Below are 72089 nucleotides of genomic sequence, written 5' to 3'. Positions count from 1 at the left end.
AATGAGGCCTTGAGTTAATGGCGTCAGCTGGACAGCAACAACAACGGCGAGCAGAGACAGGGTGAGGCAAAGACTGCGAGGCTATGAAATGCAACTTCATGTCAGTAAAGCCCTGACCAACAAGTTAAAGACATCACAATACATAATATCGTACATAACATCAATGTTAACGCTATTCACCGTAAACTATATTCCGCTTATATAACCATGCAGACACCAAGGAATACGAATTCCTAGGATCAAGAAACTTACCCCTTAACCTAAGATATCGGAAATAAATTAATAATAATAAGCCTATGCATGAAAAGACAAAAGTAAAACTTATGAAAAGCCAGGATAATGGGATGAATCACCACCAGGTCGAATATAAAATACATAATAAAAGAGCGATGTTAAACCCAGGGTCGGAGAGAAAGGGAGATCCCGGCCGTCTTTGTATCCCCGCAGCGCGGGATAAGAGTGTGTATACGCTCGGGGAGGCACCTCCACTTGGGTCAAGCACCACGATGGGAAACGGCAGACCTTAGGTTACATACAGAATCATAACTGTGAAATGGTAAGGGACAAATGTTAAAACTTTTTAACCATTTCTTTGTGCATCGGTGAGGGTCGGAGGGAGTGTTGCCCTCCCTCCAGGTCGTGCAACACGGACAGAGACGCCTGTGAGACGATTTGTAACGTCTGTGTTTTGGTTCATGAAGAAGGCCAGACAAGAGATAATATTGCACCCAGACAGAGAGACGACTTCGAGGCAATTTGTAACATCTGATTGTTTGCTCGTGGATTTTATGGAGGGAGTATGACAACGGAATATACCGTAGGTGATGCACACAAGGACAAGGACATACGGACACACACATGGACACACCTACCTACGGACAGATCCTGACACAGCAAAAATCGAAAGAAACCCCGCCTTGTGGGCAGGACCCAAAAGGGATTTTTCGGCATAAAAGAAAGGACCCTGAGCATTGGAAACCAGCTCGACCGGGAGGGTCGACTCAGGAGCGAGCTGCGACCAGCGGGTCGGCTCGACTCATCTTCAGCTCGACCGGGAGGGTCGACTCAGGAGCGAGCTGCGACCAGCGGGTCGGCTCGACTCATCTTCAGCTCGACCGGGAGGGTCGACTCAGGAGCGAGCTGCGACCAGCGGGTCGGCTCGACTCATCTTCAGCTCGACCGGGAGGGTCGACTCAGGAGCGAGCTGCGACCAGCGGGTCGGCTCGACTCTTCAGCTCGTCTGGGACTCAGCCGAGTTCGATCGGCTCACCGGAGCCGGCTCTCGGGGCTCGACTCAAGCGGCTCCCCATCTCCTCTGCAGGCGGGCAAGACCCGCTTGACAGCTCAACTCGGCCTGCGTGGGTCAACCTCTGCCGAGTCGGAGGTCTCTGCTGCCGCCGGAGGTCGCGGTTTGGCGACGAGGCTCTGTGCTTCCCCTGGTTGACGACCCAACACTGCACGCTGCGAGCGAGCTGTGGGCGCCACCTACCGACCGGGAATCCAAACCAATTCACCACGGTGACAGGGGAGCGACTGATACGTATGACGCGCACCGCCCCCTCACCACACGACCACCAGGCGTCTGTTTGACATAAAGAACCGACTCCGAACACTGACTATTCAAGACAACTCTTACCACTCAAAAACACTCGAGACCGAGTGATGGCCATCCGTCGTTTATAAGAGTATTCGTAATTTTTATCTTTAATATTTAGTGGGCTGTACTCTTAATCGCATAAATTCCCAACAGATCCATCAATACGAATTGATTCTTGGCACCTCCTTTCGCCGAGCCACGCTCACGTGGGGAGTGGTGGCCCACCAGATCCTTATCAGGTGATCTGGTCCCCAATTAGTAAACTTGGTATAAGATAACGATCTTCGGAAAAGGAGCACCGTCGCAGGCCCTTACTCCGAGCCATTCTGTTGTCAGATAACCTGCCGATGTATCTGTTGAGATTGGTGCCTTTAAGAATAATAACTGTTTTTGATTGTGTTTTTCATCACCGTATAATCTTCCAAGTATCTTTCAGTCATAATCGCCGCACGTACTCGCATCCTCTACAGAATATTCAACTGTCCCGTGACCCAAGGTGCTAACAACGTGATAAGGGTTGCATATGATCAATAAGGAGTGCGGTACTGCGTGAACAATATTGAGTAATCATTCATTAACGTTAAGGTTTTTCTTAGCATAGTATTTGCATGTTTTAACGACTCTCTCTCACTAACAACCATCGCGTTATGCAGGATACATGTGCCGTTGTCAAAGTGAAATCAGACAATCATTGATGATACTGTATTGATGCCGTGTTGACGTTCCGGGATTGAGAGTTCGCATACTATATCATAGTTGAGGTTGAATTAGTAATAAATTGATTAATACAGAAGTGGTTGTGCGATTCTTTCCTGAAATCTATGCATAAGATCTGCTTCTGCGTTGAGATCTGAACTTGGTGACCTTAATAAACACACTAATACATACTCAGTAAATGTTAAAGCGATAACGGGGTGAACCGGGGACCTAAAATATAAGCGAGAATGAGACGAACCTAGACAACGATGCCGAGTTAATCTAAGTTAATCTTGCATACTTACACCACACCTGCATAACTGCATACGATTAATTGCCTTATTCCCATCGATAACCCACCCTCGTCACCGAGGCGGGGTCTGGTTATCATAACGACTTGCATTATCATAATTACACCCACTCGCATAATTACTATGATTACCTCTCGAATTGGCATAATTAAATGTGCATAATTACATAAATTAACATATTTCCGGATAATTACACATTTGGCCAAATTTAATTTGATTATTATTATTTTCACTGAATATTCATAACCCACATATACAACATAATAATTTCACCCACGCACGCATACAACATAACAAATTTTGATAACCAACATATACAACAGAATGGGGGCGTCGCCCGGGATTTCTCGCAGACAGTTTGTGCATGAATTCAGGAACGAATCACTGTTGTGTTAATCAAAGTGTTGTGAACTAACGTTGCCTTGTGATTATAAACGGGGGTATACACGCGCTCTGAAGGGAAATACCAGAGTAGCAGAGTATAACAAAGACAGCTGGGCTGAGATTATTTGCTCGAGTTGAACTGACGCATCCTGTGATACAATTGTTTATATGTGCTCTGAAGGGGAATTCTAGAGTAACTCCTGCCACTTGAGATGATAGGATTAAGAATAATTTTTGAATGGGTGACGGGGTACGGGGAACTCGTATTAAAACGTACCGACCAATCTGTTACAAAGCAGTACAGTCAGAGAGACATATGGGAAGAGAGCTGTATCGATAACACGAACACACCTCGGGGGAAACTAATTGACTGGATAAAATGTAACAAAGGCGAACACGATGCAAAAACTACAGGAAAGGCAGGACAGGACTCATTCCTTTTCACACAGGCATACAGACAGGGATTGTGGAATGAAGGAAAATTCGGAAAGGAAACAGGAGAGAAATCGTCTCTAATAAACGAGGAAAAATGTCCTCACACCATCGTAAGGGAGGAGAAATCAGGGCTCGCAACACCAGCGAAACTCACAGACGTGGATCCACAGAATAAATATGGAAGTAACATTAAATCACACTCGTGGGTACGTGGACAGAGTCCAGGGACTAATCGAAAAAAAATTATAGATATCGAACAAAAAATCCTTGACAAACAGAAACCCTCACAATTCGAGAGAAGGGATGGAGAGATACATATGCAAACAAAAACATGTGAGATTGACAACTTCACAGATAGAGGGAAGCAAAATGTTAAAGTAAAGTCGACAGGACGTGCTCCACTAAGGGCAGAGGCAAAAACTGAAGGGAAATGGCAACACGAGCGACACGGCATTGGGCGCGCACACAGAAAATGCACACCGATTAATCACGCCCGACACAGAACAGATAAAAGTGACAGATTGCCTGATGATAACTTGTTTGATGATGACGCTGACGGCGATCAACTTTCGGAATACTTATTCAACAGTAAAACCCTTAAATTGATGGACAAGGCTCTAGTCAGAATTCCCGATTTTGACCCCCACAATAAGTCCATGGATATACATACACATATCGCGACAGTGGAAGAGGAGGCAATGATTAGAGGGCTGAGGAGACGGGATGAAAAAGCGAGTTTGTTGAAACGAAGCTTACATAAAGATTCTATTCCATGGGTAAAGTCACTACCACCCAAGGTTTGAAATGATTTTAAACAACTGAGCCTGGCAGTGATTCGGAAGTTTGGAGAATATTCGACACTCACTGAGGGGTTTTATGCTGTAAAATCGATGACCCAGGGCATGGACCAAGATCCACGTGACTACCTCGTACAATTTAAAAGAGCGTATTACGCAGGCGATGTGAATCAATACCACGAAGGAGATAAAATGTTCAAAATTATGTTTTTTGAATCCTTGAGCCCAGAGATTACAGAAAGGGTGAGAATGGTTTTGAATCCAGAAACCGCATCCTTACGCCGCATAGAGAGCAAGGCGTACATGGCATGGTTATACAGAGCTAAGAATCATAATTCGGATCCAGAACACAGGGAGAGGGATAAAGAACCCAGCCTCTCAGAGAGGAATAAAAATCACCGAGCAGTCCCACAATGCAGGACGGAGCAAACACGCACGCACACATGGCAAAATAACCCAGAGAGAGGTTGGCACGAGAATGAGAGCGGCACAAAGCCGAACATTCAGAGGAATCGCAGGAGGGGGAGGTTCAGAACAGAACCATACCAACACCCCATGCCACGACACACACGAGGCCAAAGTTGCACACTAAGATGGCGAGATAACCATCCAGCGGGAAGGTACACAGACTGCGGAGGTATGGATGCGAACATGCAGGAGAATCGTAGGAGGGAGAGGTTCAGAGCAGAACCATATCAACACCCCATCCCACGACACACGCAAGGTTCAAATTACGCACAGAGATGGCAAGATAACCACCTAGCGGGAAGGTGTTACACAGACCGCGGAGGTATGGATGCGAACATTCAGAGGAATCGCAGGATGGGAGGTCAAACACAATCGATCCAATTCCGACCAATTCCTCCACCGGCTATACCAGGAGGGAATAGAGGAATAACACAGAATGCGGTCCAAAGACATGATAAACAACCCACAGTGAGCGCGAGCGAGCGGCCAACACGCGCCCCACCCGCCGAGGTATTAAACCCGAAGCTCAATGAGAAATACAGGCAGGCTGCAAGTGACAGGGCGGGCAAAACGTGGACAGTACTCCCGTAAATGACGCGCGGATCGAATACAAGGACAGGGTTGCATTGAAGCGTGATCAGACAGTACAAAAACCGACAGCAGGGACACGCCCTGAGGAGCGCAGGCATGAGCCTTTGAATGAAAAATATCCAAGGGAAACCAAAATTTATGTGGATCGGAGTGCTAAAATGGAGACGAATGTCCATGACGTATCGGGAATGGTGTTGGAATCCAACACACTCGTAAAAACAAAGAGGGCAACATTACGAGGGACAGAATTAAATCGACACACTGACTCGGCAAATGTGCATGTAATCGCAGAGAGAGCGAATGCCAGTGATGACGGAGTACAGAAGTTGGTTGTGTGCGCGAATTCTGATTATGTGCAGCACAATTTTACACCACACACTCCCACGACGCGAGAGAGTGAGAGGGGAAATTACAAAAACGAACCGGAAAACCGTGATCGAATGATGAAAGTGATAAGTGGTAAACCAGACACTCGGAACTTGGTAAAAAGATTGCAAGGATGTAACAGGAGGAAATTAACGCAAAAATGCGTTCGAAACCGCTACCTAGCGTTTCCCAGGATTTAACAAAAACAAAAAAAAATGTAATATCCGTCGGAGTTATGAGGGATGAGAACCATGTAACTGGTGATATCGATGTTAAAGTTTTGTTGAATTTTCCTTGCTTATTTCAAATGTAACCTTGTTAAGATTGTGATACATATGCGCGCGCTTTGGAAGGAATGCGTTATGGATTAGTACCGATGTTTAACGTTGTGTTTTATTTCTTTTGCTTATTTCAAATGTAACCATGTTACGATTGTGATACATATGCGCGCGTCGTAAGAAATAACCGCCGAGAGTGAGGGCGGCTTATAGATTCATAACACAAAAAAGGGCATTTACTTGGTTTGGAAATTCGCCAGTGGCCAAATCGACCCCTGGTAATTATTCAAACGGGCGGATTGTTGTGTCTATCCTTTTTTAATTAAGAACAATTCAAAAAAATATAATAATTTTTTTTAATCTATATATACCTTTTTTTTATTAATTAATGAAAACAACTCACTTCTCCTCACAAGAACACCAGGAATCCATGAAACATGGAGGGCGGTTAAAATGTTGAGAGTTCGGTCACAAAGAGGTCATGGACATCCAAATGGACAAAAGATGTATGGACTAGCCTCCCAAGACATCTGGAGATATACAGATAAGGGCAGAATAAATAACGGTTTCCTACCTACACGACCAAAAAAATAATAAATAAAAACTAAAGAGTACGAATTCCAGAAAGCTTAAGTGGAAACATAATAACGCTTAACCTTAGGACATAAAAAATTAACTCAGAATAAACACCAATCTCTGGGGAACTAAACTAATGGGCATATCACACTACAATAATGTGTAACATGTTTTCCAGGGAATGGCAGCCCTCCTGCTCACGCTCCTGCTAACGTACCTTGCCAAGCTAGAAGGGAGCCAAGAGCTGATCAAGCCAGGACCAGAATCCGGGGTGATGCTGAGAGACTCCTCCAGCTTCCTAGTAACCGAAACGAAAATAGTAACCCAACAAGTCTATGTCTCCTTGGAACCTGCCTTGGTGGTAAAGAAGCACTTCGGGAAGTTACCACCCCAAGCTACCCAAGCAACCCGAATATGGTATTATGACTTCCTAAGATACAGTGAACAGAATGTCGGAACGATCCTGAAGCAATTACAAAGAACCATGATACTTCCCCCCACCACTGTCAACCTAACACGTTCCAAGAGGTCTATCGGCCTGGGAGGGGTCTTTGGAATACTATCCGGTTTTAGCTCCTTAATCACACTAGGAGTATCCATATCCAACGCCGTAAAGATTGGACACCTCACGCAAGGTATCGAGAATTTACAGCTCGATATGCATCAGATCCATCAGCAAATACAACACCAACAAAAGAATCTGGTCGAAATGGGATCCACCCTCCGAGACACCGTGGTTCTCGTAAACCTACATTCTATCATGATTAACTTAACATTCCAAGAATTGAGTTCTGCAATCCGAGATCTATACGAAGAAGAGAGTATTCGAGAGCCAATTCAGTGGGTGATCCAAGACTTGTTGCGTAGCACCAGCGGCAGCATCAGTGATCTTATACAAGGACAAATTCCGTCATATCTGGTAACTCCAACACTGATAAAAGATGTGCTACAAGCAGCATCCCCGGAAACAATCAGTCCAACTCAAGTACAAATTGCCTTCAACATGGGTACAGCCACACCCATACATGTGGACCCCCAAACTAGACAGCTGGCATTTTTGCTAAATTTACCCCTGGTCAAACCCGGAAATGTATTTCGATTGCGGACAGTATTGAACGTGGGTACATGGAATAACGACATTTACTCCAAGATGGAAACTCCCTTAGTGGTGGCCTACCAGGAAGAAGGCCCCCTTAAGTACCTGGTGCCTGACCTAAACCTGTGTCAAATAATGAAAGAGGTTCATTGGCTCTGCCCAGGGGAACCATTTCTGACCAATACAGCAGAAATAATGTGTGGTCTGTCAAACCTAAGCTCTAAGGAAACTTGCAAGTTGAAGCTAAGTAAACCCAAAGAAAGAACCGGAACAGTGGCCATGATAGCTAATGCCCAGTGGTTGATTAGCACCCCTCTAGATACGGCAATTGTTTCCACCGATCAACACTCCATAACCATGGAAGTTCCGATTCCAAGCCACGTCGCACTGGTCACAATACCAAGAGGAACATTCGTACGCATAGGGGACAAGGTATTATATAACCTAGACAAAAGCCTACACCAAGCGGAGGTAGAAATAGTAGACACATTCCGAGGCCACAAGTTTGAGATAAGCAGCACTCTGTCCAACTTGTTGAACAGTAAAGAATTCCATATGGTGAAATTATCCCTCAGCGAATCAGAGATTAACATAACAGATCTTACTTGGGCGACCAAAGAGGCTGGATATCAGCGAAATCAACAGATGGGGATGGGAATCACAGGGGCAACAGGGATGATCATACTAGTCCTGGCTATTCTAACCTTAACATACCATGTGGCCAAAATGAATACCGAACTTAAAAGACTAATCGCAGGCACAAGCCACCTACCATTCAAGCTCAGGAACACGAGATTGAGCAATAACAGGCCTGATGATGCCACCCAAGAATAACCGTAGAAACTATCTTTTTAACGATATCTCCTATAAACGTAGTCAATAGAATAATTTCTCCCTCCCTTATCGTGTTACCTTCCTTTAGAATATATTTTTTTCCTCTCTCTTGTCACATATAACCATGTTAAGTTGTGACACGTACGCGCGCGTTGTAAGGAAATAGCAGCAAAACTTGAGGACAATCGATGGTTCATGATGGAAGAAGGGTATACATTTTTTTAAAAAATAACCCGTGGCCATTTGACCACTGGTCATTTTTAAAAGGGCGGAATGTTGTATCCTAGCCTTCTTCCATCATTGAGATATAATGAATGAAAACACACCAAAAAGCAGCAAACTGCAAAACACCAGGTGTTGTTAAGTAATGAACTGGAGGAGGGCTAGGATGGCAGAATTGCAACCTTGCTTCAAGGAAAGATAAGGCCTGATAAACGGGCACATGTCACCCGTGCAGGCGGCAGAGACAGTGGGAGAGTCAGCCAGACATAGTTAAGGCAAAAAGCCCAACCATCTATGACCTCAGCACATGGGCGAATAATGGGGCAGTGTCAACTCGAAGGCAATGAAAGGAAGCAGAGGCGCCTTTGTCTAAATCACAACCACAGAAAGCCAGGAATCATCACTGATTGTGTGTTTAGGGATTCCGAGCTAATTGGAACACGTGCACACAGGGAGGAGAAATACGCCTTGTTCTCCTGCAGCTGAGGGAGCAAACCCAAAAAGGCCAAGGAATGAAATTATTAAATAAGTGGGTCAGCTCAAGGCTGTGTACACAGGGGGGGGAGCTGATTTAAACAACCCTGCACGTCTGAACGTGAGGGGGCCTTTGACCTGAAATTAAGAATAACACTCCCAGAGCAGAAGGTTGGATGGCCACAGTGAGACGAATAAGAGCGTTGTATATCTCAAGGATGCAGACTCAGCTGAATAACAAGGCTGCGGGGGTCACCAGAAGTTCGCGTTCGCCTAGTTAAGACGAAAAGCTCAATTATTCTGTATTGCTATTAAAGTAACGTTAAAGTCGGAATTTAACAACAGGATAGGCTAAAGTTATTGATATTCACACCCACTCCAATTAAACCAGGCCACAAGTTACGCCTACTGAACCATCACCATCATTAAGTCAATATGAAATGTTATTTCCGTCTATACAACTCAACCCGAAGCATATGACAATCAGAACCTTCCTAAGTCAAAATTGAATCGCACCCAGACAGGAGCGAATAGTCGATATAAGGTTGAAGAGGGAAGGAAATTAAGAGCACGGCGAACTGCAAACGTAAGCAAAAAAGCCGGGAACGACACCAACCCAGCGACCCACCAGCCCAACAACAGCGAGTCGGGCTTCGACAGGCCATAAAAGTAGAAATAATAACTCCCGGGGTCAGGGGACATCAGGAGAAGCAGGCAGACAAAAACCAGAACTGACTCCAAGGTTCAACCGCCCTCACCTACAAGGAGTGACGGAAATTAATGAGGCCTTGAGTTAACGGCGTCAGCTGGACAGCAACAACAACGGCGAGCAGAGACAGGGTGAGGCAAAGACTGCGAGGCTATGAAATGCAACTTCATGTCAGTAAAGCCCTGACCAACAAGTTAAGTTAAAGACATCACAATACATAATATCGTACATAACATCAATGTTAACGCTATTCACCGTAAACTATATTCCGCTTATATAACCATGCAGACACCAAGGAATGCGAATTCCTAGGATCAAGAAACTTACCCCTTAACCTAAGATATCGGAAATAAATTAATAATAATAAGCCTATGCATGAAAAGACAAAAGTAAAACTTATGAAAAGCCAGGATAATGGGATGAATCACCACCAGGTCGAATATAAAATACATAATAAAAGAGCGATGTTAAACCCAGGGTCGGAGAGAAAGGGAGATCCCGGCCGTCTTTGTATCCCCGCAGCGCGGGATAAGAGTGTGTATACGCTCGGGGAGGCACCTCCACTTGGGTCAAGCACCACGATGGGAAACGGCAGACCTTAGGTTACATACAGAATCATAACTGTGAAATGGTAAGGGACAAATGTTAAAACTTTTTAACCATTTCTTTGTGCATCGGTGAGGGTCGGAGGGAGTGTTGCCCTCCCTCCAGGTCGTGCAACATGGACAGAGACGCCTGTGAGACGATTTGTAACGTCTGTGTTTTGGTTCATGAAGAAGGCCAGACAAGAGATAATATTGCACCCAGACAGAGAGACGACTTCGAGGCAATTTGTAACATCTGATTGTTTGCTCGTGGATTTTATGGAGGGAGTATGACAACGGAATATACCGTAGGTGATGCACGCAAGGACAAGGACATACGGACACACACATGGACACACCTACCTACGGACAGATCCTGACACAGCAAAAATCGAAAGAAACCCCGCCTTGTGGGCAGGACCCAAAAGGGATTTTTCGGCATAAAAGAAAGGACCCTGAGCATTGGAAACCAGCTCGACCGGGAGGGTCGACTCAGGAGCGAGCTGCGACCAGCGGGTCGGCTCGACTCATCTCAGCTCGACCGGGAGGGTCGACTCAGGAGCGAGCTGCGACCAGCGGGTCGGCTCGACTCATCTTCAGCTCGACCGGGAGGGTCGACTCAGGAGCGAGCTGCGACCAGCGGGTCGGCTCGACTCATCTTCAGCTCGACCGGGAGGGTCGACTCAGGAGCGAGCTGCGACCAGCGGGTCGGCTCGACTCATCTTCAGCTCGACCGGGAGGGTCGACTCAGGAGCGAGCTGCGACCAGCGGGTCGGCTCGACTCTTCAGCTCGTCTGGGACTCAGCCGAGTTCGATCGGCTCACCGGAGCCGGCTCTCGGGGCTCGACTCAAGCGGCTCCCCATCTCCTCTGCAGGCGGGCAAGACCCGCTTGACAGCTCAACTCGGCCTGCGTGGGTCAACCTCTGCCGAGTCGGAGGTCTCTGCTGCCGCCGGAGGTCGCGGTTTGGCGACGAGGCTCTGCGCTTCCCCTGGTTGACGACCCAACACTGCACGCTGCGAGCGAGCTGTGGGCGCCACCTACCGACCGGGAATCCAAACCAATTCACCACGGTGACAGGGGAGCGACTGATACGTATGACGCGCACCGCCCCCTCACCACACGACCACCAGGCGTCTGTTTGACATAAAGAACCGACTCCGAACACTGACTATTCAAGACAACTCTTACCACTCAAAAACACTCGAGACCGAGTGATGGCCATCCGTCGTTTATAAGAGTATTCGTAATTTTTATCTTTAATATTTAGTGGGCTGTACTCTTAATCGCATAAATTCCCAACAGATCCATCAATACGAATTGATTCTTGGCACCTCCTTTCGCCGAGCCACGCTCACGTGGGGAGTGGTGGCCCACCAGATCCTTATCAGGTGATCTGGTCCCCAATTAGTAAACTTGGTATAAGATAACGATCTTCGGAAAAGGAGCACCGTCGCAGGCCCTTACTCCGAGCCATTCTGTTGTCAGATAACCTGCCGATGTATCTGTTGAGATTGGTGCCTTTAAGAATAATAACTGTTTTTGATTGTGTTTTTCATCACCGTATAATCTTCCAAGTATCTTTCAGTCATAATCGCCGCACGTACTCGCATCCTCTACAGAATATTCAACTGTCCCGTGACCCAAGGTGCTAACAACGTGATAAGGGTTGCATATGATCAATAAGGAGTGCGGTACTGCGTGAACAATATTGAGTAATCATTCATTAACGTTAAGGTTTTTCTTAGCATAGTATTTACATGTTTTAACGACTCTCTCTCACTAACAACCATCGCGTTATGCGGGATACATGTGCCGTTGTCAAAGTGAAATCAGACAATCATTGATGATACTGTATTGATGCCGTGTTGACGTTCCGGGATTGAGAGTTCGCATACTATATCATAGTTGAGGTTGAATTAGTAATAAATTGATTAATACAGAAGTGGTTGTGTGATTCTTTCCTGAAATCTATGCATAAGATCTGCTTCTGCGTTGAGATCTGAACTTGGTGACCTTAATAAACACACTAATACATACTCAGTAAATGTTAAAGCGATAACGGGGTGAACCGGGGACCTAAAATATAAGCGAGAATGAGACGAACCTAGACAACGATGCCGAGTTAATCTAAGTTAATCTTGCATACTTACACCACACCTGCATAACTGCATACGATTAATTGCCTTATTCCGATCGATAACCCACCCTCGTCACCGAGGCGGGGTCTGGTTATCATAACGACTTGCATTATCATAATTACACCCATTCGCATAATTACTATGATTACCTCTCGAATTGGCATAATTAAATGTGCATAATTACATAAATTAACATATTTCCGGATAATTACACATTTGGCCAAATTTCATTTGATTATTATTATTTTCACTGAATATTCATAACCCACATATACAACATAATAATTTCACCCACGCACGCATACAACATAACAAATTTTGATAACCAACATATACAACAATATTCATACAGATATTTTTAGCGCTAGCCGTGGTGGGCAACATGCGCCTGCACTGGCGCGCGCGTGCACGCAGCCACCTCCGCGTTAGTGGTGTTGTACGTGGGAGTGTGTGGGATAACTCCCGGGTGGTGGTGAGTCGGCCAGCGAGCCATGTCCCTCAGAGAGGGCGCTGGTGCGGGGGGACCGATCACCCGATCGGCGGGGGCCCGGCGAGAAGTGGCCGAGGACGAGAGGGGAGTGGAGGGGGTGGATGTCGCGTCCCGCCCGCTCACGGGGAGCGGGGAAGTGGGCGTCAGCCCCCACAACTCTCCTCTACGTTTGGAGAACTCCATCCTCTCAGTCGGCACTGATGTCGCGGTTTGCTTGCCTCCAGGCCAACTGATACATAGCGGCCTTTGGGCACCAGTGTCACGTTTATACATTCATATGCGTGGCATGGTATCTTCCCTTTGACCATAAACAAAAAAAAACATTTGTTTTGCCGTTAAAATTTCGTACCTGACATACTTACAGTGATGACATCACCTTTACTTCCCTATATTGCAGGCATAAACAGGAAGACGTCTTCACAATTCTGGCTGTCACCTGATGAAGCTGGTTGTTGTTGTGAGAAGTTAGCGTAAGGATCTACCTAGGGTTTTTTTTGCTCCGGGCCACGCAGGGCTTCTCTTCAGGTACCCCATTAATATACTTTAGCAGAGCAACGACGCCGCGTGGTTTCTGTGTGTATGGAGAGAGCGTCAGCGTGGTGTGGGTCCGTGCATACGTGTGAAGCGCGCGGGTAATCAGTCCTAAAACGATCGTTGACGTTCACGTGCGTGTGATCGCGGGCGTATTTACCTAGTGCATGATTGAACAGCGGATTAACGCGCGTATATGACCATCGACGGCGTTTGCACCGGGGATTAACGCGCGAATATTGTCATCAATAGTTCGCCGTGGTGCTCGTGCGCGTGGTTACACGGCGCGCTTCACACGGTGTGTCCGCATAGCGATGATAACGCTCCACGGTGCGACGCGCGAATATTACCTAGTATTTTGAGCGTGGGGGTGCTTGAGGTTGCGCGCCGGAGTAGTCCATTGCCTACGTCCGCGTTCGGGGCAGCAGCCGCGCTATTTTTAGCGCGAGCCGTGGTAAGCGACGTGGACCGGCACGGGCACGCACGTGACACCGCCATCTCCGCATTGGTGGCGGGTTACGTGGGGAGTGTGGGTTAACCCGTGGTGGTGAGGAGCCAGCCACGAGCCATGTCCCACAGGGAGGATGCTGGTGCGAAGAGACCGATCACTCGATCGGCGGCAAAGGAGAGGAGGTCCAAGGGGGAGAGGAGGAGGGGGGGCATCAGCCCCCAGACTTGCTAAAAAAGGTCAACATTGACCTATGATTGGGTTTCGTTGAATCGAGGAACCGTCCGACCAAGTCTAGGGCGCGACAAGTCGAATCTGCCTTTAGGGCATGGAGCAGCTCATCGTCATCAGGCAGGTTGCTGCAACACGGCAACAGATTGTGAAGCTTCGTGTTCAGCCACTCGTTATAACATTCTGTCTTCCGACTGCTTCTTCTTCGTCTTGTCTCCTGTCTCACCTACACGATCTTTTCCCAATATTTTGCGCAGGTCACTGCTCCTGATGTTGGATTTGGCCAAATTTTTGAGGAGTAGCATCGTGGTTGCTGCAGGGCACCTCAGATGATGGTCCATGGTTTGCTTCTCCCGACTACTTCGACATCACGAGAACCGATGTTGACGCAACACCTCTTTAGCAAAAGAGCTTCTAGCAGCTTAATGGGCTTGACTCGGGAAATACGATTATTGTGACTGAAGGCGCGAATATTGCTGCATTTCCCTCTGTAGCCCCGCAGCCCGATGACCATCTGTTGGTGCATGGTGGCTGCCCCGGGCACGACCGTATGATCCAATAGGCCACAGTAGGCACTGTGCCTAGGGCCGACTCACCGAGCCACCCACCCACTCATTACCCACTCGCCCACCCACCAGAGCCATATTATCCAATAGGCCAGCGGTCCCCAACCTTTTTGGCACCAGGGACCGGTTTCGTGGAAGGCAATTTTTTCACGGACCGGGGGGGGGTCATCATTGGGTCTTTCCCCCTTTTCAAAGAAGCTCTCCAGCGACGTTTGTTTTTTACTGAAACACGGCAGAACTGATTCTTCTGCCGTTGCCGATCATTGCTACAACTCGGTGGGCTCTCATGAAATTGTCTTTTCCGAGACCAAGGTTCTCTGCAAACCTCCCGGCTACCATCAAAGGTTTGTACACGAAGCCATACAAATATACAAACACAGACATAATTTCAACCGTGATGATGGGTACAAACTTAGTAATCATTGGAAAGATGTTATCAACCACGCAAAAAAGACTTGATTACACTTTTTTGGACCATCTCATCTGACAGGCACTATTTTACTTTACTTTACCGAGTGTTAACATCCCCAGTTATTTTTTGGCAGTGCTCTCTTCATTATTCAGCCAGCATTGGTATAAACATGGGCATTTTCGTTCTTTTGTCTATCATGTGTATCAGACCTCCCCTCCCCCCTCTCTGTCCATTGTGTTGGCGTGTACAGCAGCAACCTCGTCCAAGCCGTAGTCCATTGTTTTTCATTGGCTACCACATTCTGATGAGCTCCCCCCCCCCCTTCTCCTCCCCCCTTCAACTTGCTTATAAGGGATTACTTCTGGAATCATTGCCTCACTTGATGCAGCTAATTCGGCTGTGACGGTCCCACCTGATGACGGAGACTTGTGTTGCCTCCGAAACGTCGTGATTTTTGTTTTATTTTATTTTCATTAATTTTGATGTTTTACCTACGTGACTTTACCGAAAAAACCTAAGAATAGGGGTTAGATCTAGATTTGAAGCTTTCGTGACTGCAATGATTCATATTCGTGACTTTACCGAAAAAACCTAAGAATATGAAATAGGGGTTAGAGCTTGTGGGCTTACTAAAACTGTGACTGAGACAAGTGCGCAGTGCGGGAAAGAGGCGAGGATGGAAGTGGTGAATACAATTGAAGTACCGGTAAATACGCTGGACACCCAGGTTGAGGCACACGTATCTTTATTACAGGTTGTCGGTACAGGACAGCACTAGAGGGGGTAGCGGCCCCCTCACCCGGATAACTGGGGATACACTCTAGCTAATCCTGACCTACCCCCAAGTCCTCCACTAACGGGCTAGGGGAGGCTAACTGGCCCGACACTGGTGAGTCGGGCTACGGTCTCCGGAGTCCCAGGGTACTGACCCTGGTTCACGGAACCACGCCTCTGGCTCGATCCTCCGCAGCCCTTACAAGGGCGGCGTCGAGGGGAGTCCAGGGCTTCTAACTAGAAGATCTTCCTTCTTCCTCCTTCGTTCCCAGACTGAGCCACGAGCTCTCTCTATCCTCCCCCTTTATACCCCCCGTCAGGATCACAACCCCCCAGGCTGCCTGATGCGGACGTCGCTGCGGGCACCCCCCCCCCGTGTACTCCCGGAGCTCCGCCCACTGTGTTTATTCCCCGTTGGATCCTATGCACCTACAGCCCTCCCGTAACAACCCTACATCACTCCCCCCATTACAGCTCGCAGCCGTCCCGGCTGCAACAATTCCAATAAAGGAACATTTACCCCTCGACCCCGTGTGTGCCTCATTTTTTTCAACAAAATGCAAATTGAACAACAACAACAAGAACAACAAGAAGAACAACCACACCCCCGAAGGGAATGTCCGACGCACCCCCCCCCCCCCCCGTATAAATACGAAATCCGTAAAAGCGCGTATATACAACTAGCCAGGAATTCCCCCAGCACACACAGCACACCCACGACACACAACGCACCCACAACACACACACCCCGCCCACACACACAACACAACACACACAATGTGCCAGGAGCGCACCACCGACGCAGCATACAGTAACCATGACACGTGAAATAAAAAAATAAAAAAATTTCTTCCTTTCGTATATTATAAGAGTCTGCGCATTTTAGCGCGCGTCCTCGCCGCAGGCCCGTCCCACGGGGCAACCCCGGACGGTGGACCATCCGGTGGCGGCTGTCCCTTTCGAGATGAGGTCGCGATTGAAGTGGCGCGACCGTCGGCATCACCCGTGTGGGTTGTAGGGCATGAGCCCGTCATTCCCGGTGCACCTGTGGGTGGGACAGCCGGCAACACATCAGGCGAGAGCAGCGACGGACCCTCCGAGTCGGTCCACCCCCCACATGCTTGGCCCCGGGCGTGTGGAGTGGGCCCTCGCACAGCAACAAACGGTTTTAGCCTAGAGGGGTGTACAAACCACCGGCGCCTCCCCCATTTGATTCGAACGCACTGAGGCCTCAAAACGTCGACAACCTCGACGGGGCCCCGCCACGGGCGTACGAGTTTAGAGGAGGTCGCGAGTGGTACCTGGGGACAGTGCAGCCATGCCCTGTCCCCCGGCTTCCACTGCAGCACGTGCGCGCGAGCCAGCCTGAGGCGCTCGTTCGCCTTTTGACGCCTGTCAGAATTTAGCCTCGCAGCATCCCGCGCCTCAGTCAGTTTGTCAAGGTTAAATTTAACGTGTTCGTCCAATTTAGTTTTACCCAGCGGCGCGGGGATCTGCAGCTGTGCCGGAACAGGTGGGTCGGGTTCGCGGCCATACATAAGAAAGAAGGGTGAAAATCCCGTCGCAGCATGGGGAGCCAATCTGTATGCCGCTAGAACCCCTTGAATTTGTAAGTCCCAATCAGTCTGTGAGTCCGAAACTTGCTGCGACAACATAGACGAGATGGTGCGATGCAGACGCTCGACCATCCCGTCCGTTTGCGGGTGATAAGGAGAGGTTCGAATTTTTTTCGTTCCTAGGAGATCACAGACTTGTTTTAGGAGTTTCCCGGAAAAATTTCTACTCTGGTCGGTCAGCAACCGCTCCGGAGCAACTTTGTCCATGACATAACCCTGGACAAAGGCGTCAACGATGGCTGCTGCCGACTGATTTGGCAGGGGCCAGGCCATAGGCCAGCGCGTAAAATATTCGACCCCCGTAAGCAAATATCTATTTCCCCTGGGGGTGGCGGGGAATGGCCCCAGAATGTCCAGTGCGACCAGTTCATTTACTCTGGAGACCTGGATGGACTGCAAGGGCGGGTTCGACTCCCGTGCCGGTGGTTTGCGCTGCGCACACCGAGGGCATGCTGCCAACAGATCAGCGACATCCCTTGTCATGCCCGGCCAAAAAAAATTCAGCTGGAGCAAGGCGAGAGTTTTCTGGGTACCCAGGTGGAGGAGGCGCTCATGAGCAGCCCACACCACCTTACCCCGTAATCCCGAAGGGACCACCAGCCGGTGACGGTGGGATTTGCTGTCCCAATGCATGAGCAACCCTGCGTGCATCCCCCAAGCGTCGGCCTCACCCGTCCCCCGCCCCCTCTCCCCGGCGCGACGACGCAGCGCGAGGAGGGAGGTATCCTCCATTTGGAGGCGCCCCCATTCATTAACGGGCAACCCAAGCAGGGAATCTTTCCCCTGTTCCGCGATATCATTGGTGACCAATGTTTCGTCATTGGCAGCGGCCGCCAGGACCGGAACCATCATGTCCCCTGCTGGCTTGCAACGCCCAGACCCCAGGAGGCATGCGCATTCGGAGGCGGTTGGCATCCGTGACAGAGCGTCAGCGTTGGTGTGGCGAACGCCCTTACGGTAGGTGGTTTCGAAATCGAAATCCTGGAGGACCTCCAACCATCGGGACAATTGTCCCGATGGCTGTTGAACCTTCAGGGCGTACTGCAGTGCCGCATGATCTGTGCGGACGGTGAAATGCCGACCGTACAGATATGGGCGATACTGTTGGATGAAATAGACAATTGCCAACAGTTCCCTACGGGTGACACAATATCTTTGCTCCGCTGGAGACAACACCCGACTGCCGTACGCAACCACCCGTTCCACGCCGTCAACCACCTGGGAAAGCACGCCTCCAATCCCCGTGTTGCTCGCGTCGGTGTCGAGCAAAAACGGCCTCGAAAAATCTGGGTAAATCAGGGGAGGAGCCTTTACCAGGGCGTCCCGAAGGGAGCAGAAAGCAGCTTCCTCATCCTGACCCCAGTGGAACCGAACCCCTTTAGATGTTAACGCGTGTAGGGGTTTGGCAATCGTTGCAAAATTTGCGACGAAGCGTCGGTAATATGATGCGAAGCCAATAAAACTCCTGACCTCTCCCACCGAGGTGGGAGTCGGCCAGGAGCTGACACACTGCGTTTTGGCGGGATCGGTAGCAATACCCGAGCGCCCTACGATGTGCCCCAAATAACGCACCGACTCGCGCAACAAATGGCATTTCTGGGGCTTAAATTTCAAATTAGCAGCCCGCATCTTTAGGAAAACCGCCCGCAACCTCTGGAGATGTTCATCAAAAGTTTTACCAAAGACAATAACGTCATCCAAATAAATCAGGCACGACTCCCATTGCAATCCAGCCGAAACCAATTCCATCAATCGCTGGAAAGTTGCCGGCGCTGAGTGTAAGCCCATCGGCAACCGGTTGAATTGGAACAGGCCGTGCGGTGTACGGAAAGCAGTTTTAGGCTTAGAATCATCGTCCAGAGGAAGCTGCCAGAATCCCGAAAGTAAATCTAGTGTGGAGAAGAATCGCGCTCCCGCCAAGGCGTCCAGCAATTCGTCCAACCGTGGGAGCGGGTATGCGTCAGCAACCGAAATTTTATTAAGGCGCCGAAAATCCACGCAAAACCGCAACGAGCCGTCCTGCTTTTTAACCAGGACGATCGGCGCTCCCCAAGGGCTGGTGGAGGGAGAAATGATGTCGGCGGCTAACATGTCATCAACAGCCGATTTGACATGGTCCTTTTCGGCGGGACTTAACCGAAACGGATTTTGGCGAATTGGCGCGCTGTCACCCGTGTCAATATGGTGACGCAGCAGGTGAGTGCAACCCAAATCATATTTATTCCGACTGAAAACGTCGGAAAATTCCCTCAGTAGCGTTCTAAGCTGTTGGCGCTCTGAATTTGTCAAGTCCGTCGATCCCGCACAAAGCGCGTCGAGCCACCCTTCATCGCTGTCCGAATGTGGGAGCATCCGGGAAGCAGTGCCAACATGGTTCGCGACAGGTTCCTCGCAGGGCACCGGCGTCGCGTGAGCGAGCACCGTCCCTTGAGGAACCACCACTGTCTGCGACCCCACATTGAGGACCGCGATGAAAGGGTTCCCGTCCCCTCTTACGACGGTCTGGGCCGGAATCAAATGAGGTGCATTAACCCCGGCCCTAGACGGTCCCAGCAAAACACCCTGATCCCCTACGCCCTTAGCGAAGGGCTTACGAAGTTTCAGAGGCACTAGCATTTGAGCTCCCGGCGGCACACTAACTGTTCTGACGACGAACGCCGGTACCGTCGCGAACGCCGTCCGAGCCGCCGCAGGGGAAGGCAGGAACGCCATGCGTCGCCCCGACGGAAGCTCAATGCATCCTTGGTCGATCAAAATACGAATTGGCATTTTGCCTAAGAAATCCGTCCCCAGCAGGCACGGAACCGCCAGCGAGGAGGAAACGAAAATCGGCCCCGACAATTTGATGTCCCCAATACAAATTTGCGCTCGAATCTGTCCCATGATGCCCAGAGAGCCCCCGTTAGCGGCATAGAATGGGACGTTAACCGGCAGTAAAGGCCGGCTTTGTACAGGCAGAATATTGTAAATTAACTCCGAAATGATTGTCGCCGATGCCCCCGTATCGACCAGGATGCGTACCTCTACCCCGTCAATGTGTCCGACCACGGCCGACGACCCTGACGACGCGGCTACCACGCGATGGGCCAACACGGACCACTGTTTGGGCTCGATTTGAGTCCCCGCAGTGATCCGCGTTGGCCCGTCGCAACGCAACATCGGCCCCCCGTTCGTTGTGGTGCGAGAGTGTGCAACGGGTGGGTGCTTTGGCCAAACATGTGTGGTGCCGCGACTCGCCGGATCATGTTGCTGGAGCTTGGGAGGAGGAGGCCCGGCGTCCCGTCGAGGCGTCGTCCCGCGCTGTCGAGGCGAGCGGCACCCCGAGGCGACGTGGCCCCGAACGCCGCAGTTGAAACACCGCGGGAGCCCCGGTGGAGACGATGGACGGTCGAAACGGCTTGAGCCGTCCCGGCCCGACCGTGCTCCTTGCGCCTGTTGCCGTCGATGGTCGACGGCGTAGAGCTCCTCCGTCGGAAGGGTGGCTGCAGCCACCGCACGCCCGGCCGATGCCCTGCTGGCTTTCCGCCGCAGGGACAGAAGGTTGGCGTGAAGGAGGCGCGCCGCCTGAAGAGAGGTCATCTCGGCGTCCTCCTGTGCGACGACAGCGATGTCCAGGTCGTCTGCCAGGAGGAGGATTTTCTCCGTGACCATCGCGTCCACGCCGTCGTCGTCCATACGGGAAAAAGCCGTCTTGGCCAGCGCCAGGAGGCTCGTCCTGTATGCCAGGGGCGACTCTTTTTCACCCCGCTTGCGGTCGTAGAACTGCTGTCTGCATTCTGCAGATGCTCCATAGACCCCAGCCAGCAGTTGTAGCGCCCTCGGCAGAGTAGAACGCTTCTCTCTTGGCGCCGATGTGAGGGCGGCGAGCGCGTCGGCGTCGAGGAGCGCCGGCAGCGCGCAGAGGGCTTCGTCGTCCGACCACCTTGCCATTTCTTGGTGGGCGATGAAGCGTCGTTGGAAGCCGCCCCAGTCGCCCTCCGCGCCAACAAATTCCTTCAGCAGAGGCAGCCGTTGTTGCAGCGCAGCGTTCGCCTTGGAAGTCTGCAGGCCGCTATCCCCAGGACTCGGCTGTGCGTCGGCGCGAATGGCAGATGGAATCGCCTGTCGCAGCCGTGATGACGCTCCCGCCGCTGGCGATGATGCGGCTGTCCCAGCGAGAGCGGTGTCGGACCCAAGGTTGAGCCCGGCCACGCCCTCTGCAGCTGCCGTGGCGATGGCGGGAAATTCAAAGTTGGAGTCTTCCGAAATGGCGGGAAGGCGCTCCGGTCGTCGACTCCCCTCGCCCCGTGGTGGACCACCAGCCCCCAGCCGCGTGATGTTTTTTCCAGCGTGGCGGCAGCGGCATACAGCAGCTCCGCCAGCCTCTCATGAGCCAGCCGTAGCGCGTCTGGCTGCGGCCCCTCTTCATGCCATTGCCCCGGCAGGAACGCGTCAGGCCCCGGCTGCACCATGTCTTGGTGAGCCGTCTCGGGCTCAACGATTTCAGCAGTGTCCTCGTCCGGTACTCTGGCTCGAGCTGTCTGACGTGTTTCCATGTCCGTAATTCTTCTGACACCAGATGAAGTACCGGTAAATACGCTGGACACCCAGGTTGAGGCACACGTATCTTTATTACAGGTTGTCGGTACAGGACAGCACTAGAGGGGGTAGCGGCCCCCTCACCCGGATAACTGGGGATACACTCTAGCTAATCCTGACCTACCCCCAAGTCCTCCACTAACGGGCTAGGGGAGGCTAACTGGCCCGACACTGGTGAGTCGGGCTACGGTCTCCGGAGTCCCAGGGTACTGACCCTGGTTCACGGAACCACGCCTCTGGCTCGATCCTCCGCAGCCCTTACAAGTGCGGCGTCGAGGGGAGTCCAGGGCTTCTAACTAGAAGATCTTCCTTCTTCCTCCTTCGTTCCCAGACTGAGCCACGAGCTCTCTCTGTCCTCCCCCTTTATACCCCCCGTCAGGATCACAACCCCCCAGGCTGCCTGATGCGGACGTCGCTGCGGGCACCCCCCCCCCGTGTACTCCCGGAGCTCCGCCCACTGTGTTTATTCCCCGTTGGATCCTATGCACCTACAGCCCTCCCGTAACAACCCTACACAATCATGGGCAGGCCACGCGCGGACTCACCGCTCACCTCCTGCTGTGCGACCCGGTTCCGAACAGGCCACGGACCAGCACCGGTCCGCGGCCCGGGGGTTGGGGACCCCTGCAACAGGCCACACTGTGGCCTGTTGCACTGTGGCGAGAGCCTACAAAAACAAAAGATCCTACGAAAAAATAATTGTGACCATGTCTGTTTTTTGTATGATAAAAAGAAACATGTAACCAACATATATTCTTGAAGACATTCGTCTAGCAAGGATAGGCACAGTGTTTATACAAAGAGGCGGGGTCATATCGATGTAAATAGGTTTTTTTGGTCCATAAGGTGAGAGAAATTAACACGGAAGATGAGCCTTTCGAAAAATTTTCATTGCAAAATTTGCAAATAACGTCTTCAAATGGTGTTTGTTCGCACAATCAAGTGAGTGACAGCGGCGGTAATAGTAACATGGGGCAGCAGTGCCAACTGTCGAAAGTTATCACTTTGAAGGCCTACGAAACAGAAGTGCATAGGACCTACAATAACCTTAATCCGTCATGGCCCCTGGTGTTTGTTATTATTATTCCACTTGTTTCACCCGTGAGAGCCTCGCCGAGTCTCGGGAAATCGTTTTCAGAAGGGTCTTCCTAGGTTTTCACACTATGTGGCGATGTTGCAATGTGTAACCCCCCCCCCGCCTCATTGATTCATATCCAGTTACTCTCTTTGTGCTTTTAGCATTGGGATGTTTGACCAATATCAGTAAAATGTGTTGATATCACAAGCCCATGCGAGCAACTATCCAATCAAATGGTATCCAAAGGTCCTCATCCAGCAGTTTGATTGACAAAAGGGTCGTGTGTTTAGTGTCAGTAACTCCGTAATGAAGAAACCTTGCACGATCGCAGCGCTCGCTTGAGTCATTCTCATTGTACACAGGTCAACGTGGGGCTCATTCTGGCCAAGATGAACCAAGGACCTATGGATTATGGCTGCTGAGCAAATTACTTGGTGATGCTGCATCGGCAGTGATGTACGGGCACAACCTCCAGACAAATTCACACAAAATCCGGGGTGCCGGATTTCAAAAATGCCGGAAAATCACTAAATCATAATTTAAAACTAAATTTCGATTTAAAGCTTTCGTGACTGCAGGGATTCATCTTCTTGGTTATTTAGGTAAAGTCACGTAGAAGGGAAATAATAAAATAATAATAATAAAACATAATAAAATACAATTCTCACGACGTTTCGGCCACAACGCAAGCAGCCGTCCTCAGGTGAAGAACAGGTCTGTCGGAAAGACAGCGTCTGAATGAACACCACCAAGCTTGGCAGCGTATATTTAAGCTGGGTTAGAGGAGGAAGGGCGCCTTGACAAAGGATTATTACTGCTAACCCTACTTCCTCCCTTTGTTGCTGCTAATCCTACATAATGCACGGGCATAATATGACTTTGAGACCCCCCACCACCTCCTACGCATTCCACAAGTAGTAACTAATCCCATATCTGCATTTTCCATAACCATGCTAAATTCCTCTGTTGATATGCAAATTTCTTTGTCAAGGCGCCCTTCCTCCTCTAACCCAGCTTAAATATACGCTGCCAAGCTTGGTGATGTTCAGACGCTGTCTTTCCGACAGACCTGTTCTTCACCTGAGGACGGCTGCTTGCGTTGTGGCCGAAACTTCGTGAGATTTGTATTTTATTATGTTTTATTTTTATTATTTTATTATTTCCCTTCTACGTGACTTTACCGAAAGAACCACGAATAATTTAAAACTAGTTCACGAAGCCTGTCTTCGCCAGGCAAACGTTTGCAATAAATATAATAAATATCCTGATATAATTTTTTTAAATGTTTATCTACGATCAAAGACAATGCATACATTATTATCAGAGCATGTTTGCTTGTTTTGCCACAAGTACATGTGGTTAATACAGACGTGATGCCTTGCAAACGGTATCTTATTTGGCGTTTGAACATCAAAACACAACTGTATTATTGCCAGAAAGGGTCCAGCCAATTCTTATTTTTTTCATAATTTTGGATACTGCCAAAAAGGTCCCATGGATGGATTTCATCTCGATAGCAGGAACGCTAAGGCGCGCCCTGGAAGAGTCCATGTTTGTGTCAACACTGTGCAACGTGACCCAACTCTGACCTACCCCAGGAGTGAAGCTGGACTACATGTCATAATCTCCCATGACCCCTCAACTTATCTTAACGTAATTTATACAGCGCCCTAACCAAGTCGCTTTACAGAATTAAGAACAGCACAATAACGTGTGCGTCAATGTAATGGTGGTAGATGAGGTGAATGAAACAGAAGAGAGGAAGAAATGGTGGCGAATATGTGACGCGTGAATTCGGTGAGAGCGAAATTGATGGCAGTAAATGATGATGATGAATGGATTGAATGAATGGAGTTCGTGAGTGATAGCCGTGTAATGAGAATAATCATTATTCTGAGAGTAGATGGTGAAAAGATTGAATGGGTTTAATGAGTGATAGCCGTGTAATAAGAATGTGAAGAGGGAACAGTAACGGTGGTATTTGTGGTGGTTATGAGGGGGCAGATTAAGGGGGGGTCGTGAGCTCGGGGTAACAAGAAGTGAGGAGCGGGAACTTATTGAGCGAAGGTGGCCGCCTAATGTGGAGGGGGAAGTTTGATCCAGTGAAGGTGAAGAGGGGGGGGGGCGAGAAGAGTGAGAAAGCGACAGCGTGGATTGAGCACAAGGTGAAGGAAGAACAGAGAGAGGCAGCAAAGAGTGAGAACGTAGAGAGAGAGAGAAGGCGACACGTAGCAAGATACAAGAGTGGCAACATACGGTGGGGGCAAGACCGCGAGGGGATTTCTAAATCAGGGTAATGAATTTGAACAGGCAACGGTAGTTTCGGTTGTAAATAATATTTGAGGGTCAAAGTGAAATCCCACACCGCCAAATATGTCGAAGTCTAACTCCGCCTAAGCACAAGCCCTTTGGAACCCAATCTCGTTCCCCCTTCACCAAATGCAACGGCAAACCTGATGAAGCTAGGACAGCCCGAGAACGGAGTTCACAAGAAGTCACAAACAACTCTAGACAGACGCAACGCAGAACATCCCCGGCTATGATCTTCCGTCGATCTTATAGGCAACCCCAAACCGCATCCACACAAAACCATGACAGGTGCGGTGGATGATCGATACGCACACACACGTGTAAAATAAACACAAACTCTCCGAAATTGGAAACCTGGCAGAAACGGCAGTGGGTCGTATAACGACTTCATTGTCCGATTCACAGACGCGGCTGAGGCATTGTCACAGCAAAACACTCCGCCGCTGCTGGCGCAATTATCCGGGCCAACCTGCTCAGCGTGAAATGAGAGGTTGCCGCCAGTGCCGGATTATTCTCGGAGCAAAAGTTGCTACATATGTAATAGCTGCGGGCCCTTTCAAGGGCCCCGCGCTAAATGCTTTCAAGCTATCAATTCCGGTTCAGTGATTCTGCACTTGCTCTATTACTATAGTACTATACTGCCCTTCAACTTTTATGAACGACTGGGTGTCTAAGGTTAGAGATTTGTCGTATGATTTGGCTGTAGCAAATGAAAATAATAAATTATTTTACTATGCAAGTTAAAAATAGGTATGTTTTTTTAGGGCCCCTTTATAACATATGCTACAGGCCCGGCACTAGTTTAATCCGCCACTAGTTGTCGCTCCACATCGGTGGCTCTTAACCAGGGGGTGCGCGATGCCATTCCTGAGAACCAAAGGGGTGCCGGCTGCAGCAAATGTTAAGAACCATTGCACTACATCAGCACCAGCCATACGAAGACGATAGCACGTAAGTAGAGAGACCAGAGAGAGAGAGTGGATCATAAGAGTTGGATACTGCCACTTTACACCACGTCTTCTGATGACAAGTATTGTTTAAATCGGCATATGAGTAGTGACACTACTAGTAGCTATATTCTCTGGTTCTTTCGGTAAAGTCACGTAGATAGAAGCAAAAATAATACTGTAAAATAAAACACGACGTTTCGGTCGCAACACAAGCGTCCGTCTTCAGGTGAGAAAAGGGTGCTTGTGTTGCGACCGAAACGTCGTGTTTTATTGTATCATTTTTTCTAACTACGTGACATTACCGAAAGAACCAGAGAGTATGAATTCTTGCAGTCACGACAGCTTCAAATCAAGACTACTAGTAGCTTTTGGGTAACAGCCACACCATTCAATAACCAAACCCTATTGCCAAATTTATTCAATTAGATCAGAAGTGAAATCGTACAATGTCGCTGGTACATTGTGCAGTGGTCACAGATCGGCCTCTGTGGAGGAGGCTCGTGAAGGACGCTACTGGGAAGCTGGAGGCAGTCGCCCTCCAGAAACAGCAGAGGGCAGAGGAGCGACGCTCACAACAGCAACAGCGAGCGGGGCGCCGGGTGGCTAAGATACAGCAATTTGGCGCAGTGGAGAGCATCGTGCATCTGCCAGTCATCTCGGTCAACTCATGGAACCTGCATCTGTCCCGTGACCATCTGCCAGCGAGCCTTCGCCACTTCACGTGGCCTCAGTGCACCGGCCCTGGCACAGGCATCGTGGGACATCACCGCCACATAGTAGCGAATGGCGGCTATTGTTGATGTGCTACAATATATTCTCAGAGTGCTGGACAGGGCGCTGCAGTGGCGAGTTGTTAACTATTTCGCCTGGAATAGAAGAGGTCGTGGGTTCGACCCCGACTCTGGCGCCTGTATTTTTGGAGCTGGCATGTCTCTCTCCCTGTGGTCGCATAGATATTTTCTCCGGGCCCTCGGATTTTCCCCTCCGCCATTTAGATAATCGGAGTGAGTGTACTGGCAATCTATAATGTAGTCTACATTATAGACTGCCAATACACTCACCAAGGTTAAGAACTAGGCTACAGTCTACATTATAGACTGCCAGTACACTCACACAGCTTAATAACCATTGCTACAGTCTACGTTATAGACTACCAGTACACTCACCAAGGTTAAGAACCAGGCTACAGTCTACATTAGACTGCCAGTACACTCACCCAGCTTAATAACCATTGCTACAGTCTACATTATAGACTGCCAGTACACTCACCAAGGTTAATAACCAGGCTACAGTCGACATTATAGACTACCAGTACACTCACCAAGGTTAAGAACCAGGCTACAGTCTACATTATAGACTGCCAGTACACTCACCCAGCTTAATAACCAGGCTAGTCTACATTATAGACTGTCAGTACACTCACCAAGGTTAACAACCAGGTTACAGTCTACATTATAGACTGCCAGTACACTCACCAAGGTTAAGAATCAGGCTACAGTCTACATTATAGACTGCCAGTACACTCACCCAACTTAATAACCATTGCTACAGTCTACATTATAACCAGGCTACAGTTTACATTATAGACAACCAGTACACTCACCCAGCTTAATAACCAGGCTACAGTTTACATTATAGACTACCAATACACTCACCAAGGTTAAGAACCAGGCTACAGTATACTTCATTTTTTTATTCACTTTATTTTTTGTCATAATTTTTCTATCTCCGTGACTTTACCGAAAGAACCAAAGAATAAAAGTAGTTGTACTTACGTGCCTGTGCTTAATTTGTGCTTCTGTAGTGTTATACAGACGGACTCTTCAACGTCTTTTGTAGCACACACTTTTATTCGTCTTATGAACACAGTCCCTATGCACTGAGGGGTATACGGTCCCCTCACCCGTTACACTCAGAACGTACAAGCCTCCGCACCCTACAGGCTACTTAATATCCCGCTCTTTCAATGTCCTCTGACTGGACCTAGGGAGATGTCTCCCCGACCACTGGTTACTCTGAACCCTAGCCCTTATAAGGGCTGGAGGGCTTGGTCCAGGGTCCTAGGCTTCTTCCGCCGTCTTGGGTCTTCGTGTAGTCGAACTCCCCGAGAGCTCTGAGCGCTCTGGCTTTATACTTGTTCGTGGCCGGGTTGTCCAATCCCCGGCCACCTTGTGGAACCCTGTGATTGGTCGTTCCCAATCTGCTTTAGGATCCCAATTCACCCTATCTGACCCTGACCGTTAGGTCGCGCGGGAAAACCTTGTTTACGGTCAGCTCTCACAACTTGTGAGACCCTGACCGTTAGTTTGAGCGGGAAAACCTTGTCAACGATTAGCTCTCCCAGTTTGTGAACATCGAGTGGGTAACTCTACTACATCACCCTCCCCTTCGGAAGCCTCAGCCGTCCCGGCTGTTACAAGCAGAAAATCCCCATCAATGAATCAAAGTGTGTGTGCCACAACCAACAAGAACAGGAACGCCCACTATAAATATCAACAACGCAACATATGTACATGGTCAGAACCAATCACAAATAACGACATTCGCGACTCGCAACGCATGCAGCATTCAGCTGCCGCAAAAAAAAATGATGGGCAATCAAGAAAACCGACGCGATCTAGCCCGTGTGTATTTTGCGGGCCCGTCGTAGGGGATGGGTACCCTTTTCCGGGCTACAGGCTGACCAGGCATCCTGGCAAAATGTCAGCAGAGGCAGGAGGCCTCTCTGCGGAGACCCTCTGAGCAGACGGGTCGGGCAGCCTGGCAAACATGTTGGGCGGGTCAGGCATCCTGGCAAACATGTTGGGTGGGTCAGAAGGCCTCTTTGCAGAGACTCTTGGTGTAGACGGGTCAGGCATCCTGGCAAACATGTTAGGTGGGTCGGGCATCCTGGCAAACATGTTGGGTGGGCCCAGAGGCCTTTTTGCAGAGACTCGTGGCTCACCCGGCTCCCTCAGTCCCGCATCATCTGCGGGAGGAATGACACGTCTGCGCTGTGGGTTAGGTACTAACGGGGCGACATCCTGCTCGTCGGGCATATCACACGCTCGGCCCTCGTGTTTTGAGTGTGACGCAGAGCCGCGCGGAGCAACAAATGGCTTCAGACGAGAGGGGTGCACGAACCAGCGACGTCGTCCCCAACGGATTTTAACACATTGTGGGCGCATTATCTCGACCACCTCAACCGGACCCCGCCATGGTTTAAGGAGTTTAGCCGATGTGGACACCGGCACCTGGGGGCAATGAAGCCACACCATATCACCTGGAGCCCACTGATGCACGGACGTGCGAGGGGCTTGCAACCTTGAATTAGCCCGCCGGCGGGAGGCGGAATTTTCGATCGCCGCATCACGAGCCTCAGACAGCTTTTGTAGGTTGAACCGCAAATGGTCAGTGAGCTTCGATGACTGTGAAATCTGCTCTATCCCAAGCCGCACATCAGCGGGGGGAATGGCCTCCCTGCCATACATTAGGAAAAATGGGGAGAACCCTGTCGCTGCATGTGGCGCCATGCGGTAAGCAGCGAGGACCCCTGGGATCTGCAGGTCCCAGTCTACGTGGGATTCGTCAACCTGATGGCATAGCATAGAGGTAAGGGTTCTATGCAACCGCTCCACCATGCCATCTGTTTGGGGGTGATAGGGCGAAGTGCGCACCTTCTTAGTGCCCAACAGGCGGCATACCTCACTCAGCAGGGTACTTGAAAAATGTCTTCCCTGATCGGTCAGCAACCGTTCTGGAGCGCCCTTGTCCAGCACATAGCCTTGAACAAAGGCGTCCACCACGGCTGCTGCCGACTGGTTGGGGAGGGCCCAGGCCATAGGCCACCGTGTAAAATACTCCACCCCAACCAGAAGGTACTTGTTACCACGAGGCATCGTAGGGAAAGGCCCCAAAATGTCGAGAGCAATCAGCTCGTTCACACGGGATACCGTGATGGGCTGCAGCGGTGGACATGCCGGCTTCGCTGGAGGTTTACGTTGCGCACATTGGGTGCAGCCCGTTAAAATATCAGTTACGTCGCGAAGCATGCCCGGCCAGTAAAATTGTAATCTTAGCAACCCAATGGTTTTATGCACACCCAGGTGCGACAATCGCTCGTGTGCCGCGCACACAGCCGAACACCGCAAAGCCGATGGCACTACAATTTTGTACTGGCAAGAATCAGCATCCCAATGCATGAGCAGACCGCGGCGCATGGCAAAAGAGTTAGATTTACTTGAACGTGAGGACGAATCACATGCGCGACGACGCAGAGGCAACAATGACGCATCGTTCATTTGGTGCCGACCCCATTCATCCAACGTTATCCCCAGCAAGTCGTCACTTGCTGGCGGATTTTCGTGGTCCGCACCCGGCGCAGGATCGGAAGGAAGGGCAGCAGATACCGTTTCAGGAGGTGCAACCGGGCGTACTATTTGCGGTTTGCACCGGCCAGAACCCGTGAAACAGGCGCATTGTTCTGACGGGAGGCGAGATAGCGCGTCCGCATTACTGTGCTGTGTACCCTTACGGTAAATCACCATAAAATTGTAGTCCTGGAGGACTTCAAGCCATCGGGAGAGCTGGCCAGACGGTTGGTCAATGCGCAAAGCGTATTGTAACGCAGAGTGATCGGAGCGCACGGTAAACCTTTGACCGTACAGGTATGGCCTGTATTGTTGTATAAAGTAAACAATGGCCAGCAGCTCGCGTCGGGTTACGCAATAACGTTGCTCTGCAGGGGACAAAACCCTGCTTCCATAGGCAACCACCCTCTCAACGCCATCAACGATTTGGGACAGCACCCCGCCGATCCCAGTGTTACTGGCATCGGTGTCCAGAATAAACGGCTTTGCGAAATCGGGGTAAGCCAGGGGCGGTGCTGCTACAAGAGCGTTCCGTAAGGAGTCAAATGCGGCCTGTTCCGCGTCTCCCCAATGAAATTTCAGCCCTTTCGCTGTAAGAGCGTGTAGTGGCTTGGCGATTGTAGCGAAACCAGCCACAAAGCGTCGGTAGTACGACGCGAACCCGATAAAACTGCGAACATCCCCAGCAGAGGTGGGGGTAGGCCATTGGCTGACACATTTAGTCTTTTCCGGGTCTGTGGAAATACCCGATCGGCTGCACAGCTGGTGGTGGGGCGGCTGGCAACACGCCAACATCTTCAGCGCCGCCCGCAGCACCCACAGGTGAGTCGGAGCTTGCATCATCGGGACTTCGCGTGCGGTTCGTTCGTCTTGTTTCCATCTTCTGACGCCAAATGTAGTGTTGTACAGACGGACTCTTCAACGTCTTTTGTAGCACACACTTTTATTCGTCTTATGAACACAGTCCCTATGCACTGAGGGGTATACGGTCCCCTCACCCGTTACACTCAGAACGTACAAGCCTCCGCACCCTACAGGCTACTTAATATCCCGCTCTTTCAATGTCCTCTGACTGGACCTAGGGAGATGTCTCCCCGACCACTGGTTACTCTGAACCCTAGCCCTTATAAGGGCTGGAGGGCTTGGTCCAGGGTCCTAGGCTTCTTCCGCCGTCTTGGGTCTTCGTGTAGTCGAACTCCCCGAGAGCTCTGAGCGCTCTGGCTTTATACTTGTTCGTGGCCGGGTTGTCCAATCCCCGGCCACCTTGTGGAACCCTGTGATTGGTTGTTCCCAATCTGCTTTAGGATCCCAATTTACCCTATCTGACCCTGACCGTTAGGTCGCGCGGGAAAACCTTGTTTACGGTCAGCTCTCACAACTTGTGAGACCCTGACCGTTAGTTTGAGCGGGAAAACCTTGTCAACGATTAGCTCTCCCAGTTTGTGAGCATCGAGTGGATAACTCTACTACACTTCGATGATTTACCTTCTAAAAAAAAATCTGCCCGTGTCTCGCACCCCCAGGGAATGCCTGCACCCCATGTTAAGAAGAACCACTGGTTTAGGGTATTTGGCTGATATAAATGTCCACATGATGATAAGCCCCTTGGTTGGGCGATGACTTGTGGCAAGATCGCTTCTGCAAAAAGAGAGCTACATAGCTCAGTGGGGGCTTACCTGGTAAAATAAAAAAAAATCGATTTAGTTTAGTTCTTCGACCGTGATGACAATGGGATGGCTGCCGCGATTGAGCGTCGTCTCGCCGTCTCAACGCCCATTGGTTGCAGGTGCACGTGCGCAGCAGTCAATTTGGCGTGACCGAGCTGTCATTGGCTTACATTGGCACCTGCGGGGAGGAATACGGCAATTTGGCCGTAGAGTGGGCAGAATGACCCCATTTAGGTTGGGAACTGTTCTTGCGTGCCATGTGCTTCGTGTAAGTAGATTATACGAACAAACGAGGTGCCTTAAAACGGCACAATGTGACGGGAATGCCGGCATGATCACGTGCGAAGATGATTAAACCGGTTTGGTGCGCGCACGGTGGCCCTGCGGTAGCGCGTTAGTCACTTGTTGCAGAGGTTCGCGTTCAAATCCGCGCAGGCCATCCTGGTTAACAAACTACACTTTTTTATATCATTAGACCTCCTTTGCCAGTATCAAAATCTGGCCGAGCACCAATTGAGACGAGACTCAAAAGAAAGCTGTCTCTGGTGTGGACCAATCAGTTTCAAGGACAATGCATATATTATTAGTGGGTTTTTTTGCATTTTGACTGCAAGTATTGTGGTTAATGCAGACATGAATCCTTGTAAAAAGGTTTCAGTTTTGTTGCCAGAAAAAAGGAGAAAATCCTATTATGACACTTTTTTTATTTGACGAGGTAAGGCCCATTTGAGCTGCAATATAGCTACCACAAATTGCATCTCAGAGAGGTAGCTTGTCACAATCATGATGTGGACATTTATCATTTATGTAGCACAAAGACAAGGTTTAGTATCACCGATCTCATTGTGACCGGGACACATCAGCAGAGTGTAGCCATCATTGCCCGCACCTTCGATGAGCATGATTGGCTACGTACGGTGCGAAAGGAGTTCAACACGCACGTGAACGTATTGCCCACAGACGAAACGGCTACCACATTCACGAACACTCGGCGAGGCTCTGACAGCGGCACGAGGGGATCCGTTTTGTTTTTTTATTCACTCAAAAATCAAAGTAGCAACTGAAAGCACACCGTAAATATGATCAGTGTACACCGTAATCAGTATCAGTGTACACCGTAATCATTATCAGTGTACACCGCAATCATCAGTGTACGCGCCAAAGGGAATTCGGTGCACGTTTTGCAACAAAAAAGCGCGATACAATAGGCAAGTCATAACAAGTCATCACAAAGACTATGCATCGATGATTCTCAATACATTCTTACACTGGCGATAGATAAACAAAGACATGTATTCGTTTACGACTCGTCCGATCTGACGCGTGAGCGTTTCGTTTTGGCGAACCGTGGAAGCGAACTTAACTGCAGGCGAGATTGAACACGCGGTGAACAATACGAACGAGACGGTACAAACGGGGCAAATGAGAGGAATCCGTGGCGACCACGGTGGCTAGGAGATGTTAACTACCTCGCCTGGTATTCAGGAGGTCGTGGGTTCCATCCCGACCCTGATGCCTGCTGCTGTATATTTGAAGTTTGCGTCTCTCTCTCCGTGGTCGCGTGGATTTCTCTCCGGTTTTTCCCCATCCACATTTAGAATCAACGTCACTCGTTCCGAATATTTGGCTCGTGCTATACATTTACACGCCATGGCGATATCAGCCACTTCGTCGAGCTATCGTTTGTGACAGCCAGGTCGCTTCTGCATGAAGAGCTACACAGCTCAGCGGGCCTTGCCTGGTGAAATAAAAAAAGCAATAAATTCACTATTCACACCGACCTAAAAGGAAACATGGTATTGTTCATCACTCCGCTCGATTAGCCTGCAGTAAAGCCTCCACGAGCCTCAAGACTCGAGCAGGAGGGTTTCCTGACAGGCGTTCGCAGAATTGAGTTAACAATTTCCAAATGGAGTCATTTTATTAAATGTGAGAATTCGGAAAAAGATTAGACCGTGACGGAGGGAGGGGGGTAGGCACAACGGCTCGGTAAAAAGGTTTCTAAGTACATCGTGTGTGTGGATGTGTATGTATGTTGAACTTCTGTGGCAACGTACTTAGCCAACGGCGCTAAACGCGGGATCTTTAGCCTCAGCCGTTTTGCATCTTACGGTTCACGCACACGCCGGCATGATTATTTTAGACGATGGCCCTTCAAGACCCATAGATCGCAACCACCTATTGGCACGGTTGGCTCACGTACGGTGCGTGAAAGAAGCCAACCGCACACATCGCCTCGACATCCTGTGTTCCTTTCGGGGTCACAAGGTTGTATCTGACGAGCGTGTTGAGGGTTTGTGGTTGTGCACCACTGCCAACGCAGTAACAGCGGTGACAGCAGCCGCATTGCCACATATTGTCTCGTTTCTTGAAGACAATTACAATTCAACGCGCAGAGTGGTGGCTATGAGTCTGAGTGGTGACAACTCAATGTGTGCGTGTGTGCGAGTTTATACGTCTCCATATATGCCAGGTGCTTCAAAACAATGTTAACACTTACATGGGACTATTGTTTTTAATGGATAACACACTGCAACATGATAACAAATGTAATGTTCATAGCTTCGAAAAGTCAAAGAGTCTCCACTTGTTCGCCATCATTGTCAACACATGCCCTGGAATCTTCTCCAGGTGGTTTAAAGAGCCCGGTGGCGTCACATTTCTTGTGGTATTTTTTTGAAGCTCCCTGTATCAGGTGGGTCTCTATGTAAGGCTACGTGTCTCTTGGTGAGTCAGTGGGTGACCGAGCCGAGACGATCGACTTGCTACATTTTGGAAACTGCGGGGTGGTGGTTACACGTGACGAGTGGCTGCGGAGTTCAAACTTGCAAATCTGTAAAGCCCCATCGTAACGGAAACATCCATTCAGGCTACCGGAAACACAAACAGATTCGACAGCACACACACACGTGGGCGTATGTACGTAGTAGAACTTCTTTCGCACCATACATAGCCCTACCGTGATAGATCGGAGGTGTGCGGAGGGGGGGTGGAAGCACAACAAACTAAACACGCCAAAAGCAGTTCTAAAGAAATGCGTTTTCAATCGAGGTGATTTAAAAGTGCATAACACAGAGGCGTGCAGAGTTGGCGTGCCACAAAACACATGCGATGTCCCGCACCTCCGATTAGCGCGGTTTGGCTACGCACGGGACGAAAGGATTTCAACAGAAAGACAAAGAGCTCCCATATAGCCTTCACAGACTGTTGGTGAAAGTGCTGTTAGCGTGTAGCACCTATGAAGGCCAGCAGAGTACACGAGGGGGTGGGTGGGTGGCCAGCACCATGCCCGACCTGCTGTCTCCCTCGTGGCGATGTTTATACACCGCACCAGGTACATTTTTGAGGCTGAGTCGACCTAGGGGAGGCCCAGGACCGGTTCAAACAATCGTCACTAGCGTTGGCCGTGAGCGAGAATCGAAATCGGGTCGCCAGGTTCAAAGCGCAGCGTAGCGCAGCGTAGCGCTATCCGCTGCACCACCGCGGTTGGCTACTTTCGATAAAAAAGAAGTTAAACACACAGACAGACAGACATGCAGTTGTGGCAGTGGAGTGGGGATGTTGGGAGGCACCGATTGCCGATTGTCAGTGCCGTGCCCCTCGTGACATCCACGTGGTGAAACCGTACTGCACGATGCTCTCAATTGTCTGCGGATAATTCAAAATCGCGGATAATTCCAAAAATATATATGTTTCATGGATCTCGATGCCAAAAACTAAATCCGAAGCGTGTGTGCACACAGCCACTTCAGCGGGGCTCTTCTCGAACACGGGGCGGGAGTGGGGTGATTGCGTCTCCGCTGCCTGTGTGCAGAAGTGTTCCCTTGAAACCCGATCCACGCACACGGCATCCACCCGGCGTGTGTTTCAGGATGATGCTGATCTTGGTGGTTGTACGTAGGTTTAAGTGGTGGTTCTATGATGATGGTGGTGGTGATGATGTAGGTGGTGGTAATGATGATTATGATGATGGCGGTGGTAATGATGATCATGAAGGTGATTATGGTTGTTCGATGATGATGATGACGATGGTAGTAGTGGTGGTGATGTAGGTGGTGGTGGTAATGATGATGATGATGGTTGTTCTATGATAATAATCCTGATGATGACGATGGTGGTGGTGACGATGGTGGTGGTGATGATGGCGATGCCCTCTTATCCACGGTAGGTGACCACGTTCGCCTGCGTGCGCCGATGCTTGAGCTCCCGTGCAGTCTGGCACAAGGCGCACGAAAAGCAGTATGCCAGGTGGACCCAATCACGGCACACCGTGCCCTGCACACGCACACACACAAAGACAAAGACACCCCCCCGTATAGCCTTAACAGATTGTTGGGGCAAGTGCTGTTAGTAGGGAGTAGCAGCACCTATGGGGCTGGCGCGGTGGCACACGAAGGGGTGGTTGCTGGACAGCACCATGCCTGGCCGGGAACGGCTCCTCCTCAACGCTCACAGAAAATGGAGTTGGAACAGATGGGGATTAGTCCACGCTTTGTCGTCCGCACCTGCGATTAGCGCCGTTGGCTACGTATGGTGACAAAGAAGTTCAACATTCACACGGCTCATCCTCGACGCTCACGGGAAGAGAGCGTTGCATCATCTGTGTTGTGATCCACCAACCCCCCCTGCTGCAGCTGCTGCTGCCTCCAACAGTGCTGGGTTACAGGCCACAGGCAAAGCCACCACGGCCTCGGCTCTCACTATGTTGATATTCTTCATGATAACAGCTTGGGTATGTATGTATGTTGAACTTCTTTCGCACCGTAGTTGCCAACCGTGATAATCGGAGGTCCGGCGGAAGGACAAAAAACTAAACACAAAAATTCTAAAGAAAAAAAAACTGTTTTCATTTATCAGGTATAGCCCTGTGAGCCATTCGGCTCTTGAATCGGGTGCAACCGCAACAAACAAAAACATGAACAAGAAACATCTTAAAGTGACTACGCGCAAACAGAAAAATCCAGGAAAAAACAGCAAAGTCTTCCAGAAAAAGCACCGTATATCAATGCTTAAATCATCATCATCTAGATTTTAAATCTGATTTAAAAGTACACAGCTCCAGTGGCTTCCTAATATCGGAAGGAAGAGCGTTCCAGACGGCCGCATGAGCACATCCGAAAGTGCCGCGCAATGCGGTCACTGTTTTTGTTCGATGGCCAGCCAAAAGCCACCCGCCGCTGCTGCTGCGAGGATGAGCGAGATTGCGCGAACTCCGCTTATCCTGGGAGGGAATTCCAAAGTCGAGTAGTGTGAGGAAAAGCAGCAGAAGTGGCCGTGTTGTGGCATGCAGCGTGGTGGTGGTTGAAACACAAGTTCCTGGTAGAACGCGCCCTCAACATTACAACAGCCACTCGCCGTTCCGAAATTGGCACACCTCACAATACAGATGAGGTTTGCAAACCTTCTGGAATTGCCTCCCACGCACAGAAATGCGCGTTTCTCACGCCATGCGGTCAAAGACCTCCTATACCTGGATGTAGCCAGAAGGAGGTCGCGTGCAAAGCAGCAGTGGCAGTGTGGATACATTGGTGGCACGGGTGGTGTGGGCGGTGTGGTGGCTAATGCGGGGGGGGGGGGGGGGTCACTGCGGTAGGGGGAATAAACATGTGCGCATTGCGGGCGGTTTTACGGACGTTATCCATCTCCTACTCCGAGCTACGTTTCAAATGTCACCTGGTGGCAGGGGTCGATTTCTTGAGCACGTCGTCGAGAAAACAAGAGACTAGGTATGAATGCGTGTGTGTATATTGAACTTCTTTTGCGCCGTACGTAGCCGACCGTGCTAATCGGAGGTGACTGGAAAGTTATACTACAAGAAGCGGGGGTTGTTGGCAATGGCGGAGCCCGGATTTTCAGGTTGGGGGGGGGGCAACCCCACCAACAATTAAAAATGATAGGAGTTGTTGGTAAGTAAGGACTTGTCCCTTGATTTTTATTCGACGCGTGTGAGGTGATGGCGCAGCCATCAATCGAGGGTCGAATTCGAACCGCGTTGTGTGATCGGCATCGCGCTCGCTGAAGGTGGTGATGCCTTCAGGGAAGTCGTGTGCTGTATATGCAACTGCGCACAATTCTGAGTCAATTATAACTGCTTTTCCATTACTTATTGCCAATTATGGACACAGACTATTCTCCTATCATCTCATAGAGTTCCTGGCACGTAATAATATGCTTCACAGTAGCAGTGGGGGTCGCAAAATCCCGATTTATTACTAATAAAACCTAATGATCCGATCGAAATTAGGTATTTCGATCGGATCATTGTGGGGGCACTTGCCCCCCCCCCCCCACACACTGGCTCTGCCAGTGGTTGAGTTGCACCACAACCCATTTTAACGATTGGATGCAACTGGGAGCATCGGGGACAACTTTATTGAGTCATTACCATGGGCAGAACTACATAAAAGGAAGGCCAAGTTCACCGACTTCTTTCGGAAAGTGCGCGGCACATAAAGAGATAAGATTCGCATTGTCCATAGACTAACATTACCAATAGACTAACATTGCGCCATAGACTAACATTGCCCATAGACTAACATTGCCCATAAACTAACACTGCCCATAGACTAACATTGCCCTTAGACTGACATTACCAATAGACTAACATTGCACCATAGACTAACATTACACTATAGACTAACATTGCCCATAGACTAACATTACCAATAGACTAACATTGCGCCATAGACTAACATTGCCCATAGACTAACATTACCAATAGACTAACATTGCCCATAGACTAACATTGCCCATAGACTAACACTGCCCATAGACTAACATTGCCCATAGACTGACATTACCAATAGACTAACATTGCACCATAGACTAACATTGCACCATAGACTAACATTGCACCATAGACTAACATTGCCCATAGACTAACATTTCCCATAGACTGACATTACCAATAGACTAACATTGCTCATAGACGAACATTGCACATAGACTAACATCGCCCATAGATTAACATTGTCCAGAGACTAACATTGCCCGTAGACTAACATTGCCCATTGACTAACATTGCCCAAAAACTAACAATACCAATAGACGAACAGGTCCTTAAGTAATATTATGGACAGAGCTAAACCGAAAGAAGGCCATGATCACCGACATCTTTGAGAAAGGACACAGCTCAGAGAGACTTGGTGGCAGTATTTACGATCGTCACATGATTCATATCGGGGCTCATTAACCTTGAATGTCTTGATTTGAAGCTTTCGTGACTGCAGGAATCCATACTTTCTGGTTCTTTCGGTAAAGTCACGTAGGTGTAAAATAAAAATAAATCACGTTGCGATTGCAACACAAGCAATCATCATCAGGTGGGAAAGCCACAGCAAGAAAGATGTTTTGCTGAAGTGGGAGAGAGATGCCCAAAGACTGAAGTGGGAGAGAGATGCCGACTACGGCATGCCGACCACGGCATCTCTCTCCCACTTCAGCAAAAAATATTTCTTGCTGTGGTTTTCCCACCTGATGACGATTTCTTGTGTTGCAATCGAAACGTCGTGATTTAATTTAATTTTATACCTACGTGACTTTACCGAAAGAATCAGAGTAACCTTGAATGGTTTATTGCTGTGACAATTGTGCCTAGGACATTTTTACACAACCCGTTCTTTTGCATTACTCTGTTTTTAAAAGTTTATCGAGGTTCAAAACGACCCAGGGATCCAGTCTCTGAAGGTCTGCTGTTACAGGGCACCGTTGACCACACAATCTGCACACTATCAAGCCAGGTCTCAGCAAAAGGAAAAAAAGAAGCGGAATACGAAACGGCATCAACACTGCCCTTGGATTCTAATCAATTTGTTTTTTGCTTTAAACACCGGGGGCGTGCAGCGCTATCGCGACACCTGCAGCGGAGCAAGCGCACGCGCGTAGCCAACAAACGCCGTGCCCTACCAACCTGAGCCGTGAGGGGCCGTCCCTAAATGACTTCACGCGATTTTGGACGATTTTTGACCCCTCCCCCCCTCGTCACACGGCGTCGCAAAAAGTGAGACCCCCCCCCTCAAATATGACGTCACAAAGCTCTGCCCCCCACTCCTCCCAAAACCATACTTCCATTTTGAAAATAAAACATGCTTCAAATCGCTTTAAACTATTGTCATTGTAGTGCGCATTTAATGTGCCGCTGCACTCTGGTGTTGTAGGAGAAAACATGTATTAAAGTAGATTTAATTAAGTAGAACGTGTTGTCTATGTTTATTTAAATTTGCGCATTTTGATGTGACGTCACATTTCTCAACCCCCCCCCCCCCCCGTCATACATCGTCACAAATGTCTGACCCCCACCCCCCTAGGTGCGTGACGTCATTTATGAACGGCCCCTTAAGCCACTTTGTTGAGTGGCTATCATTTGAGGTATAGCCAGGTCGCTTTTGACTTCATACCTCAGTGGGCTTTGTCTTTTGCTTCATCTGTATGGTTGAGTGTTGTATTTGTTTGTGTTTGGGTGATTTGTTTACCTTTCTTGTACTTTCCACTCCTATCGTGTTTTTGTAACTGGTTGTTGTTGTCACGTTCTTATCCCGTGCCCCGACTGGACATCTGTGAATATGAGCTTCATAGCTCGTCGAATTCCTCCAGCACAAATCGATATTCTGATTCTGAAGGTGGCTCTTTCGCAGTAGGTCACATCAAGGTGGGTGTTTGAATCTGATGCAAAAATAGAAGATCCGAGTCCCAGATCCATCCATTAACTACTCACCGCACCACACTCCCAGCCTTGGGGCTTTTGTCTCTACACTGCAGGAGGCTCAGCAACCAGCGGTCGATGTGAGACAAAAAGTCTCCCGGTTGATGACCCCCACGACGCCTGATTAACACGCCCCCCCTTCCCCCCCCAAGTGTCTCTCAGGATCTCCGTCTGTCTCGTTAGTCTCTCTCTCCGGCTGCGTCTCACTCGTTCCGTTGTACGCGCTGTGCATCTGAGATGCATTGTTCACGGGCACCCCGTAAATGTAAATTATTATCCAAGTCATTATCAGTTTCAAAGACAATGCGTATATTATCAGAGCATACTTGTGGCAAAACATGCCAACAAACATGCTTTGATAACAAGGCCGTAATTACACATCCCCCCCAATATTCAAATATGCTCAAAATGTCCCCCCCCCAATATATTGCTATAAACAATATAAAAAAAATTGCTATGCAAATATAAACAACAATTTGCTAAACCTTGCCCACAATAATTGGACTTGTCTTCATATAACAATGCATAGATTTCTGTTGATATGATTGTAGTTATGGTTGTACTTTATTAAGCCCTAATCTCTGCCATTACATACAATGAGACAAGAAAATGTAAAAAAGAAAAAAACGAAGCAAAGTAATACAATACACTATTAGACATTATTGTAAAAAATAAATAAAAAGTCCATCCCATGTGTTAGTGAATTTTTTTTATATTTTAGGCAGGAAATTCGTTTTCAAATTTAGATATTTTTTCTGGGGGGGGACCCCTAGACCCCCTGGAAGATTTGGTCCCCCCCAATGTTGACTCCATGGCTACGGCCTTTGATAATCATGTACACGTTGTCTTTGAAACTGATTGGCCTATGCCAGAAACAGCCTGATTTGTGGCCTTGCCTCACCACCAGTGTTAGACCAGAGAACCCCAACAGGTGAACAATAGAAACACAATGCAAGTGTCAGAACACTTCCAGCTCGAGTCGAGCAGTTCTATCTTTGGGAAACCCGTTTTGCCAACATACAAAATAATGAAAAATAAGAATAAGTTTTAGAAGGCTGTCTCTGGTGTAGGCCAATTAGTTTTAAAAACAATGCATACATAATTATCATAGCATGTGTTTGCATGTTTTTTTCACAAGTATGTGTGGTTAATGCAGACTTTACGCCTTGAAATATGCATCTATTTGGTGTTTGAACATCTTAACACAACTCTTGTTTTATTTCCAGAAAGGGTAAAATCTGTTCTTATTTTTCATCATCATCATCATGATTATTATTGTTGTTGGTGAACAAATTCTGGATATCGCCTTACGAAGCTGATTGTTGTTGTAATTACCTGCGAATCGTCAAAGTACTCGAATTGTGAATGTTGCAGTGGGTTTACTCTTCACACAACCGGTTAGTGCTGAACTAGTAACTAATTGGCTACATTTCGTTTACACGACAAACCATTACTAATTGGCTGTGGCCGGGCTGGTGGCGGGTTTAACGACACTTTGATATTAATGCAATCTAACCCAATTTTTTATTAACCATATTATGGAATGTAAGTTTTGCAAATATTATTAAAATAGTTTTGGCATTTCATTTGAGGAAGCCAACGCGCTACCGTGTATGGAAAGCAGAAAAATAAGATGGAGCCAGCCATAAAGCGACAAAAACTACGGCGGAAAATACCATCTTAAAGAGGTGAGTTTTCAAGGAGAGATTAAAAAAAAAATCTCTAAAGATTCTGAATTGTCTAATTGTCAGGAGGCCAACGCGTTCCACAGTCTCGGAGCTGCACTGGCAAAAGCCCCGATTGCCCCCAGGAACGGAGCCTTGACCTCGGAAAACTGAGAAGGAGATCATAAGATCTCAAGGTCCTCATTGATGTTGTAAATCAGTGCCGGATTAAGCTAGTGCGGGGCCTGTAGCATATGTTATAAAGGGGCCCTAAATAGAAGAAAAACACGTAAATATTAAAACACAATATTTTTACTTGCACAGTAAAGTAATTGTATTTTTTCATTTGTTATACAGCCAGATAATACGACAAATCGCTAACCTTAAACACCCAGTCGTTCATAAAAGTTGAAGGCAGTCTAGTACTATAGTCATAGAGCAAGTGCAGAATCATTGAACTGAAATTGATAGCTTGAAAGCATTTAGCGCGGAGGCCCTTGAAAGTGCGGGGCCCGTAGCATATGTAGCTACTTTTGCTACGAGGATAATCCGGTACTGGTGTATATGCAGTAAATGGATCAGTACCTGTAAGTAATGTGGGGGCTAAGCCATTGTGGCAGCCTTGTAGGCCAATGGCAAGTTTCGCATTCCCTTGAAGGCACGCCCTTGCACTCGCTGTTTGTGGCTTTGCGCTTGGCAATAGGTCGAGTAGAAACGTGACAGTAACGCTGCACGATGATCGCAAGATCATTGCGCTCGTTAACCTTGGAAGCAAGCCATCAGTGGCGTTCGCATGCGAGAGGCTCATATGTCGCAACTGCCACTCAGCTGACATTTTTACCAACGTCTGAATTGGATGTTGCATAATGTTGACATACGAATAGGTCCAACCCTTTCTGGCAATACAACATGTACTCTGGTTCTTTCCGTAAAGTCACGTAGGAAGAAAATTAATAGATCACGACGTTTCGATCGCAACACAAGCGACCGTCATCAGGTGGAACAGATACAACAGGTGAACTGCTGACATAGGAAAAAAAACTGCTGCAACAAGAGTTATAAAGGGTTTTGGTGGGCTCAACCCAAGGGTAAGTGAGCGGAGCTAGAGAAGGAATTTGTAAGTAAATGTAAATGTGAGAGATTTGCGTGTCAATGTGTGACGGTCTCGGCCACAGGAGGCGGCGAGGCAGCCTCACAGATATTTAGCCTGGTGATGTACTCAGAGAGTCGGAAATAACAGCTGACCTAGGCATGTGGAAACATCACAGTCAGTTAAGACTTTACCTGGTTAATAACGTCCTTCCAATGATTGCTCAGTTTGTACCCATCTTCTCGGTTGAAGTTGTGCCTGTGTTTATATATCTGGATGGCTTCATGAACAAATCTCGGACTTTAACGAAAGAACCAAAGCGTATGGATTCCTGCAATCACGAAAGCTTTAAATCAAAAGGTGTTAAGATGTCCAAACACCAAATAGATACCTTTTGCCAGGAATCAAGTTTGCATTAACGACACATACTTGTGGCAAAACATGCAAACAAACATCCTCTAAGAATAATAATAATAGTTTTTTTACCCTTTTTTCTGGCAACAAAACTGAAACCTTTTTTTTACAAGGAATCATGTTTGCATTAACCACAATACCTGCAGTCGAATGCAAAAAAAACACCCATACCCTCCCCACCCATACCCATCCCACCCACCCACCCATAGCCAACCCACCTGACCCACCCTGGCACCGTCTCTCTCTCGTCTCTCTCTACAGCAGAGATTGCGAGTGCAGCGTTATACCACAGTGGCGCTAACGGTGCGACTGGGCGCCTTGAGAGGAGCGTATTCGGCTAAGACAATAAACCTCCACACGATGACGAGCCGCCACTTCGGCGAGTCATCATTTGTGATGGCCAGGTCGCTTCTGGGAAAAACACACACACACAGCTGTATAGCTCAGTGGAGCCTTACCTGGAAGTGGAAAAAAAATAACAAAAAACGGGTGGAAGTGGCGGTCCCTCACCTCGATATGGTAACGCTCCCGTATGCCGGTGCGTATGGAGAAGCTGGTGCCGGGCAACAATGGCAAGCAGCAGCACTCGCCATAGTCCCTCGCCACGCGGCACTCGAGGCACGGCAAACAGAACAGCCCACAGCAGCCTGGTGGGCGACAGAAGACGATAAGCGCGGTTGGCCACGTGCGGCGCGAAAGAAGTTCAACGCAAGCACATGCGTGTATGGGGAGTGTTGGCGCAGTGGTTAGCGCGCCGCGCTACGAACTCGTCGACACGATTTCGATTTCCGCTCACGACCAAGACGTCGAATGCCTGCAAAGGCCGTGGAGCCTCCCCTATGTCGACTCGGCCTCAAATGAGTCCGTCCTATCTGCTGTGGTGTGTGTGAACAGCACTGGGGAGACAAAGGCGGCCGGGCGTGGTGTTGACCACCCACCCCCTCGTGTGCCGTTCCAGCCTTTCTAGATGCTCGCCAGCGGCACTTTCCCCAACAGTCTGTTCAGGCTATACTGGGGATCTTTGTCTTTGGTGCGTCTGAACATCAGGACTGGGGAGACAAAGGCGGCCGGACGTGGTGATGGCCAACCACCATGCCGGCTTTCATAGTTGCTCGCTAACAGCACCCGAGTTTGCGTGTTATATCTCTCGCTCTCCCCGTGGTCACGAGGATTTTTCTCCGTGGTCCTCCGCTTTGTCGTCCTCCGCAATTGGAATCGCCGTCACCCATCCGTAGATATTTTTTGGCTACTGCTATGAATTTCCACGGGATGATGATAAGCCACTTCCGTGGACCTATCATTTGTGGCCAGGTCGCTCCTGAAAAAGAGCTGCATAGCTTCGTCATCCTTACCTGGTAACATACAAATAATTGCCTTAACAGACTGTTGGGGCAAGTGCTGCTAGCGAGCACCTATTAAGGCCGGCACAGCATGTGAGGGGGTGGGTGGCCAGCACCACGCCCGACCGACCGACCGCGTTTGACTCCCAAGTGGCAATGTTTACGCAGTGCACCGGGCACTCATTTGAGGCTGAGTCGACCTAGGGGAGGTCCAGGACCCATTCAGATAATCGTCACTGGTGTTGGTCGTGAGCGGGAATCGAAATCGGGTCGCCGGGTTGGAATCGTAAGCGCGCTAACCGCTACGCCACCACGCCCCAAGCCTGCTGGCACATCACGCACACGCACGAAGCTCACCAAACACTCACGGCAAACTCACCAGCCACTCGCCAAGCATTGCCGGCACACCACATACTCACCAAAATATTACCACCCAAGCACCACGTAATAAACGCTTCGTAAGACACTCACCACACACTCACCAACCACTCTCCGATCATTTAACAAACACTCGGCAAACATTTCACCAAACACACCCAAAGTGACATCACGCACCACACCGCACTCCGACTCGACACTCACCCCACACCGACGATAAAAAATAACACGGGGGGGGTGTTAAGATGTTGAAACATCAAATAGACACACCTATTGCAAGGCATTAACCAGGTCTTCATTAACCACACACATACTTGTGGTAAAACATGAAATGTACGCATTGTGTTTGAAACTGATCGGCCTACGGCAGAGGCAGCATACTGTTACGGCCTTGTCCTCCGCACCAATGTTAGACTGGAGAACTATGCCAACAGGCAAACAACAACAGAAATGGAAATATCAAAACATTTGTCATAGCTCGGTTTAAGCAGAGACATCGGAGCCAAACAACTCCGTCGCATACGAAATAAAAAAAAATATCGCGCAAACGTGAATGAGCATTCAAATAAATCAGTTGCCTGCAGCGTCAGTCGGCTCAGGCAGACGCGTTTGTTGGACTGGTCAATTGCAAAAATGACGTCGCAGAAACAGTGAACCTGACATGGGGCGGTGACCACGCGAGTCAAGCTGAGAGTGACGCTGTCGTGAAGACTCGACAGCTCCGCATCAAACTGCGATTTAGATGGGAGAGTCACCAAGGTAGTGAGACAAAGGTTGCACCATAGATAGAAGACAACCTGAAGCTGCAGACAGCGAAGAGGACACTGGAACTATTTAGATGGGAGAGTAACCAACGTAGTGAGACAAAGGTTGCATCAGAGATAGACGACAACCTGATAATGCAGGCAGTGAAGAGAAGGACACTGGATACTACTCTGGACACATCTGTCGGGTGGACAACAGGAAAATTAAAAATGTTGTTTTTGTTGTTCGAAAAAAATGGAAGGAACCGGACAGAGAGGAAGACCTAAGAGTGAAGGGGTTGATGACGACGACGACGACATCATCATAAGAGATCGGTGCCAGAAAGATGTGGCCACTACTTGAGAGATATTGGCACTACAAGACAGAGGGAGAGAAAAAAGTGGAAAAAACTAATTACGAAATGTGCCAGTGGATGCCACCTACTACTACCCATACATGGATCATGGTAGGACTGACTGAGGACAGTTCGTGAAGGCATGGAAATCGCGGTGTTGGTGGCATATCGGACGTCAAGGGAACACGTGGGAGCTGAGACACTTCTGTAAAGCCGTCTTACATGTGTAGTGTAATAGCGCCGGCTGGTGGACAGCAGCGGCAACTGTGATGGACGGAGAGTACACACGCCGGTGGGGGCGTGTGCGGGGTGTTGGCAAAGGGGATGAACTGGGGTAAGGGTCACAGAGGACCCCATCTGGAGGCCCCCATCTGGAGGCCCCTGGAACCTGCGAGCGGGTTCGAGAATGGAGGCGCGGTCAGGGTGGAGCCAGGCCGCACTGGGAGCATAAAAGGAGCCGAGAGCGGTAGCTCGATGCTGACGGTTCTGGGAGTGGACTCGTCTCGTCGTTGCCGTCATCTCATCGCCGCCGTCGCTAAACGTCTCCGCTAGATATTGCGCTACGAAGGAGAGTAGTTGGCTGTCTCAGTCAGCGCCGTCAGTGTTAGACGTCTAGTGTTGTGTACAGGCTAGGCTAAGCTACTGTGGAGAGTGTGCGGACGAGACCATGAAAGTTGTTAATTAAGAAAGTGCCTCCTAGAAACTGTCTGAATCGTAAAAAAAATGCGTTTTCGTGAAAACCGGAACTTGTGAAAGATAAACCAGAATGCGTCGTAATCTCCCCGCTGGGAGTGTGGGCGCTTCTGTCGTTATTACGGTAAAAGCCGCGAGGATTATGTTCTGGAAAACGCTCGCAGACGCAGAACTTCGCAAATGCAGAAAACCTCGTTTACAATGGGAGAAAAAATGGGGGTTACCTTTCTGGTACGAGTGAACATACGGAGGGGGAAATGTTAAATGTTCAATAACAATGACTACAATAAATACATAATTAATTACAAATAACATTTGTTTTGTTATTTACCTTTGATCATTTGACGACGACGATGGAGGTGGTGGTGATGGTGAGGAATTCAGGAGGATGACTCCTCGGGAGATGCAGGGGTGTTTGATAACAATGTCGCTTTGTTGAATTATTTTAGTACTCTGGGGAGTGAGCGCTAGCCCGCAACACTTTTCCTGATTGCATTCGCGTTCCTTTTAAACGGACCTCACAATCGACTCGTTTATACCAACATGTGTAGCCGAGTCGATTGCAAGTCGTACGCATGAAGTAAACAAGCACAATGGCGAGTTCCCGGGCGGGATTACTGCGAGACTTGTGGACTAAGCGGGACAGCTGAGGTGGCGTGCCTAATCATCACAGCAGATTGTTTCAAATCTAACAACATCCTGCGCGCACCTCCGCAGTGGCGGCGGTCTGGCACTGCGTGCAACTCGCGAATACTGGAGTCCGGCGGGTGTCACGAATATTGAATCAGGATATATTTTAGTAACTCGTAAATATGCAAAAGTCGCGAATCCATAACTTGTGCATAGCAAGGGTTTAGTATATAGAGGTCCCCAACACCGGTGACGATTATCTGAACCGGTTCCTAGGCCCCCCTAGGTCCATTCAGCCCTAAATGAGTACCTGGTGTGGTCTTGTAAACATCGCCACTGAGGAGACCAAGGCGGGCGGGTAGCCCGCCCACCATCTTGCGTGGTGTGCTGGCCATTATAGGTGCTACTCGCTAACAGCACTTTCCCCAACAGTTTGTTGAGGCTATAAGGGGGATGTTTGTCTTTGTTTTGTCCCTCCCCCGTGGCCTCCGGCGCAAGGTTAGTTAGTTCTGCTGCGCGAAATGTATTGGTGACAAAATTGAAAGGTTTACCTGCTCCTCGCACACATCCAGCAGGGACCCCGTTCTCGGCCACTGTGGTGGCTGCGAGGGCCCACGAGCAGTGCCGGATTATCATAGTAGAAAAAGTAGCTACATATATAGCTACAGGCCCCGCACTTTCAAGGGCCCCGCGCTAAATGCTTTCAAGCTATCAATTCCGTCTTGATTTGAAGCTTTCGTGACTGCAGGAATCCATACTCTTTGGTTCTTTCGGTAAAGTCACGTAGTTATAAATAAAATAAAACAAACGACGTTTCTATCGCAACACAAGCGGTCGTCATCAGGCAAAACCGCTTGTGTTGCGAACGAAACGTCGTGATTTGTTTTATTTTATTTCTAACAACGTGATTTTACCGAAAGAACCAAAGACTATCAATTCCGGTTCAGTGATTCTGCACTTGCTCTATTACTATAGTACTATACTGCCTTCAACTTTTATGAACGACTGAGTGTTTAAGGTTAGCGATTTGTCGTATTATCTAGCTGTATAGCAAATGAAAAAATACAATTTACTATGCAAGTTAAAATTTTGTTTTAATATTTGACTTTTTTATTATAACATATGCTACAGGCCCCGCACTAGCTTAATCCGGCACTGCCCACGAGGGTAACAGCTGACTCGTATCGGCCCTTCTCCCCCAATGGCATTGCTCACAGCCACCAAAGTGTTACCGGACCGGCACCCAACGAGAAGGTTGGGGGTTGTGTTTCCAGCCGAAACAACCTCTACACACACTCAAGCACACTCATACACGAAGACAAAGTCCCCCTGCCCCCCGGATAGCCTACACAGACTGTTGGGGCAAGTTCTGTTCGCGAGCACCTTATGAAGAAGGCCGGAATAGCACTCGAAGGGGTGGATGGCCAGCACCACACGCTGCTTTCTTAGTTTCTCTGGTGGCGATGTTTGTGCCGCAGTGGCGAGATGTTAACTACCTTGCCTGGTATACAGGAGCTTAGTGGGTTTGATCCCAACACTGAGGCCTATGTATTTGTAGTTTGCGTGTCTCTCTCCCCGTGGGCGCGTGGATTTTTCTCTCGGTCCTCCGGTTTTTCCCTTCACATTTAGAAACGTGCGTTTAGAGTATTTTGATGCTATAAATTTCCACGTAATGATAAGCCACTTCGTTAAGCTATCATTTACGGCCAGGTCGCTTCTGAAAAAGAGCTATATATCTCAGTGGGCCTTACCTGGTCAAAGAAAAATAGTTAGTTAGTTTACACTTAACACCAGGTACTCATTTGAGGCAGAGTCGACCTTCGGAAAGCCCAGGGACTGGTTGACACACAACAACAACAGCCGCCATTCGCTAGTAAGTGGCGGTGACGTCACCACGGCGCCAGTGCCAGGCCAGACGCACTCCAAGGCCACGTGACGTGTTGAAGGCTCTCGCTGACATGAGAGGCCACGCGACAGGACCCAGGTGCCATTGGGGTTCACACACACAAAGACTCCCATGTAGCCTCAACGGACTGTTGGGGCAAGTGCTGTTAGCTAGCAGCACCTATGATGGCCAGAACGATACACGAGGGGGGTGGGTGGCAAGCACCACGCCCGACCGCCTTGGACTCCCCAGTGGCGATGATGTTATACATCGCACCAGGTACTCTCGGCTAAGTCGACCTCTCACACACTCACACTCACTCATACATAGTCTGCAGAAAAGGAGAAGATGCCAAAAACTACACACAGAAATCCATAACAGAGTTTTTTCTGCGTTAGATCGCATGAATATAAATGTGTTGTGTAACCCGCTACCACCCAAAACAGGAGGGTTTCTCCGCAATTCTGGCTGTCGCCTGATTATGCTCGTTATTGTAATTACCGGTGAAACGTCACAGTACTCGAATTCTAAATGTTATGGATTTACTCTCCAACACACAACCAGTTAGTGCTGGACTAGTAACTAATTGGCCACATTTTGTTTACGTGACAACCCTTACTAATTGGCTGTGTCGGGTGGTGGTGGTGGCGGGTTTAATGACATTTGTAATATAGTTTTTTTGGGGTTAGATCGCGTAAATAGTGTCATTAAACCCGCCACCACCCAATATAGCAAATTAATAAGGTTTATCACGTAAACAGAACATGCCAATTCGTTACTAGTGTAGTGACATAGAATGGGTCACTAGGGCACATAGCGCTGGTTACTGACAGAGAAGGGAATTCTGGGTGTAGAAGCCGATCTACCAGCAGAGCATGCAATGCCATGGAATGGGTCACTAGGGTGCGCAGTGCTGGTTGCTGGCAGAGGGCATCTGAGGACGTAGCAGCCTGGTCAGCTAACAGGGCACGTGATAGGCCAGGGTAAGGGATGTAGGGCAAAGGTGACAGAGGGGACACGTGGGGTATAGCCCAGAACCTTCTGGTAGGTTCCAGAAGGGGGCGTGGCCGAGGGCGGAGCCAGGCCACGCTGGGGGGCATCAAAGGGAGGTCCCGAGGCTGGATCGGGGCTGGAATGGAACCCGTCGTGCTACGTCTTAGTCTCTACGGCGTCGTGGGTCAGGCGGCGTGCCGGCTGTCCTGACCCGTCTGTAGATATCCCGTGTGTGAACAGAAGTGTTTAAGTGTAGAATAAACGTATGTGCCTCACACCGGTGTGCTGGAAAGCAAATCCACAACATTTACAATCGGAGTACGGCATTTCGCCAGTAATTACAACGAGCATCAGCAGGCGAACAGCCAGATTTGTGGAGAAATCCTCCTGGTTCGTTCCTTAAAGAGGCATAGATGTGATGACGTTACTTTCAGCCTCGTGCTGATTCTTCATCCTGTCTGCTCAACATAGGATTCGCCACAAGGGCAATGAATCCAGTACACACCTTCTGTTGATAGCTTCGGTAATAAATGTTATAGTACTAGATATTCGTTTCTGTATTTTATGTACTATGCTAAATCTGACTCGGATGTTTTGTTTTTCCCAAAATCTGGCTAGTTTATCAGTTACTCCTGCAATGTACGGGATTTTAATAGTTTAAATTACTTGGTCAGTTTCAACTCTCGTGTTATTTAATTTGGTTTTGACATAGTGCCCTGTTGATTTTTGCATCATTGTAAACGTTCAATTGCAGCGTGTTTTACATGAGACGTGAAATTAACTTATTTAATTTGACTTCTTAGACGATCACAATCTAGTGGTGATATTCTGAGAAGTGAAATTAACAAGTTTAATTTCAAATTGTGTTTGGGATTATTTAATTTCACTTCACTTCTCAGAAGTTAAATTAACATGTTTAATTTCACTTCTCAGACTTTATCACCATCCGTGAACAATGATCAGCACGAGACTAAAATAACACCATATAGGAATATTAAATAATCCCAAATACAACTGTCAGCAGTAGCAGAACACGTGTGCCAACAAGTACACTCAATTGATTTTGATAATGTTGAAGTTATGTGCAAAACTAGTGACTACTGGCCAAGACTAATTAGAGAATCTATCGAAATTGAGGGACATAAAAATTATTTTAACCATTCAGATAGCTACAAGCTTAGTGCTGCTTGGAAGCGAATCATCAAATAATAAAATCCATAATAGAATACGACGTTTCGATTGCAACACAAGCAACCGTCATCAGGTGTGAATGCAAGCTCGGAGACACATATACAGAGAGAGACAAACACAGACACGGAGATAGACATCCACAGAGAGACACACACAGAGAGACAAACACACAGAGAAAGAGACACACAGAGAGACACACAGAGAGACACACATAGAGGGACACACACGCAGAGAGAGACACACACGCAGAGACAACGCCTCTGTGACCAGGTATTATATAGAGAGAGGGGGGGGGAGAAATTAGCATGTCAATGAGAGCGGCAGGGGGAAAGAAGTTGGAAGTTTGAGAAAACAAACTTAGTAAACTTAGAAATGTAATGCAATGCAACACAAAAAGTCGGCTAACACAACAATTAACACTTTAGCTGGTTGATTACGTTCTTCCAAAGATTGCTATATTTGAAGTTAAGTATGAGTTGTGTGGAAATCCTCCACCATAGAGGTTGTTCAGACTTAATTTGAAGCTTTTGTGACTGCAGGAATTACTCTTTGGTTCTTTCGGTAAAGTCACGTAGAAATAAAATAAATAACAGACTATGCCTATGTACTTGTTATTTAGTGCACACAAGGGACAGGAGGTCCAAGAACAATGTGTATACATAATCTACGTTGATTACCATATGAATGACCCAAATGGTAGTGTATGCCCATTGTCATTTTTATGCATTCATTAATCCCCCCCCCTCCCACGTGAAGGGCTCACAGGTGACGTCATCACATCTATCCCTCTAAGGAACGAAACAAGAGGATTTTTCCACAAATCTGGCTGCCGCCTGATGATGCTAGTTGTAATTACTGGAGAAACGTGGTACCCAGATTGAAAATGTTGTGGCTTCACTCTCCAACACACCGGTGTGCTGTACTAGTGACGAATTGGCACGTTCTGTTTACATGACAAACCTTCACTAATTGGCTGTGTCCGGTGGTGGTGGGTTTAATGGCACATTTATATTTACACGGTCTAACCCAAAAAACTATATGATGGAAACATTTATATTTATGCGATCTAACCAAAAAAACCCCTCATATGGATAATATTGCTTGCGAAAGCCGACTGTGTTAAACTGTTATTAGCCCCGCACCACAACCTCCCACCCCCACCCCGCTGCCCCCCCCCCCCCCACTAGACACCCCACCTCGCTGCCCCCCCACCCTCACGCACAGATGCCCATGTCATCAGTGCAGTCGCAGAGGCCCGAGTTCCACTCCTCCTGGGCGCGCGGGGCGTACGCCACGCCGGGCTGCTGGGTCACCACGGTCGGCTGCGACATCACCGCCACGTGCACGCTGGGCTAGCTGGCTGGCTGGGAGGAGGAGGCTTGCGGCTGTGGGGTGGGAGGGGGTGGGGTGGGTAGGGTGAGCTGGACAGCGGCACGGGAATGAGATGAAGCGATCGCAACGCAGCAGCAAAAACAAAACCCAGAACCGGTTGTCTCGCCTATTGGGTCTCCACGTGAGCTGTGTTGCACAAATAATGAGATGAACCTAAAATTAAACATGTTTTATTTTTGTATTTTACTCGGTGTAAGGCCCACGAAGCTGCTATGTTGCTAGTTTTTCGGAAGCGGCCTGGCCATCACAAATGGCAGCTCAGCGAAGTGGCTTATCAGGTGGAAATGTATAGCAACAGCCAAATATGCGTGACATTGATTCTAAATGTAGAGGGGGGGGGGGGGAAAGCCGGAGGACCCGGAGAAAAATCCATGCGACCACGGGGAGAGAGACGCACCACAAACTCAAAATAAACAGCAGCAGGCATCAGGGATCAAGATCGAACCCACGGCCTCCTGTATACCAAGCGAGGTAATTAACATCTCCGAGTCACCGTGGCGGCCCAAAGATTTGTGGGGCCCACGTGGTCAGGCGTTCGCTGTTCGAACCGCGCGTGGCGGGCCACCCTGGTTTAATAACCGCGGCTGTGAGAAATTAAGCGTCAAAGTACTGCAAGCTGCGCGCCGTCTGCTTAACTCTCACGGCGGGCAAGCGTTAAGTGCAAGTTGGTCGATCTTAATATATAATTGTTATTTAAGTTAAGTTAGGTAAACTATCCTGATTAAACTACCCTACAACTAAAATCAAAATGCCCCCCCCTCCCGCACCAACCTAAAAAAAAGGTTGTGTTCCTGTAATTTTAATCATTATCCATAATAGCTTTTTTTTGGGTTAGATCGCGTAAATATGAAAGTGTCGTTAGACCCGCCGCCACCACTCAACGAAGCGGGCTTATTATCATCGTGCGAAAATTTATAGCAGCAGCCAAATCACTCTCAACGCGTGATGTTGATTCTAAATGTGGAGGTAAAAGGCTGGAGGACCCGGATAAAATCCACGCGACCACGGGGAGAGAGAGACGAAAACTCCAAATATACAGAAAAAATAAATAAAAATAAAATAATATATCACGACGTTTCAATCGCAACACAAACGGTCGTCCGCAGGACCCATATACTCACGTCGAGACCTTCCCGCGCCCCCTCCGATTAATTATCACGGTTGTCTACGTACGGAAAGACGTTCAACATATTCGTTAGATAATGGGTACCAGATGTCATACACTGCGATTAGTTATCGGTCCCAACACTCACACCACTCACAACACTCACACCACGCACTCACAACCCTCACTCCACTCACTCACAACCCTTACTCACACTCACAACACCACCCACAACACTCACTCACCCACACCACTCACTCACTCACAACCCTCACTCACAACCCTCACACACCACTCACTCACCTGTGTGTGGAGGTGAGCTCCGTGGTAGAGGGGAGGGTGGCGAGGAATGAGAGTAGAGACGGAGTAGGGAGCTGAGCGGCACCCCACGGCTTACATAGGGCGTCGGACCGCCCAAATACACCCCCCCCCCCCACAGACAAAGACAAAGATCCCCCTTATAGCTTGTAACAGACTATTGGGGCAAGTGCTGTTAGCGAGTAGCAGCTATGAAAGCCGGAAGCACACGAGGGGATGGGGGGCCAGCGCCACGCCCGAACGCCTTTGTCTCCCCAGTGGCGATGTTTTTTACGCACCGCACCAGGTACTCATTTGATGCTTAGTCGACCTAGGGGAGACCCAGGATCAGTTCAGGAAATCGTCACTGGTGTTGGCCGTGAGCGGGAATCGAACCCGGGTCGCCAGGTTCTTAGCGCAGCGCGCTAACCGCTACACGACCGCTCCCCACACATACACACACACGAACGCATACACACACACGAACGCACACACACACACGTGCACACACACACGTGCACACACACGTGCACACACACACACACACACGTACACACACACACGTACACACGTGCACACACGTGTACACACACGAACGCACACACGCACACACACACACGCGCACACACACGTGTACACACACACGAACACACACACGTGTACACACACACGTGTACACACACACGAACACACACACACAGGTACACACACACACATGTGCACACACACACACGTACATACACACACACGTGCACACACACGTAGACACACAGGAACACACACACGTACACACACACAAGCGTACACACACGTACACACACGTACACACACACACGTGTGCGCACACACGTGTGCGCACACACACGTGCGCACACACACGTGCGCACACACACGTCCACACACACACGTACACACACACGTACACACACACACGTATACACACACACACGTGCACACACACGTACACACACACACGTACACTCACACACACGTGCACACACACACGTACACGCGCGTACACACATACACACGTACACACACACGCACGTGCACACACTCAGGTGGAGTGGCATCACAATGGAGGTCGCGAGCCGCGCCCGCTCCTCGCGGAGGCAGCCACGCGGTCTCAGAGCGCTCGGCTCGGGGGGGGGGGGCTCGGGGGGGGTCTCGGGGGAGGCTGGCGGGGGGCTGTGGGGGTTTTGGGGGGCTCACACAGAGCTACTGGGGGTCAGTGGAGGGGGGTTTGCTCTACAACTCCACAGAGAGAGAGAGATATCAGACTGCGTACCACCAGAATTTAACTATTAACAATTTAACTATTAACTATTTAACTATTAATTATTTAACTATTAACTATTTTACTATTAACTATTAACAATTTAGCTATTAACTATTTTTTTATTTTATTAGGTAAAGGCGGCCCCACTGAGCTACATTGTAACTCAACGAAGTTGGCGGCTTAGGGGCCGTCCATAAATGACGTCAAGCACCTAGGGGGGGTTGGGGGGGGTCAGACATTTGTGACGATGTGTGACGAGGGTGGGGTGGGGGTTAAGAAATGTGACGTCACATCAAAATGCGCAACTTTAAATAAATATAGACAACACGTTCTACTTAATTAAATAGGCGTTTTAATAAATGTTTTCTCCTACAACATCAGATTGCAGCGCCACATTAAATACGCACTACAATGGCAATAGTTTAAAGCGATTTTAAGCATGTTTTTTTGGGGGGGGGGCTTTGTGACGTCATTTTTGAGGGGGGGGGTCTGACTTTTTGTGACGCCGTGTGACGAGGGGGGGGTCAAAAATCGTCCAAAATCGCGTGACGTCATTTATGGACGGCCCCTTATCATCATCACCATCACGTGGGAATCTAGAGCAGCCAAAGACTCTGAACGCGTGGTGACGTTGTTTCGAAATGTCGAGGGGGGAAACCGCAGGACCCTAGAGACAAATCCACGCGACCACGGGGAGAGAGAGGAGAGAGAGACACCACCAATTAAAAATATACAGCAGCAGCCGTCAGGGTCGGGATCGAACTCACAATCTCCGGCATAACAGGCGAGGTAGTTAACATCTCGCCATCCGCATTCTCCCAGAAGGCCGTGTGGCTGATGGGATGTGTAAAAAAACTGAAAATCGTGTGTACCTCTCGGACGTATACGTGTTCTCTAAACGCCCGAGTTTCCTCCCACGTGTATAATAAGCACCGTCATATACAGAGGACCGCAGAGCTTGGGGGAAGAAATTTCTCGCCGGCTCCTGACTGCGTGGATGCCGCTGCATTCCCGCTCGTCTGTGGTTCCTCCTCCTTCTGCTGGCGTCTCTGAGTCGTCCTCTCTCTCTCCGAGTCGTCCTCTCTCTCTCCGAGTCGTCCTCTCTCTCTCTGAGTCGCCCTCTCTCTGAGTCGTCCTCTCTGTGTGTCGTCCTCTCTGAGTCGTTCTCTCTCCCTCTCAGTCATCCTCGCTCCTGTGCAGTGAACGAGTTGACATTTTATCATTTGCAGCAGCAATACCTACAATGATGATTATCATCATTATTTTTCGATTTAAAACTTTCGTGACTGCAGGGATTCATATTCTTGGTTCTTTCGGTAAAGTCACGTAGAATGGAAATAATAAAATAAAATAAATAATAAACCAATACAATTATCACTATTTTATTTCCCTTCTACGTGCCTTTACCGAAAGAACCAATAATATAATCGTCATTGGTCGTATTTTTACGCATTTTTCCCAGAAAAAACCTCACCGAGTCTAAATGCTTTTACGGGGCGATGTTGCTGCTTTGTGTGATCCCAATTGGGTGAATTGGAGGAAACGAATGTGCACATTTTGTTTACGCGACAAACCTCAAGAATTGGCTGTGTCGGGTGGTGGCGGGTTTAACGATACACTTATAGTTACGCGATCTATCCCCCCCAAAGAAACCTATATTATGGATCATTAGGAGAGTTTGGTCCAAACCAGTTTAATTGTGTGCTATGGGCTGCTTCGGCGTAGCATCATCGCACAAGGCATTGGGATGCTGCTGGATGCTTCTAGACTCAGTGGTTCTTAACCTGGGGGGCACGCACCCTCTGGGGGAGGTGAGACGTGGCCAGATTTTTTTTTAGAAGTTAAAACGTGTATCGAAAACACAAATTAAGCGCGAGCAGGTAAGTAACAACAACTTAATTTGTTTCATCAAACCCTTTTTTTACGATTGAGAACCAAAGGGGTGCAGGCTGCAGTAAAGGTTAAGAACCAACTTTTCTCGACGCTACCCACGGCCGTCGCAGTCTTCGTTCGTCCTGCACACGCAGCTCACGCGTTAGCGCGGACGGTACTTTACCAAACGCTTATTACAACGCGATTTTTCCATAACGCGGTGTTGTTCTTCAGGAACGCAGCCACCACCGCGTTATAGGAGAACAGACTGTAGATTGTGTTTAGCTACTGGAGAACCCGGAGCGAGAACATAGAAAGCCCACACAGGCACACGGTCACGTAAACAAAGATCCCACGTGTAGCCTTAACAGACTCTTGGGGCAAGGGCTGTTAGCGAGCACCTTGGACGACCGGTACAGCACGCGAGAGGGTGGGTGGTTAGCACCACGCCCGGTCGCCTTTGTCTCCCCAGTGGTTGATGTTTACTACACCCCGCAACAGGTACTAATTTGAGGCTGAGTCGACGGAGGGGAAGCTCAGGACCGGTTCAAATAATTGTCACTGAAAGGGAATCGAACTTGGGTGGCCGGGTTTGGAGTGCGGAGCACCACACACACACACGTGCACACAACAAGAACAACAACAAAAATAGCCACCGCTCACCACTACGTGGTAGGTGACGTCACCACAGCGTTCGTGCCCGGCTAGGTGCACTTTAAAGGCTATCACGTGAAGCGTCCAAGGCTCGCCAGCAGGATGTCACAATGTAGACACCAGGTCCTGTGGGTTGACTGACTGAGATGACAGAGATGACCGAGATGACTACAGATGCCACCACCTGTGCTCCCGACTGGCACCTGGCGCTGCGCTCGTTGATGTGAGCGTCGCTCCCCCGCCCAGCAACTGGCCGGCAGCGTCGTTTGAAGCCGACCTCGACACAAGCCGATCCTGCCACCGATGGTATCAGTCATCGGTGAGCCCAATCAGCTCCACATATTTCTGTACCACATCGGTCCATCTCTTCTCTAGCCAGCGGGCATGCGGTGTCCGGGTGTACAAACTACGTCAACGCAGCCTGCCCTGCCGAAGCGGATCACTGATGGGAGATTGAGTCCAGATCTTCCCAGGATGTGCGAGTTAAGTCACATGGTTAGAAATAAAATAAAATAAATCACGACGTTTCGATCGCTTGTGTTGCGTGACTTTACCGAAATAACCAAAGAGTATGTATTCCTGCAGTCACGAAAGCTTCAAATCAAGATTGATGTGTGAGTTACTCACATAATCCAGTCTGGTTAAAACCAGGATGGATCATAGACAGGCCAGCTTGAATGTTTCAACCCGGCGCAGATGTTCATTTGAAAGGCTCCATGTCTTGCAAGCATAACTGTGGCCGAGAAGATCCTGAGCTTCGTACGGAGCAATAGACCACGCAGCTTTTACGCAGCGTTACGCAGCTGCTGTAACAATGATGCCGCTCGACTGATTCGGAGTGAGACCTCCACTACAAAACCTAAGTTGGCCATTAGTACAAATTCCCAGGTACGCAAACTTCTCCACTTTCTCCACAACTGTCCCATCATTAATGGGGGATAGAGGGGGTGGAGCATTCGATTATACAAAATACCCACCCAGACAGATGCTTTATTACATAACATGGTTGACCAATAGGGAGCTATCCCTTAACAACACCCGGGCATCGCTCAGTCGTCCCATTGTATCTGTACCAGAGGGAAATTCCTCCAGGACAGCCATGTAAAGCTTCTCGAACTACGCGGCCAATGATATTAAATAGTGCAGGAGGGCAGCGAACATTCCCGTTACACCCCCAAGGTAAACAGGGAACGGCTGTGACAAACAAAGATAAAGACCCCCGCCCGCCAGTATATAGCCTTCACAGACTGTCGGGGCAAGTGCTGTTAGCGAGCATCACCTATGAAGGCCGTTTCGGCACACGAGGCGGGGGTGGGGTGGCGTGGCTCTGACTCACTCGTGCGCACGTGAACAGAAATGCGCACGCGCTTTGAATGACCACTCCAGTTCCGATGAGCGTCATTTTAACCCCCACCCACTCCTTAAACAGCTATTATTAAGGATTCACATCGCCCCCCCCCCTCTCTCGGGGCACATTTGAATCGCAGGATCACTAACCAGGAGGTGTGGCGCCCGGAGGGGGTGGCGGGGCTCATCATTCCTCCGCCTGCGTCACTCACTTGGGTACGCAGAGTCTCATTGCATCACCGCCATCATCATCGTCGTCGTCATCCCCACACGGTGCCAGGAAAACTAATGCGGGCAAATTGCAGTGGGAATTTCCCGTCTGTGGTTGCCACAGACACATCAAGCGACCTCGCTGATCATGGATGCAAATTAACCACTTTTTTTATACATTTCTGTTTTTATTTCGCTGCTACCAGTTGCGTTTCGAGGTGACACTAAAGCACGCGAACAAGAATCGAAATGTTCGTTTCGACTGCAGCAGGAGGAATCTGATAAGCTGTGAAGCTCTTTGTTGTCACACACACACGTCAATTTGGGGCATGGGGCGAGCAAAAGTTCCAACAGCAAACCGGGGCAAAATAAAAAAAAAATGATTGGAGTGTAAAATAGAGATAAATGTGAGCAAGTCACTAAATATGATCAATAAATAAAGTATGTAAGCCCGATTTTTCAACACTAAAGGCAATGCAAAAACAACAACAACAGTCCCAAGATAACGCCATAAAGTTGCACTTTAAAATGGAACTTTCGCTACACTTGTATGGACTTCCAAGTTACAAATCACATTTGCAAAAACGTGGTTGTCCCCGGCACTAGTTTTCTGCCTTAGGATTACTTTCTTGAAGGAAGGTTTACGCTGTTTAAGGGAGGGACATGGTCGTTCAATCTTAATTTTAGAACTTTCGTGACTGCAGGAATTATTATTTGGTTCTTTCGGTTAAGTCACGTCTAAAGATAAAATAATAAATTAAATTAAATAATAGAATACGACGTTTCGATTGCAACACAAGCAATCATCATCAGGTATAATGAAATAGCGACATAATATCTAACCAGAAAACTATAGACAGACATATTAGCAGACAGATATCACAAGATACATACATAGCGAGAGCAACACAGGTGACAGAGAGGGGTGATCGTCTCTGTGGGGTGGCCTTAAATAGACAGAGGGGGGGCGGAGGCAGAGAGAGGGAGGGGGGTTAGAAAAAATTAGCATATCAATGAGTGGTCCAAAAGAAAACGTGGTGCTGCGAGTACGATGGCACAGCAAGCAAGCCTGAAAATCAGGAGAAAGACACACTAAAATTAAATAACCTAGTAAAATATCGAAATGTAATGTAATACAACACAGAGGGTCGGTCAACACACAATTAACGCATAGCCTGGTTGATTACGTATTTCAAAGATTGCTAAGTTAGAATTTAAGTGTGAACATTCTAAAGAGGACACAGGCAGAGAAAACAAGTCGCCAGAGAGAGAGAAAAAAGATAAGCTTAAAACTTCCCCGTAGAAGTGGTTCAATCTTAATTTTAGAACTTTCGTGACTGCAGGAATTATTATTTGGTTCTTTCGGTTAAGTCACGTCTAAAGATAAAATAATAAATTAAATTAAATAATAGAATACGACGTTTCGATTGCAACACAAGCAATCATCATCAGGTATAATGAAATAGCGACATAATATCTAACCAGAAAACTATAGACAGACATATTAGCAGACAGATATCACAAGATACATACATAGCGAGAGCAACACAGGTGACAGAGAGGGGTGATCGTCTCTGTGGGGTAGCCTTAAATAGACAGAGGGGGGGCGGAGGCAGAGAGAGGGAGGGGGGTTAGAAAAAATTAGCATATCAATGAGTGGTCCAAAAGAAAACGTGGTGCTGCGAGTACGATGGCACAGCAAGCAAGCCTGAAAATCAGGAGAAAGACACACTAAAATTAAATAACCTAGTAAAATATCGAAATGTAATGTAATACAACACAGAGGGTCGGTCAACACACAATTAACGCATAGCCTGGTTGATTACGTATTTCAAAGATTGCTAAGTTAGAATTTAAGTGTGAACATTCTAAAGAGGACACAGGCAGAGAAAACAAGTCGCCAGAGAGAGAGAAAAAAGATAAGCTTAAAACTTCCCCGTAGAAGTGGTTCAATCTTAATTTTAGAACTTTCGTGACTGCAGGAATTATTATTTGGTTCTTTCGGTTAAGTCACGTCTAAAGATAAAATAATAAATTAAATTAAATAATAGAATACGACGTTTCGATTGCAACACAAGCAATCATCATCAGGTATAATGAAATAGCGACATAATATCTAACCAGAAAACTATAGACAGACATATTAGCAGACAGATATCACAAGATACATACATAGCGAGAGCAACACAGGTGACAGAGAGGGGTGATCGTCTCTGTGGGGTGGCCTTAAATAGACAGAGGGGGGGCGGAGGCAGAGAGAGGGAGGGGGGTTAGAAAAAATTAGCATATCAATGAGTGGTCCAAAAGAAAACGTGGTGCTGCGAGTACGATGGCACAGCAAGCAAGCCTGAAAATCAGGAGAAAGACACACTAAAATTAAATAACCTAGTAAAATATCGAAATGTAATGTAATACAACACAGAGGGTCGGTCAACACACAATTAACGCATAGCCTGGTTGATTACGTATTTCAAAGATTGCTAAGTTAGAATTTAAGTGTGAACATTCTAAAGAGGACACAGGCAGAGAAAACAAGTCGCCAGAGAGAGAGAAAAAAGATAAGCTTAAAACTTCCCCGTAGAAGTGGTTCAATCTTAATTTTAGAACTTTCGTGACTGCAGGAATTATTATTTGGTTCTTTCGGTTAAGTCACGTCTAAAGATAAAATAATAAATTAAATTAAATAATAGAATACGACGTTTCGATTGCAACACAAGCAATCATCATCAGGTATAATGAAATGGTCGTTGTTGTTCCAAAACGTTGGTGCTGCTACAGCGGCAATTCTTGGGATAGTTAAATGGCAATTGCAGTATTAGAATGACGTTTTAGGTTTCTTGGGTTTTACAATGGGGTTAATGGATTAGCGCAATACTCTACAGCGCAGATTTGCCAACAAGGATGGTATGGATGAACAGGGCCCATGGTAAGATTTCCTCTTGCATCAGGTGACGTGAGAATAGATGTTTATTGAGCAAGAACCCAGTACAGAGGACGCGCGATGGGACGGCGAGGCAAAGGGGCTCAGAGATATTCCGCGGACGACAACCCCGGGGCCAGGTGCCCACAGGGTAAGGGAAGGGCGATTGGGCTCACTGCCCTACTACTCACGCATGTGGCAACGATCAGGAACACGGTGCGTTTGTAGGGCAGGGGCAGGAGAGGGAACGTGGTGGGGGGAGTGCCGTGAGGTTGGATTTTAAGTTGATGGTTACAATGGTGGAGGAGGCCCACGAGGTAGCACGGTTCACTGCTGCTCTCCCACTGGGAGTGATGTTCGTTCTATACCATCAACACTGATTTGACATTCACTGTATTAAAGATATAATTATATATGCGCAGTGTTTGTGGGGTTTCAGAGCTCGAATATAGCACAAACGAAGTCATTGGTGACCGGGTAGAGACCATCTCTCCACTCCGAATGAGAAGCCAATGTAATAATCACAGCGTGGCTGGCTCTAGAAGTGCAACGAGCGATTTCAAGATCCGACTGTGGACCCCCCCCTCTCTCCCGACTCACTTTTACTGAAATAGCTACGGATGTGTTTAATCCGTATGCAATAATATGTGGGCGATAACGTGTTGCAACGTGTATTGGGTTTTGGGGAAGACAATCTCACAGTGACATACTCTTTGGTTGTTTCGGTAAAGTCACGTAGGTATAAAATAAATGTAATCACGACGTTTCGGGCGCAACACAAGCGCCCGTCATCAGGTGGGACAACCACAGCAAGAAACAATTGCTAAAGTGGGCAAAAGGGCTGCTGTAACAAGAGGCCATATACATAAGAGAGGGGGGAGGAGCAGTATTAATGAAACATTTATCTGACAATCCTCACAATTAAGTAATCGTGCGTCTTTATTTTGGTATAGGACGTCCTCAAAGGGGGTGCATCGCGCAACTTGATGCTGCTCTATTGATACGATGATAGCCATATGCGTTAATCATAGACCTTGGTCCATGGGAGAACGCAGCTAATTTTTAATGAACATTTTTTTTCTTAATTGTATCTTCTTGATTCGGGGCCCACCGTGTGGCTGACTGGGCCCCTGTGCGTCGTATTAACAGAGCCACACATACCTTGATAGCTGCGCCCCTGGTTGGATATCTGAGCCACACGGCCACCAAACTTGCATAAAAAAAAATCTGATTCTGGAGAAGAACAATGCCGGCGAGACGAGAGCCGTCCCAGGCATCGATCCGCCCCAACTCGCCTGACCGCTCCGCCACGAGGGTGGGGGATTGGTGGGGGGGAGGGTTGGTGGGGGGCTTGGTGAGGGGGGCTTGGTGGGTGGGGGTTGGTGGGTGGGGGTTGGTGGGTAGGGGATTGGTGAGGGGGGTTGGTGGGGGGAGGGTTGGTGGGGGAGGGTTGGTGGGGGGGGTTGGTGGGGGGGGGGTTGGTGGGTAGGGGATTGGTGAAGGGGGGGTTGTGGGGGGTGGGGGGTTGGTGGGTGGGGGGGGTTAGTGGATGGGTGTGGGGTTGGTGGGGGGTTGGTGGGGGGGTTGGTGGGTGGGTGGGGGGTTGGTGGGTGGGGGGGTTGGTGGGTGGGAGGTTGGTGGGTGGGTGGGGGGATTGGTGGGTCGGTGGAGTGTTGGTGGGTGGGTGGGTGGGTGGTTGGTGGGTGGGTGGGGAGTCGGTGGGTGGGGAGTGGGTGGGTGGGGAGTGGGTGGGGGGGGTGGGGGGAAATTGAATCCGAGTTCGATTCTCGCTCACGGCCAACACCAGTGACGATTATCTAAACCGGTCCTTAGCCTCCCCTAGGTCGACTCAGCCTTAAATTAGTACCTGTTGCAGTGTAAAAAAGCATCGCCACTGGGGAGACAACGGCAGCCGGGCGTGGTGCTGGCCACCCATCCCCTCGTGTGCCGTGGCGGCCTTCATAGGTGCTACTCGCTAACAGCACTTGCCCCCAGCAGTCTGTGAAGGCTACACGGGGAGCTCTGTCTTGTTGGTGGTGGGGGGGGTGCAGGAGGTGGGAAGGGAGAGGCGACGCGCCGAGGGTTTACCGCACACGCGATGACGGTTCACGCCTTTGTTGCGTTCGCCCCTTCTCTGCCACTCGCGGCCCTTTGCGTTGTTGCACGCGGCCACTGAGCCATTGGCAGCCTCTGCGTCACTCGGCCTGACGTCCCACAGGGGATGGAGAGGAGTAAGCGCCACTCAGGGCCACACGGGACACCTCGCCGCGCTGTCTTAGACTGCAACCGTGCGTGCCACGGTGGCCGATCGAGGAGGGCTCGTTACACAGAGGCCAGTGCGTCTCAAACTGGAGTCACTTCACGGATATCACAAACCATGGCTCGGCGAAGTGACTTATCGCGTGGACATTTAAACGCGCATTTCTAAATGTGGAGGGAAACATTCGTGGGGGGCCTCGGATAAAAATCTAAGCGACCATGGGGAGAGATGACGTGCAAACTCCAAATATACAGCAGGCGTCAGGGTGGGGATAGCATCCATGACCTCCTGCATACCAGGCGAGGTTGTTAACATCTCACCACCGTGGCACCCCATCAACACACTGGTCTAACCATCAACCGCACGCATCAGGACATCAATAAACAAAAGGGCACAGCTACTTCATGAGTGGACATGTGAACGCATTGACGGTACACCGATGGTGCGCGGTATAATAAATCAATAATCTGCTTGAATTATGATTGATGAATTATGTTCCCGTCATTCGCAACACCCGGCAAGAAAATCTTGCGGGGTGGTGGTGCGTCAACATCGCTTCTCGTGATGTCAAAGCGGTCGGGAGAAGCAAACCGTGGACCATCACCTGAGGTGCCCTGCAGCCACCACAACGCTGCTACTCCTCAAGATGTGGCAATGCCAACACCAGAAGCGGTGGCCTTCGCAGAATATCGGGAAAGACCCGTGTCGAGGTTGGACAGGAGACAAGACGCAGAAGAAGCAGTCGGAAGACAGAATGTTGTAACGAGCGGCTGAACACGAAGCTTCGCAGTCTATTGCCGTGTACGAGCACCCAGCCTGATGACGATTGGCTGCTTCGTGTTCCAAAGTCAAGATTTGACTCATCGTGCCCTAGACTTGTTCGAACGGTTCATCGATTCATTTACGGAATTTTTTCTTGGCAGACGGTTGTACCACAAGATTACGACTCGTGCTGGTGGCACCACCAACACGTTCCAATGTGAACGCGGCTGCTGATTTAGAGTCCTGCAGCTCACCCGATGGGCAATAGCGACATCGTCACGCTGTGTGTTGTTACGCTGCACCGGTGTACCCCCAACACGTCCAAATCATCACTGTGGGTCCAGGTGAGTAGGTGACGGCTGTCTACTGCCCTACTGCGCTGCGTCCTATAGTGAGGGGAGGGCAGGGGGGGTGGTTGTGGGATGTGTGGGTGTGGATCGGATATTGAACGGCACGGAGAGAGCAGAGAGTTCGCGTATGGCCCGGCTTGAGAACGGCCACGTTTCTTCCTTTCCCATCATTCAGAACGTAGAGCGGCGTAGCTGGGGTGGGGCTTTGCCGCGTTTCAACAACGAGGAGGAGGAGGCTGCGCGCGAGTTTTTCGGAGCGCGAGCTCTCGGCAAAGAGGAATGCCGAGGCGTCGCTTTGCTTTGCGGGTTCAAGCACCGCCAACGGAGGAGCTCTCTTTGCCTCATCGTATCCAGATGTTTCCCCCGTCGTGGCTTAAGAAGACATACTTCCATGATTTATTCATCTGATTTTCATCCTGGCATCTCGCGATGATTGTTTTACTGATTCATTCAAGTCTACGGGAGCTTGTTTTCTTTCCATTGTCCAACAGGATGAGAAATAAGAATCGCTTTTTCCTTTTTTCTGGCGATAAAACAGGAGGTGTTAAGATGTTCAAACACCAAATAGATGCATCGATGCCTTGGTTAACGCAGACTCGATGCCTTGAAATACAGTAGGTGGTGTTTAAACATATTTGCACCTGTTTTATTGCCTTATTCCTTCTTTACAACAGTCGTATTTGTAAAACAAAAAGTTAGGCTTCACCTTAACGTGCGTTGAAGCACCCTTGAACCTTGAGGTTGCGAAAGGCGTTCTATAAATGAACATAATGATGATGATGATTGATAATAATTGCGTAACTATCGGCCCAATAGAAAGGTGGGCCGATGTGAGCTCAAATGCCAGCCATGATATTGCCGAGTGAACGTCACCAAGGAGGTTAACTCGTCGCCCTCCTATGCAGGAGGCTCGTGAAGGACGCTGCTACTGTGGGCAGTTGGAGGCAGTCGCTCTCCAACAACAACGGAGGGCAGAGGTGCGCCGCTCACAACAACGAGCGGTAGCGCCGGACGGATACAACGCAGCCGAGTTGGCACAGTAAGAGAAGCACGGCTGGTGTGCATCTGCCAGTCGTCTCAGTGAGTCAACCCATAACACCTGGGGTCTCTCTCATGACATCCTTAGACATTTCACGTGATGGCCTCAAGGTGCACCTAGCCTGGCATAAACGCCGTGGTGACGTCACCCACCGAAGATTAACATTAGTAGAGGGAGAGGAGCAACGCCCACAACGATGAGCGGAGTGCCGGGCAGCTATAAACGCAGCAAGTTGGCACAGTTGGGAGCCAAAGGGTTGCCGGTCATCTCAGTCGGTCAACCCCATGGCACCTGGGGTCCGTCCCGTGACCGCCCGTCAGCAGCGAGAGCTGTAGCCTCAAAGTGCCCCCGTCACTGATTGGCGAATGGCGGGTGCCGGTATTGGTGGTAAGGCGTGGTCTGTGCGACCAATCTCCTCTCTCTCGTGCCAAAGCCACAGTGATTGCCAAGAGACTAAACTAAACTCGTTTTTATTTGACCAGGTGAGGCCCACTGAGCTGCTATTTTTAGAAGCGACCTGGCCATCACAAGTTATAGCTCAACGAAGTGGCCTTACCATCATTTATATAGCAGCAGGCAAATTCTCTAAACACAAACTCCAAATATACAGCAGCCATCAGGATCAAACCCACGAGCTCCTGCATACCAGGCGAGGTAGTTAACATCCCCCTTCCATAAAGTAGCAATCACTTTTAAATATTCTTGGTTCTTTTGATAAAGTCACGTAGAAGGGAAATAATAAAGTAATAAAAATAATTAGAAAATGTATTTATTTTATTATTTCCATTCTACGTGACTTTACCAAAAGAACCAAGAATATGAATCCCTGCAGTCACAAAAGCTTTAAATCACTTTTAAATAAATCAGATAAAAAGCGCATTTCTTTATAACTGAGTTTTTGTGTTTGGGCTGTTGTCCTTCCCCCGTCGCACCTCCGATTGGTTGGCTACGTACGGCGCGAAAAAAGTTCACCATACAGTACATTCATTTAAAGCAATTTTTTGTAAATTAAACTTACAAATGTAAGTTATTCAATCTCGTCTTAAAACACACCTATTTGTAGAGGCTTTCCCAGTAACTTAAGACTTGAAAACCTACTTTTATTAATTGCCTTTTCATTTGGTCTGATTTGATGACTGTGTAATTACAATTATGCGCTTTTATCACAATTGGTTCTTCATTTAATTTGCATTTCGAGTGCAGTTGTCTTTGATATTATTATTTGACGTCTGTTTCGCTTAGATGTTACCAACACTTGTGAGTGTAGTCTTTATTTTTTATGCACTGCGCTTTGAGAAATTTCTATATGAACGAAGCTTTATAAAAAGATAGGATATTATTGTTGCTACTCCAAGGGCACATCCGGAGAATCATGTATTTGAGCCCCAGAGGAATACGTGTATGTACGTACGTATGTTGACCTTCGCACCGCACGTAGCCAACCGTGCTAATCGGAGTTGCGGGACTGTATAGTTTTAACGTGTTATTAATGAACAGTGTTATTTATTCACCGTTTTATAGATGAAACGTGTTATTGATTAACCGGATGATTTCTTCAGCGATTGTGCGTCTCTCATAAATTATTGGCTCTCGTTATAGGAACGTGGAAGGAGGAGGGGTGCTTCGGTGTGGGGGGCGCTGTTGGTGGTTAACTCTGCGATGCTGCTGCTGTTGCTGCAGAGGGGCAGCAACCAGGATCCACGTTTCGAGTGTCAAGTTTTCAGTTTTGTTTTGCTTTCATTTAAATAAAACGCGAGGCCGTTGCAGCCCGTGGCTGAAACAGATACAATGAGGGGGGGGGGGGGGTAAAAGGAGGGAGAGGGTAAAACGAGGGGGAAAATGAGGGGGGGGAAATGAGGGGGGTAAAAGGAGGGGGGGAAATGAGGGGGAAAGAAGGGAGGTAAAAAAGGGGGGTTAAAAAGGGGGGTAAAAGGAGGGGGGTAATATGGAGGGTAAAAGGGGGGGTAAAAGGAAGTATGTAAAATAAGGGGGGGTAACAGGAGAGGGGTAAAAGGAGGGGTATAAAAGGAGGGGGTAAAAGTCGGGGAGTAAAATGAAGGGGGGTAAAATGAAGGGGGGTAAAAGCAAGGTGGTAAAAGGAAGGGGGGGATAAAATGAGGGGAGGGTAAAATGAAGGGGGTAAAATGAGGGGGGGGGTAAAAGCAAGGTGGTAAAAGGAAGGAGGGGTAAAATGAAGGGGAGGGTAAAGGGGGGGGGGGGTAAAATGAAGGGGGGTAAAATTAGGGGGGTAAAATGAGGGGCGGTAAAATGAGGGGGGCAATAGGAGAAGGGGTAAAATGAGGGGGCGGTAATTTGAGGGGGGTAAAATGAGGGGAGGGGTAAAATGAGGGCATAAAATGAGGGGGGGTGATAGTAGAAGGGGTAAAATGAAGGGGGGTAAAAGGAGGTGGGTAACATCGAGAAGGGGAAATGAGGGGGGTAAAAGGAGGGGTATTGAAAGGAGGGGGAGGGAAATGAGGGGGGTAAAAAGAGAGAGGGGCTAAAATGAGGGGGGGGGCGGGCGCTGCCCCAACTCAGTGAGGACGCCACGTTGTTGGGGAGATGAAGATTTTAATGGGAGGGGGATGACGGGGGAGGGGGATCTGACCCTGACGATGCCTGCTGCTCGATATTTGGAGTTTGCGGTGTCTCTCTCTCCCCGCGGTCGCGTGTATTTTTCTCCGGGTCCTCCAGTTTTTCCCTCCACATTTAGAATCAACATCGCCACGCGTTTAGAGTATTTGGTTGCTGTGCATTTCCTAAAAAGCCACTTCGTTGAGCTATCATTTGTTATAGCCAGGTCGCTTCTGAAAAATAACTACATAGCCCGAAGTTGCCTTACCTGGTAAAATACAAAATAGTCTAATGAGAAGACAAATTATGCCACTGTTTCCAATGAAAGCGGCTCGTGGGTCCTTCCCGTTGACCAGCATCGTTTTCCTGGCCATTATGTTGCAGGTCTGCAGCAGGGCATGCTGATGTCTGGCCACCGTGTCTGGTTTCCGACCCCCCCCAACCCCAGAGAGTATTTTCTACCGACGGGGAGAGCTTTGTGCAGCCACAGGCCATTAAGACAATCTCGTGATCTCGAGTTAAAGTTTCGTGACATCTTGGACAGAGCCAGGAGGCGTGGAGATACGTTTGTTATCGTGCCCGGCGGCCATCTTGGGCGTTGTGGTGACACCTCCACATATGCTCCGTGAGTCTGAGCAGGAAGCCTCTTGGGCCGGATCTTGGTGGATGGCCAGATCTGCGTCGTGAGCTCGTGAGGCACAAATCAGTCCCCCCTTTCTACCTGGAGTCGGTAGGCCTCGGACGGCCTGTGATTGACTCTTGTTGTCTCTAACCAGCACACTGATTGGATGGACCAACAACGCGTCCAAGATTTTGTTGTGGTACCAATGGAGGCACAGGCCATCATCGATTATAATCGATGATCAACCATCTCTAAAAAAACAATCGAGAGCTCGGGATGTTATATTCGGTGCACCACTTCGAAAGGCAGCAGCACCCCTCCGTCCACGGACAGCAGATCCTAGACCCTTTCCATGCCGGACTTCCGCCAGGCTTTTCCATCTTATGACATTAATTTTTTTTCTTCCACCCCTCCGAGTCTGACTCTCGTCCAATCTATAGTGGTTATACCCGGGGAGGATCATCATTGTACTAAAGTGTACCCTGCTGTAGAGGGATAGAGGTTATGTCGACCCAGGCGGTGGCTTCTTGAAGCAAGGGGGGGGGGGTAACATTTTTGTGGGTAGAAGGAGCTCAACGAGGACGGGATCGTGAACCCGACCGATGGGGACCACTGAAAGGACAGGACGTCTTCTGGAGGTTTGGGGATATTCAGTTTCATTTTCAGTTTCATTTATTAGGTATAACCCTGTGAGCCATGCGGCTCTTGACTCGGGTGCAACCGCAAAAAACAAAAACATGAACAAGAAACATCTTAAAGTGACTACACGC

General features: G+C 48.9%; 1 protein-coding gene and 1 long non-coding RNA gene across 3 annotated transcripts; one reads left to right on the top strand and one right to left on the bottom strand.

Annotated features, from left to right (window-relative positions):
* The first annotated feature begins 2930 nt into the window (after window positions 1-2930).
* On the top strand, window positions 2931-5697 carry LOC144737156 (uncharacterized). Its single transcript, XR_013588896.1, has 2 exons — window positions 2931-4857; window positions 5011-5697. It is a non-coding gene; the product is annotated as an uncharacterized LOC144737156 (long non-coding RNA).
* Window positions 5698-33577: 27880 nt separating this feature from the next.
* LOC144737157 (cornifelin homolog A-like) lies at window positions 33578-55565 on the bottom strand. 2 transcript variants are annotated; one of them, XM_078619874.1, is made up of 5 exons: window positions 55437-55565; window positions 55150-55193; window positions 53859-54021; window positions 44938-45074; window positions 33578-36833 (listed from the first exon to the last, which is right to left on the bottom strand). In XM_078619874.1, exons 3-5 carry the CDS (start codon window positions 53965-53967, stop codon window positions 36714-36716), a joined length of 366 nt encoding a protein of 121 aa, XP_078476000.1. In that variant the 5' UTR covers window positions 53968-54021; window positions 55150-55193; window positions 55437-55565; the 3' UTR covers window positions 33578-36713. The 2 variants fall into 2 exon arrangements, with proteins under 2 accessions (XP_078476000.1, XP_078475999.1); XM_078619873.1 differs by lacking the exon at window positions 55150-55193 and having other exon boundaries at window positions 55437-55551.
* Between the last annotated feature and the right edge of the window lie 16524 nt (window positions 55566-72089).

The sequence above is a fragment of the Lampetra planeri genome, chromosome 65, assembly GCF_965212315.1.
Source record: "Lampetra planeri chromosome 65, kcLamPlan1.2.h2, whole genome shotgun sequence".
Classification (NCBI taxonomy): domain Eukaryota; kingdom Metazoa; phylum Chordata; class Hyperoartia; order Petromyzontiformes; family Petromyzontidae; genus Lampetra; species Lampetra planeri.
Note: the sequence above shows the minus strand (reverse complement) of the source record. Positions and strands in the feature narration are given on the sequence as shown.

Coding starts and splice junctions, on each gene's coding strand:
- LOC144737157 (XM_078619874.1), bottom strand. CDS start 53,967: ATGTCGCAGCCGACCGTGGTGACCCAGCAGCCCGGCGTGGCGTACGCC. Junction 45,075..53,858: donor CACTGATGACATGGGCATCT/GTGCGTGAGGGT, acceptor GTCGCCCACCAG/GCTGCTGTGGGCTGTTCTGT. Junction 36,834..44,937: donor GGGAGCGTTACCATATCGAG/GTGAGGGACCGC, acceptor GTGCGTGTGCAG/GGCACGGTGTGCCGTGATTG.